Below are 72,089 nucleotides of genomic sequence, written 5' to 3'. Positions count from 1 at the left end.
CTTGAAAGATAGGAGAATTATCATATATGACTCCAATTCCATAAATGAAGATAGTCGTAGGAACAGGGTCGAAGCTATACAACCACTTGTGAGTTTGTTACCCATTCTACTAAAGAAAGCTGCATATTATGAACATGTAACTGCAACTGCGACGCTAGACAGAGATTGGGAAGTGGAGAATACTGATCCTCAGAAGTTGCCTCAACAACCGGATGGGTAAATTAATTTAAATTATATTACAGTGTCAATTTTCATGAAAATATGGTTATGCTACCAATGTGTGTTATGTCTAATACAGGGCTAGCTGCGGGTGCTACGTTATCAAATATGTCGAGGACATACTGAGGCATAATGAGGATCACTGGCAGATGCACCCAACTGTGGATGTCCGTACCCTCCGAAGACAGATTGGAATATTTTTGTATAGACATAGCACGATAGTATACTTGTAGATCAATAGATTAGAAGATTCTTTGTTTTGTGTTTTTATTTTCATCTAGTTCAAATGTTGTATATTTTTGTATAAGTATAGCAAATAGCAAATTGTATATTGCTCACTTGATGAAATGTGGTTTGCGGTGTTGTTGATGGTAAGGGATAAGTGGTTGTGGTGGCAGTATGTTGTTGGGAAGAGAGACTGAGTCTCTAATGTTGTGATGGTAAATATTGTCATGTTATTATGTTGTTGAACATAGAGACTGAGTCTCTAATGCAGGTTCAATGTCCAAGAAACAAGGGAGACTCTGCCGAAATTTTTAAATTACACTTATGGGGTAATTTGAAGATCATTACATCATGTTGATCCAATGTTAGTAGTTAGAACAATTCATCATGTATTTGTTGTGCATTCTACCTTTAACTAACTTGAACAACGTAACAAGAGATCATTTTAGTGTTAGTGGAACCCATATATTGAGAGGAAAAATGAAAAACTTGGAAATGACTAATGAATTTTTTGTAGTTGTTCCTCACAAAAAGTGAAAAATAATGACTTTGTTGTGATATATACATTTGGGTTTACCCAAATAACATTAAAAGACATCATTTTAGTGGTAATGGAATATATTAATTTGAAGAAAAATCAAGAAAAATAAAAAAAAATCATTTTCGGGCTTCGTGGGCCACAAAGCCCGATGGCCGAGTTTCGTGGGCCACAAAACCCGATGGCCGGGTTTTGGTGGCCCACAAAGCCCGATTTTTTTTTTTTTTTTTTTCTTGCAATTGAATTTTTTTTGAAGTTTCCCACTAGTATAGTCTCAAATAACAGTGATTGTTAAGAAATTACACTCTAATTTTTTAGCAAGTTTATTATCATAGCGTTATTATCTTGCTTTGTCCAATATTATTAGAAGCAATTGATCATGTGTTGGTTGTGTTGATGGTGGATGGACATCCTCACACAAAGTGAAAAATAATGACTTTGTTGTGATATATACATTTGGGTTCACCCAAATAACATTAAAAGACATCATTTTAATGGTAATGGAATATATTAATTTGAAGAAAAATCAAGAAAATTAAAAAAAAAATCATTTTCGGGCTTCGTGGGCCACAAAGCCCGATGGCCGGGTTTCGTGGGCCACAAAACCCGATGGCCGGGTTTCGTTGGCCACAAAACCCGATGGCCGGGTTTTGGTGGCCCACAAAGCTCGATTTTTTTTTTTTTTTTTTTGCAATTGAATTTTTTTTGAAGTTTCCCACTAGTATAGTCTCAAATAACAGTGATTGTTAAGAAATTACACTCTAATTTTTTAGCAAGTTTATTATCATAGCGTTATTATCTTGCTTTGTCCAATATTATTAGAAGCAATTGATCATGTGTTGGTTGTGTTGATGGTGGATGGACATCCTCACACAAAGTGAAAAATAATGACTTTGTTGTGATATATACATTTGGGTTCACCCAAATAACATTAAAAGACATCATTTTAGTGGTAATGGAATATATTAATTTGAAGAAAAATCAAGAAAAATAAAGAAAATCATTTTCGGGCTTCGTGGGCCACAAAGCCCGATGGCCGGGTTTCGTGGGCCACAAAACCCGATGGCCGGGTTTCGTTGGCCACAAAACCCGATGGCCGGGTTTTGGTGGCCCACAAAGCCCGATTTTTTTTTTTTTTTTTTTTTGCAATTGAATTTTTTTTGAAGTTTCCCACTAGTATAGTCTCAAATAACAGTGATTGTTAAGAAATTACACTCTAATTTTTTAGCAAGTTTATTATCATAGCGTTATTATCTTGTTTTGTCCAATATTATTAGAAGCAATTGATCATGTGTTGGTTGTGTTGATGGTGGATGGACATCCTCACACAAAGTGAAAAATAATGACTTTGTTGTGATATATACATTTGGGTTCACCCAAATAACATTAAAAGACATCATTTTAGTGGTAATGGAATATATTAATTTGAAGAAAAATCAAGAAAAATAAAAAAAAATCATTTTCGGGCTTCGTGGGCCACAAAGCCCGATGGCCGGGTTTCGTGGGCCACAAAACCCGATGGCCGGGTTTCGTTGGCCACAAAACCCGATGGCCGGGTTTTGGTGGCCCACAAAGCCCAATTTTGTTTTTTTTTTTTTTTTTGCAATTGAATTTTTTTTAAGTTTCCCACTAGTATAGTCTCAAATAACAGTGATTGTTAAGAAATTACACTCTAAGTTTTGAGCAAGTTTATTATCATAGCGTTATTATCTTGCTTTGTCCAATATTATTAGAAGCAATTGATCATGTGTTGGTTGTGTTGATGGTGGATGGACATCCTCACACAAAGTGAAAAATAATGACTTTGTTGTGATATATACATTTGGGTTCACCCAAATAACATTAAAAGACATCATTTTAGTGGTAATGGAATATATTAATTTGAAGAAAAATTAAGAAAAATAAAAAAAAATCATTTTCGGGCTTCGTGGGCCACAAAGCCCGATGGCCGGGTTTCGTGGGCCACAAAACCCGATGGCCAGGTTTCGTTGGCCACAAAACCCGATGGCCGGGTTTTGGTGGCCCACAAAGCCCGATTTTTTTTTTTTTTTTTGCAATTGAATTTTTTTTGAAGTTTCCCACTAGTATAGTCTCAAATAACAGTGATTGTTAAGAAATTACACTCTAATTTTTTAGCAAGTTTATCATTGCATCATTTTGGTGCTATTGAAACTGCATTATATACTCAGTTCTTTGCTCAACAACATACTACAACACAAGCTGTCAATTAAATTAATTATTATGAGTTTAGATGAAGGAAATTGAAAGATTACAAATATAAATAAATCTCAATTTCAAATATTAATGTAAAAAATAATATTCATTTCTGAACCCCCGACAAAAAGATATTTGATTGATGTTGTCATCCTTTTTGTATCGTGCTAGTGATTTTTGAGCATTGCTGAAACACAAAGGATATATATGGTCAGTAAAAATTCCATTAACACTTTGCGAGTAAAAAACATTTTTTTTTTCACAAACGATCTAACAACTATTGATAACATATGTGATAACATTATATCATACCTGAATGAGTTAATGTCTATTGATTGTTTTCATCATTGACAATATTATCATCACCTGGAATTGACAACTGTATAGGACACCGACGACGAGTGTGTCCAGTCTCTTTGCAAATGCTGCATTTCCGGCTTGCCCTTGCAGAGGCCCTAGCAGCGTCCCTGGATTCTGAAGTAGTGGCTGTGCTCGACTCTCCAATGGAGGAAGTCCATTCATTAGGGCAACCAAGACTGTTGTGTCCTAGTTCACCGCATTTTCCACATTTTTTTCTTCGACGAGCTTCCCCCATGGAAGGAATCCGACCATTTCTCGGTCTACCCGGTTGTCGTCTTTGCACAGGTGGGAGTATAACTATCTGTCTGACGTACGCTGGAAGAACCCAAGCGGCCTTGTTAGGGAGAGGATTGATGGGAAGTGCATATGCGCGTCTGACCCAATCTGCAGTGTAATATGAATGGCAAAGCATATGGTAGTGCACCCTCATGAAACTGTCGCATAAGGCAAAGAAACACATAGTGTTAACATATCACACTAAATTACGAACATAATACGCAAATAAAAGTCAAACCATGATACCTGCTAGCAGCAATTGCATGAAGACATGGCATTTGATCAATGTCCCACTTGCGACAACTGCATGTACTCGCAACAATGTCAACTATCCCATCGCCTTCCTTTGCATGTTGCACGAGGTATTTGTTCCCTTGTATTATAGGAACTACACGACATCCTCGGTCTAATGTTTTGGCATGCGCCAAGTTAACATGTGCCACTGCAGCGGAGGTCACAATGGTTTCGAGTCTGGCAGCTGCAGCACGTCTATCACTAAACCATTTCTAAAGCATATGTCTCAAAAATTCATGTTCACTTGTTATAGGCAACCGACGTGCTTTCATCATGCATTTATTGAGAGACTCGGCAATGTTGGTGGTCATCATGGAATATCTTCTTCTTGGACAATATGCACGTGACCACTTTTCCGGTCTTGCTTCCATCAATGTCAAATGAGTCTGAGGATGCATCGATTGTATTTCTGCCAAGTATGTATCACACTCTATTGTGGTGTAACTGTATGCTGCAAGGTAGAATGCAGTCATCACATCTTTTCGCTGTCTACAACGTTTCTTCAAGTTTTGCTTAAGGTGGAAGAAACAAAAGACATGTGGGACAGAAGGGAAGACATGACTCATCGCATTCGCAATGCTTTGGTGACGATCAGAAACAATGACTAAATCTTCTCGCACTCCGATAGCCTCTCTCAATTTCGTCAAAAACCATATCCATGATCTGTCATACTCACCATCTCCAAATCCAAAAGCGATGGGATAAATCATTTCCTCCCCATCTTTGCAAGTTGCAACGAATATCACCCCTTTGTGTTCACCTTTCAAATGTGTGGCATCAACGGCAACAACAGGTCTTATGTAAGACCGAAAACCATGAAGGCAAGCTCCGAGTGCAAAAAATGAATATAAAAAATAATTATTTTCATCTGTCTCTATTGCCGTGATACTGTCAGGATTTGTTTCTTTTAACATGTGAAAATATGAGGGTAGTTGCTGATATGATTCATCTGGATTACCATAAGTAAGTCTCTTTGCATGTTGTAAAGACCTCCAAGCTTTAGTGTACATAATCTGCACACCATGTTGTTCCAGCAACTCCCCCATTAGCATTCTAGGTGTATATTCACTACTCGCCACTCTTTCAGAAAACAAATTTCCGATGACAATAGCCTTCATACTTCGAAAATGTGAATCGTATACGTCCGGAGTACACGTGTGACTCGGCATAAATTTCACCACATGCCAAAACGAACAACCAGGTCTACATCTTGCACGAAGCATAAATTTGCAGTTCACATCCTTGCAACCAGCCTCAAATCGAATTGTGCACGAACGTCTGACTCGATAGTCCATCTTCACATCAACACAATATTGTCCAAATGCCAAAATTAGTTCCTGTTTACTTTTAAAGAGTGCACCCATGTGTAAAAGATCACCTTGGTATGGAATAGACACTTCAGGTCTTGTTTCCTCAATTGCATAATTTTCTACACCAGGAACGATCCAGTTTCTTTGTAAATGGTTGTCCTCAAATTGTGAACCTGAAAATCTTACTTCTGGGTACTCCGGACTCACTTCTCTTTCATCACCACCATCATCACTATTATCACCATCGCTATCGTCACTATTATTATTAGTTTCATTATCACAATCATCATCCATATGTGGAGCGTCATCTGACAAACCACCCATACCATATGTACCAAAATCATCATTTTGCAGTGGACTACGTGCGGATGTAAATGGAACGGCACCTGAATCTTGATTACCACCACTACGTAGGTTACAAACTCCAATATCTTTACAAATCATATCAACATACATCACTTTATATTTTCTGTCATCGCACATAATAAACTTGACACCGTAGTCGTCCTTGATAGGGAACTTGGTAGCTGGAAGTTCGCTTGAGTGTTCCGTTACAAAATGAATGGTGATGTCGTACCTTGTTTTATCAATTCCCGTTACAGTGTACACAATCTCAACCAATTGAGTAAAACTCGTATTTTTGTAGATTCCCGCACACATCCTATTACCCCCAATATACTTATTATCATTCCATTCCCCGTTCCACACGATGACCAACTGCACTAAATCCATTGCTGCAAGATTGAAAGGAGTAAAAAATTAGTCTCACCATTACCATGGATGCAACGGACCCACACACACCCAAATCGGGTTCATTTCCTTATTAAACCAAGTCATAACTATAAGTAAGTAAGTTTATTTGCTTTTTGAGATTTGTATTTTATTTTCTTTTTCTAAAGAGATAATTTGTACAATTAAACATGATTTTTGACTTATAAACTAACAACCAAGTTATGATAATTTTTCATATGTAATTTAAGAAAAATATTTAAAAAATTTATGAAAAACATTGGAGGATTTTAACATAACACATTTAGGCACAAATGCTTAAAAAGTTAAATTTTGTTAAATAATATGATAAAATTAAATATATTATATTAAATTATATTATTTTACTCATATATAATATTAAATTATTTAACAAAATACTCATATTATTTTAAAAAATAATATATATAAAAACCATATCAGGTTTGTAGGCAACAAAAATCATAATGCCTACAAAAATCATAATCGGGCTTAGTGGGGGAACAAAGCCCGATAGGGCTTTGTGGGGGAACGAAGCCCGATCGGGCTTAGTGTGGGAACAAAGCCCGATCGGGCTTCGTTCCCCCACAAAGCCCTATCGGGCTTTGTTCCGAAACTAAGCCCGATCAACTGTTATCGCCCACAAAACCCATAAACGATGTGCAGTTTTGAAATTTTTTTTTTTCACCCGAATTAGAGCAGATTTGGAATGATATCTATCAAAATATGTTCTGCTCACAACTACAATCATTCTACACAACCTTAATAAGCAATGTGAACACAAAAATTATTTTAAAAAAATAAAACAAATACAAATCGAATAGATACCTTGAGATATTGGGTGAAATTATTTGTTGGAGAGAAAGAAACTTATTGAATGAGACTTCAGTGAGGTCGCTGCAATTGATAAAGAAGATTGAATGACCCAACAAGCAAAAAGATTGAATGTATGAAGAATGACTGAGTTTGGATAGTTTGACAATGGAGAGAAAGAGAGTAACGTGAATGTGGGAAGAGGAGAGAGAAGAAAGGTTATATGAAAGAGATAAGGATATTTTGGTAAATGAGGCTAAGGACAGTAGGGTTTTCTATTTTAAAATCTCATTAAGGGTATTTTTGGTATTTTACATAAAAGTGGCTATAGAGTGTAATTAGTTTGTTTGAATAGTTAAAAACATTTTTTTTCTGTGAAAAGTACAAAAAAGATTTTATACATTTGACTTTGGTCAAATATGAATTCATCCCTAATTAAAAAAGAATTAATTGTAATGACGAAGCTAGTTAGGTGTTGATGTTGACTGCATTATCGCCGTCCTTGACCCGACCATATATAGTTTAATTAGTCGATTTAAAATCCTAGCAATGTAATCGATCGAAGATCCTTGATTGATTAATAATTAATTAATTATAACTAAATAAATGGTGGTTGTCTATTATACGTATAGAATCTAACAATTATATATATAATTAAAAGAATAAATAAATAATAATGTTCAAGGCACCATAGTCCATCCACAAATAATTTAAAATTTTCTTAATTATATAAACAATTGAAATAGTGATTGTCTACTATACGTCTAGAATTCCTCATTGATTAGATGATAACAAAATTAATAAAAAAAAAAAAAAAACTATTGCCATGTCTAGCATTCCTCATTGATTAGATGATAACAAAATTAATAATAATAAAAAAAAAACTATTGCCCACATGACAGCCCAGTTGGTCAAGAAGGGGGCACAAAGTGTTTTTCGTGGTGAATCTTGGACCAAGACCGAGAATCGAGTCTCACAAGCGGCAGTGTGGAGGTATCTCTCTCCAAAGTGAGAGGGGGCTTCTTGTACGCGGTGAGCTCGGGTCTAACCATTGCGTCAGGCTGGATCATCATGATTAACCTCCTCCCACGTTCTGTTGGACTGGGTGTGGGAGCGCTCGAGGTGAGCGATTTCACTTTTTAGACCAATAAACAAAAACTATTATTATGGCTAATGCCTAAGCTATGCGAAGCAACAGGGGCCAAAGGGATAAAAGCAACGGGGGCCGGTGAATGTAAAATGTATTTAATGTACCACGAAAGTATAAACGCGGTGGGCCCTGCCTTGTAGTTAAAATATGATTGGGTTGCGTGCAATGTGCACTGGGAACTAGAAGCCATGCCGGCATGCCCTTCCATTATGAAAATCTTTTCGAAATTTCATTTAATATATTTGAATTAATTACAATATGTTTATAGATATTAATACATGTAAATTAGACAAACTTATAAATTACAATCATATTCTATTTACCAAACAAAAACTTACTGATAAATAGATTAAATATATTATTTATTATATTAATTTTTACACAATTTTAAAAATATATAAATTAAATATATTACTGTAAATAAATTAAATTTAACTGCTATTGTTGAATTTTTCAAATTTAAAAACTCACTTCATCTGAACTTTACTTTTTTATTAAGAACGCAATGAAATTAAAATATAAAATAAACACATATTTTTTAATCTAACAAACATTTTAAAAATATATACAATTACTCAATGGAAACATGAAATGAGAATTATACACCATTGATTTGAGGTTTAGAATAATTATAAAAAATATTTATGATGTTTGAAAAAATACCAAAGAATACTTAAAATTTAATATTATATTACAATTTCTCTCATGTTGTTAATTAACTATCGTTAAATTTCATAAAAAAAATTAAAATATTCTTATATTTAAATTTATTTTCCTCTTTTCTCATCCTTTCTCTCTCTCTTTTATATCTCGTCCATTATTTTCTACATCTATGTACGAAGAATGAACAATGATAACGACTAGAATAAAAAAAAACAACGATAACAACCACAAACAATAATAACGACAATGAAAATAAAAGTATTTTCTTTCTTTCTCACTCTCCCTAACTTTTTCTTCTTTAACTACTTACCTAAATAAATTAGTCCTTATAATTTTATTTTTTAGTCATTTAATTGAAATAAATTGTGATTGAATTATAAATCTGATCTGTATAGATATGGATTAAGAGTTAAGAGTTGTTTTTATTTTTTACAAATTTTCAATAAAGACAAATAAGTAAAACATGTGCAATAATTAAAAAAAAAATTATTGGTAATAACGAAGCCAGCCGGCTTCATGGTTAGCTTCGTCATTACCAACAAATACATACGTATGATCCATACAATACATACATACATATGATCCACAGATGATCCATATATAGTTTAATTAGTCAATTTTAAATCCAAATAATTAACAATAGTATATAAAACCTAATAATTAATTAATTATAACTAAATAAATGGTGATTGTCTATTGTACGTCTAGAATCTAACAATCGTATATAAAACTTAATGAATAAATGATGTGGCACCAACTGAAATTACTAGAATATCCCTACGCGCTGATAGTCTCACCTGCCACGCGGATCACCTGAGAGACCGACACGTGGCAAGTCAACACTCCGGAGCGGAGCCCGGGAAATCCGGGCCGAACCGCAAGACCCGTTCCCACTTGACCGGGAGTCGTGCCCACTCATCTCGGATACCCAAAACGGGTTCGCCTATAAAAGACAAGGACTCTCGTCAGGTACATTCAAGCTCTACAGCTCCCTCCTTTACTACTACTTGCATTTACTCTACTGATTTGAGCGTCGGAGTCCACCCCGGGGGATTCAAGCCCTGGTCCTCCATTGTCTTGCAGGTCCTACACCCGAGGTCCGACATCCCCAAGTTCGAGGTTCCATTCCCGAGGTCTAGTCGCAGAGGTGGCACATGGTGGTCGGTCCCAAAAACCATCATCATTTGGCGCCCACCGTGGGGCCGACGTCCATACTCGCTAGCCTCTTCATTCCCTACCTCGCGCTTCGGACTTCAACTCCTCACCTCGGACCTCGATCTTTTCGCGAGTGTCAAACGAATTTCGCTCCTTGTCATAACTAACCACATAGCTCCCCGAAGAGACGTGACTCGCAGCCAGGTCGGAGCCAATCTAGAAGCCCCGCAACAAGGAGAGAATCCACCACCTCCAGCCAATCCCATGCCAGAGGACCGACTCACCAGGTTGGAAAACCAAGTCCAACAGCTAACTGAGTTGTTGACTAGTTATCTACACCAGACTGAACAACATCGTTTGCATATGCCCTCTCAGTGGGCGGAGCATCAGTCACCTCCTCCTGCTCGGGAGCCTCGTCAATCCCTCCAGACGGGTCAGGAAATCCACTCCTCTGAGGCAGCAGGATCCACTTCTGCCCCCTCATGAGAAAGAGGGACTTCGCAGGAGAGACGATTGCGTTTCCTAGAGAAGCAAGTCCAGGAACTCAAGAAGAGAAAGGAAGAGCTACTCCACCTCGGCTCTAACCAACCCTTGAGTAAGGACATCATGGCAGAGGTTCCACCGGAAAGGTTTCGTATCCCCTCCATCAAGCTCTATGACGGAAGCACAGATCCCTATGACCACGTCGAGCTTTTCTCCTCTCACATGCTGGTGCAATCGAGGTCGGACGCGATGTGGTGCCGGGCATTTTCGGCCATTTTGGGAGGACATGCCTGGACCTGGTACTCCTGCCTTCCCCATCGTTCCATCAACCGCTGGGAAGAGCTGAAGACCTATTTCTTAGCCCACTACGCTCCCTTGAAGCGCCACCGAAAGTTTTCCATGGCTCTGGTGAACATCAAGCAGAACCAGGGTGAATCCTTAAGGGATTTCGTGGCTAGGTTCAACGAAGAGGCATTAAGTATCGATGAGTTTGACCAGCGAATCGCAATGGTGGCTCTTCAGAATGGCTTGAGAGCTGGGCCATTTGCTCAGTCCTTAGCCAAGACTCCACCTCGTACTTTCACAGAGGCCTTAGCCCGGGCTAATAAGTACATCAACGCCGAAGAGGTGATGAAGGTGAAGCGGGCGGAATAACCTGACAGGAAAGAAAGAGAAAATGAGAAGAAAAAGCCGGCGCCAGAGCAGAAGACGGACTATCGCCCCTCCCGAGCTCCCGATCGCCCGGGTTTTGGGGGTGCATGTGGAAGCCCGGTGAATTACACTCCCCTCAATACAAGTCGAGCAGAGATTCTCCTGGCATTGGAAGATAAGAATTATTTACGGCGTCCTCCCCCACTGAAATCTCCACCCAACACTCGAAGCAAAAAGAAGTATTGCCGTTTTCATCGCGACCACGACCATGATACTGAGGATTGCATCCAACTGAAAGAAGAAATACAAGAGCTTATCAACCGAGGATACCTCTGGGATTTCGTGGGTCGAGGAGGTTTGAGCTCGGGCAGGGTAGAATCCAAGTCGGAGCATCGAGGGAGGTCTCCTACTCCAGATCGCTTTCGAGAGCGAAGCAGAACACCGCCCCGGAGAGAATGAAAGTAGCCCGCCGAGGAGGGGGGACAGAAGTTTATCTTGTACACACTGGCGGCAGGGACAGTTCCAGGGTCCCACTCAACTACTCCCAAGAGCACGGTAAAGGAAGGGGTGGTCATCACTTTCTCTGAGGAGGATCTTTTGAGTTATCCCAACTATTCGGACCCTCTGGTGATCACTGCTCAAGTGGGAGAGTGGGAGATGAGGCGAATCCTCGTGGATCCAGGTAGCTCTTCAGAGATTCTCTACAATAGGGCATTCCTAGGGATGGGGTTCACGCTCGATCAGCTGAGGCCAGTCCGTGTCCCATTGGTGGGTTTTGATGGAATGGTGATCCATTCTGAAGGTTTGATCCGGTTGCCCCTGACGGTCGGCAGTGGTCCTCATAAATCCCGGGTGACGTTGGATTTTTTGGTGGCAGATGTGCCCTCGGCGTACAATATGATCCTTGGTAGGTCTGGGCTTAGTGCTCTGAGGGCAGTACCGAGTACGTATCACATGGTGTTGAAATTCCCTACTTCAGGAGGAATTGGCAAGGTAAGAGGAGACCAGCGGCACGCTAGGGAATGCTACGTGGCCTCCTTGAGTGCCACTATGGCCAAGGGGTCAGAGTTAGACTCAGGACCGAATCAGGAGGCGGTCCCTCAAGTTGGTCAGGGCCAGATGGAGACGGAACATGTGAGAGACCCAAGTATAGGAGCAGGTCAGAGGTCAGTAGAGGGACAGAATTCCGCTGCCCCTCCCACTGTGGTTACTAGTTTCATCTTGGAAGGTCCGGAAGAGCCTAAGACTTCAGAGCCGGTGGATGAGCTCGAGGAAGTCCCATTGGGGGAAGAGCTCGATCGGACAGTGCGAATCAGTGCCAAGTTACAAGAGCCCTTGAGGTCCGAGATCCTTTCACTCCTGCGCCGATATCAAGATGTGTTTGCATGGTCTACCCTGGATATGCCGGGGATAGACCCAGCAATCATGACACATCGCTTGGGGCTCTACTCGGATTGTGTGCCGGTAAGACAAAGGAAGAGGAAGTTTGCCCCGGAGCGGGCTAAAGCTATAGAGGCGGAGGTGGAAAAGCTTATGGAGACTAATCATATTAGGGAAGTCAACTACCCAGAGTGGTTAGCCAACGTGGTTCTTGTCTCCAAGGGATCGGGAAAATGGAGGCTTTGTATTGATTTTAAAGATCTTAACAAGGCATGCCCGAAAGACAGTTACCCTCTGCCCAGGATTGATGCGTTGATTGACGGAACAGCGGGGTGTCAGCTAATGAGTTTCCTGGATGCATTCCAAGGGTACCACCAAATCCCACTACACCCTGAAGATCAGGAAAAGACCGCCTTCATCACGGATAAGGCTACCTATTGTTACCGAGTTATGCCCTTCGGGCTGAAGAACGCTAGAGCTACATATCAGAGGTTGGTCAACAAACTGTTCAAAGCTCAACTCGGTCGAAGCATGGAGGCTTACGTGGATGACATGTTAGTCAAGAGTCTATTGGCTAAACAGCATCCGGACGACTTGGAGGAGTGCCTCAGAACCTTACGCCAGTATCAGATGAAGCTCAACCCGACCAAGTGTGCTTTCGGGGTTACAGCTGGTAAATTCTTGGGGTTCATGGTGCATTACCGGGGAATTGAGGCTAACCCCTCGAAGATAAAGGCCATATTCGAGATGCCTCCCCCTCAAAGTATCAAGGAGGTGCAGAGGCTAACCGGGAGGATAGCAGCATTAGGGAGGTTCTTGTTAAGATCTGCGGAAAGATAATTGCCATTCTTTAAGGCCTTGACTCGAGTCCAGAATTTTGCATGGACAGAGGAGCGCTAGGAGGCATTTGAGCAGCTGAAACAGTGTCTAGTCTCCCCCCCAGTCCTGGCAAAACCACAGCTGGGAGAGTCATTATATATTTATCTGGCTGCCTTAGATGAGGCTGTCAGTTCGGTTTTGGTGCGGGATGAGGACAAAATTCAAAGGCCGGTCTATTATGTGAGCAAAAGGTTGGCCGGAGCTGAGATTCGTTACACTCCAACAGAAAAGTTGGCCTATGCCCTAGTCATCTCCGCTCGAAAGTTGAGGCCTTACTTTGAGGCACACCACATTATCGTCCTATCAAGTTAGCCGCTGAGGCATGTGCTGGGAAAGCCGGACTTGTCGGGGAGGATGCTCAAATGGGCAGTAGAGCTGAGTGCTTTCGACATCGACTATCGACCTCGGCCGGCCATCAAGGCGCAGGCTCTTGCCGACTTCATCGTGGAGGGTACCCTACCAGAGGAAGCAGACGAAGGGATTTCCCAGACTTGGACTCTCTCTGTGGATGGCAGCTCTAGTGTCGGAGGCAGTGGTGCTGGATTACTACTGTAGGGCCCCGATGGCCAGGCTTGGCCGTATGCCCTCCACTTCGAGTTCAATGCCTCTAACAATGAGGCCGAGTATGAGGCGCTCATTGCCGGGCTCAGACTAGCGGAACAGATGGGAGTCAGGGATCTGGAGGTATATTCTGACTCGAATTTAATTGTGCAGCAGGTCACAGGGGAGTTCAAGGCCCGAAAGGACGTCATGGCCCAATACTTGGCGATAGCCAAGGATCTTATGGCACGATTTCAGACAGTGAAAATCAATCATGTCCCACGGGCACAGAATGCAGTGCCGGATGCTCTCTCGAGGATAGCTGCTTCTTTATTCCCTAGGAATTCCCGAGCTGTTTACATGGAGTCGTTGCCCCAGAGGAGCATAGAGACTGAGGCAGAGCAGCTTTGCGTGGAAGGGGTTGAAAGTTGGATGGATCCCATCGTAGCACATCTGACCAAGGGATGGCTACCCAAGGAGGAACAGGAAAGTCGAAAACTCAAGCACCAGGCTGCCAAGTTTCTACTGGTGGGATCAGACCTTTATAAGAAATCCTTCACTCAGCCGCTGCTGAAGTGTGTGGGACCGGTCGAGGCCGACTACATCCTAAGGGAAATCCACGAAGGGATTTGCGGCAGTCACATCGGAGCTCGGTCTCTCTCCCAGAAGGCACTTCGGCAGGGGTATTACTGGCTGACAATGATGAGCGACGCTGGGCATTTGGTCCAGACTTATGAGAGATGCCAAAAAACTTCCAACCTGGTTCACACCCCGGTAGCTGAACTCACCCACCTGGCTTCGCCTTGTCCGTTTTCCAGGTGGGGAGTCGATATCCTCGAGCCTTTTCCACTAGCGGCTGGACATAACAAATACTTGATAGCAGCCATCGACTACTTCACTAAGTGGGTGGAGGCCGAGCCTGTGGCGACTATTACAGGCTGGAGGGTAAAACAATTCCTTTGGAAATCCATCGTCTGCCGGTTTGGTATTCCAAGGGTGCTAATAACTGACAATGGCACCTAATTCGAAGACTGATCAGTGCAAGAATGGTGCCGAGAGTTGGGGATTAAACAACATTTTACCTCAGTCGCCCATCCTCAAGCTAATGGGCAGGTAGAGCTTACGAACAGGACCATTCTGCAAGGACTCCGAGCTCGGGTTGAGAAGGCGGACGGTCAATGGGTAGATGAGCTCCCCAGTATACTATTGTCTTATCGAACCACACCGCGAACGGCTACAGGAGAATGCCCTTTCACATTGTGTTATGGCTCGGAGGCTCTCATCCCTGTCGAGATTGGGGTGAGGAGCTATCGAGTGGAGCATTTCAATCCTGAGATTAACGAGCAAGGGCTAAGGTGCAACTTGGATTTGATGGATGAGCTCCGAGACCTGGCACGAATTCGACAAGCCGCATATAACCGGTGCATTGCTAGGTACTATAATCGACGAGTCCACGCTAGGAGCTTCATGCCAGGAGATCTTGTACTACGACGGTTCGACGTGAGTCATCCTCGGGACATGAATAAACTAACTCCGAATTGGGAAGGGCCGTACCGGGTGGTGGAATCCCTAAGTCCGGGGGCATATCGACTAGAAGACATGGAAGGCAAGCCCCTGAAGCATACTTGGAATGTGCAGAAGTTAAGGAAGTTTTATCAATGAGCAGGGGAATTCCCTGAATCTCTTTGTACTCTTTTTCTTTACGACTAATGGCAAGGCTTCGTATTCTCTTCATCTAATAGCAATTGTATAAAGGATTATACTTCATCGAAGAAAAATCCAAGGGTCACGAGCTCTAGGCCGTCCTCAAAAGTGGACTAAGGGCCACGGAAAAAACTCTAGCTAACACCCTCCTTCGCGTGGGAGTGGCTAAAACCCAAGGGTCACGAGCCCTAGGCCGTCCTCAAAAGTGGACTAAGGGCCATGGAAAAACTCTGGCTAACACCCTCCTCCGCGTGGGAGTCACTAGAATCCAAGGGTCACGAGCCCTAGGCTGTCCCCAACGGTGGACTGATGGCCACGAAAAGATTCGTTCATGGGTCACGAGCTTTCGGCTGTCCCCCAAGGGTGGACTAATGGCCAAGGAAAAATTACAACACAGCACCCTCCTGATTGTTGACCTAGGGAGAACCAAGGGTCAAATTCACCCTTGTCAACTATGGAAGGGATTGAGGTTCAACTAGTCTCAGCCCATATGTTCGCAAGCAAAAGATGAACAGTCAAAATGAAACGGCACTGTATAAAAGTGAGATGATCCAATACATGATAATAGAGGAAGTACAAAAGGCCCTAGCTAGAAAAAGAAGAAAAGCTCAAGCATGAGGAGGCGCATTATCATCGTCGGCCATCTCCGAGTCCTCCATCCCGGCCACAATCTCCGCAACAGACCAAACAGTGGACATGTCCAAGTCTGGATGAGCTCGTAATACCTCTGTCTCATGAGCTTGGAATCCCTTTGTCCAAGCGTCCTGCAGGTTCTTCTGGAGGAACTCCTCTACCTCAGGAAGCTTGATGGGCTCGGCATACTTGCGCTCGTATTGGCGAATGACTGAGTTCGCCCGAGATAGCTTGGAACTCGTCCGAGATAACTCTGCCTCTAGCCCCTGAATACGTAGGTCTGAAGCCTGCCGCTGGGAGGACAACTCATCCAAGTTCTTCCTGTGGCTCTCCAGTAACTCGTCCCTCTCCTGCAGCTGGGTGATTAGTGGTTAATTTTATAAAAATTTTGTTATAATTATACCCTTCTTTTGATCTTAAAAATAGTTTAAATTAGATATTAATATATATTTTATGGTTATATGCAAGTTTAAATTGAAAAATGAATGAAATGAAATTTTAAAGTAAAATTTAATAATAATAATAATAATAATAATATATAAAATTATATATAATACATATACATCATTATATGCATTCATGTAATATATATAATATAATATAATATATATATATATATGTGCCATGTCTAATACATATATATAATATATAATTTATTAATAATATTAAATTATTTTTATTTTTTTTTAGGCATGAAGAATTAAAGCCCATGAAGACTTAAAGTCCATGAAGAATTCAAGTCCATGAAGAAATCAAGCACATGAAAAAATCAAGCCCATGAAGAATTCAAGTCCATGAAGAAATCAAGCACATGAAAAATTAAAGTCCATGAAGAATTTAAGCCCATGAAGAATTAAGGCCCAATTTGAGCAACCCATGGAAGATATTATTTGGAGAAGGCCCAAGGATTATTTTTAATCCTAATGAAGATTAAAAATCAATTTATAGAAATCTATTTTTATTTTTTATGTGAGAGCTTTATTAGGTGTGTTTTTTAGCTAAAATCCACTTAACTATTAGGTGGATATTATAGCTAAAATCCATTTAACTTTATGAATGCTTTATTAGGTATGTATTTTAGCTAAAATCCATTTAATATTAGGTGTGTATTATAGCTAAAATTCATTTAACTTTAAGTGTGTGAGTGCCCATTAGATATAATTATGTCTAGTTGAATAATTGAAATTGTGTGGTTTGTATTGCATCTTGTGGCCTATAAATAGATCACTTGATTGCATTTGTAAGTGTGATTATTATTCTTGAATCAAAGTTTAGTTATTTCCTTAGAATTCTCTCTTTGAGAATTGCTTTTGTTCTCTCTCATTTTCTTTAGTATTTTCTCTTGTGATCTTACTTTCTTCATTTCTTCCTTTCTTCTTTTAAATTCTTATGTCATTTATTATTACTTTATTATTCACCGCCTAAATGGACGGTTAGTTTATGCCTTTAAATTCTTGCAATTTTAATTCTTGTATTTTAATTATCTACCGCCTAAATGGCCGGTTAGTTTCTTCTATTTTAATTCCTGTCATTTAAATTCTGTTATTTAAATTATGTCATTTAAATTGTTGTCAATTAATTTAATAGAGATGAGTAGCTAAATCTAATCTTGGGTTAAGGCAAGGACAGTGTCTAACGCCAATGATTCCCAAAGAAAGCTACGCTTTAAATGAGTAACATTGGTTTAAACTTCAATATGAGTGTGTTTTGATTATTGAAAAATCACTAGGTTTGGATTGGAGCGTAAGCCTAACTTAGAGCTTTCATGTCACGCATGAGAGTTACTAGAACTGGAAACGCTATCATACCCAAACCCGGATGATTAATTTAGTTATTTTGTGTATTAATTGTAATTGAATTTATGGTAGTTTCTTAAATTAGAATCTCGCATATCATGTATGGGGATTGCTTAAACTAGAGCTATCATTATCTTTAATTGCATTTAATAACAAATCCTCATATCTGAAATTAAATTAATGTTGCTAATCTTTTATGCTAATATTTGGGAATCAACGGGTTGGCACTGAAATTGTCTTAACTCAAGTACTTTCCAATTTCATATTCTCACGTTCAGTATTTATTTCAACTTCTGTCTTGCTTTATTTTCTAGTATTTGTTATCTAAAAAAATCATAAAAAAACATGTTATCAATCCATCTAAATGCGTGTGCGTGTGTGTGACATTCATTTTTTCTTTTGCCATAAATAAATCTCTCAGTGGACGACCTGGACTTATCCAGAAAGTATAAATTTAAATTTGAACTACAACTGCACTCGTACACTGACGAGTTTAAACCTCTCGCCTAAATAAATAAAAAAAAATATAAATTTTTTATTGTGTTTTGTTTTGTGTTTTAATTGCAGGGTGAGAGTGCAGTCAAATTTTGGCGCCGTTGCCGGGGAGATTGAGGCAAAAAACAAAAAGGAAAAAAAATATATAAGAATAAGCATCTCCTGATAAATTCGGTAACTCTGTTTCTTTTTACTTTATTTTTATTTGTGCATAGTGTATGATACTTAGGTCAGGTAAAACTGTAGAAAATCAGTCACTCATGTCTCAACATAATGAGAACATGCCACTTCCACAGAACATGTCTGCACGTGGTAGTGACCACGGTGACCCTGATCCCATTGATCAGGAGATGATCAGACCCCTTAGGGAGTATCTTCATCCTCCTAGGCAGACAACCCCCTCATGCATTATTCTTCCCATCAACCATCATAGGTTTAACTTCAAACCTGGCACAATCCAATTGTTACCAACTTTTCATGGCATGGATTCTGAAAATCCATATACTCATATGAAAGAATTTGAGGAAGTATGTAGCACTTGCATGGACCATACAACAAATGAGGATGTCATAAGATTAAAACTCTTTCCATTCTCACTGAAAGATAAGGCAAAAATATGGTTAAGCACTCTCCCACCTAGATCTATAGGAACTTGGAGAGAAATGCAAACAACTTTCTTAAAAAAATACTTCCCTGCCAACAGAACTGCTACTCTTCAAAGACAAATCATGAACTTTGCCTGTAAACCAAATGAGAATTTTGCTCAAGCGTGGGAAAGGTTTAAAGACCTTCTTCACACTTGTCCGCACCATGCTTTTGAGCAATGGAGAGTGGTCAGTTTCTTTCATGATTCACTCACTCCCCAATTGAAAATGCTAGTTTCTACAATGTGCAATGGAGAATTCTATGAGAAGACTCCAGAAGAAGCTTTCCACTTCTTTGACACATTGGTTGAGAATACAAGGAACTGGGAAGTTGGTCCAACATCTGCTCTTGATTCAAGAGAAAATCCACAACCTAGAGGGAGATACCAACTGAGTGAGAGTGATGATTTAAATGCAAGACTAACTGCTTTAACAAAGAAAGTTGAAAACATGCAACCCAAAAAGGTGCAATCTGTTAATCAAGTGGAAGTAAAGTGTGTTGTGTGTGATGCAACAGATCATTCAACTGAAGAATGTCCTACCCTACCTGCTTTCAAGGAGGTATTGTATGGGCAGACTAATAATAATCATTCACACAACTTTGAGGGGAGACCAAATCAAAATCAGAGTGGAGCCTATTATGGGAATAATCAGAATTACAATTCATACCATCCCAATAATAGAAATCACCCCAATTTTTCTTGGAGAAATGATTCTGGAAATTATTCTCAACCTCCCTTCCCTACACAACAACACACCTTTCAACAAAATCAAGGTTCTTCATCCAATACTTACCAACCTCCTCATAGGAGATCATTGGAAGATACCTTGCACCAGTTCATCCAAAGTCAAACAGGTATCAACAATCAGGTTGCTCAGCTTGTCAAAAATCAAGACCAAACAAATAGAGCCATAGAAGACATTAGGAGCCAGTTGACCAAGATAACACAAACATTGAGTGTGAGAGAACCCGGAAGGTTTCCATCCCAAACTAATCCTAACCCAATTAGGCAAACCAACCAGGTAGAAGCTTCAAATAGTGAAACCAACACTCATGAACAAGTGCAAGCAGTGACTGCCCTAAGAAGTGGAAGAATAATTGAGAAACCAACTGATCCTAGGATAAACCAACATGTTGATGAAGAAAAAGAACCAAAAAATCATGAATCCACCGTGGAGAAAAATGAAAAAAATGAGAAAAATGAAAAAAATAAAAAAAATGAGAAAAATGAAAAACAAAAAGAAGATGAGAAAGAAATTCAATACAGGCCCAAACCACCTTTTCCACAAAGGTTGAATCATTTGAAAAAAGGGCAACAAAATGCAGATATATATGAAGTGTTTAAGCAAGTGAGAATCAACATCCCGCTGTTGGATGCAATCAAACAAACACCTTCATATGCAAAGTTTTTGAAAGATCTGTGCACTGTAAAAAGGAAGACAAATGTGCATGAAAAGGCATTCTTAACTGAACAAGTCAGCGCCATTCTCCAATTGAAAACTCCTCCCAAATACAAAGATCCAGGCTGTCCAACCATTACATGCATCATAGGAAGTCAAAAGGTTGATCGGGCACTCTTGGATTTAGGAGCTAGTGTCAATTTGTTGCCATACAGTGTGTATCAACAGTTGGGATTAGGTGAGCTTAAACCCACTAGAGTGACCCTTCAGCTGGCTGATCGATCAGTCAAAGTTCCACGAGGAATTGTGGAGGATGTTCTGGTACAAATCGATAAGTTCTACTTTCCAGTAGACTTCATCGTTTTGGACACCCAGCCACATCAGGGGCCTCAACCTCCTGTGCCAGTCATCTTAGGTCGACCATTCCTTGCCACATCAAATGCCATCATCAACTGTAGGAATGGTGTGTTAAAGCTATCTTTTGGGAACATGACTGTAGAAATGAATATCTTCAGGGTAGCCAAACATCAGGACACTGAGAGTGAAGTGGAGGAGGTAGACTTGATCCAAACACTGACCAATGACTGTTTTGAAGAGTTCATGAGAAGACCCAAAGAAGGAAATCAAGATCTTGAAGAAATAAAAGAAGTGGAAGTCATAAGCAAAGAAAGTGAGAAGCCTACATGGATGCCTGGTTTAGAGCCATTAAGAAACTTGGACAGTAAGCTCATGGCTCCTGATAGCCATCAGTCCACGCCTGAGAGAAAGCCATTGCCCAGTGATTTGAAGTATGTCTTTCTAGGAGAAGGGGAAGCATTCCCAGTGGTGATCTCTTCAAGTTTGACACCTCAGCAAGAGCAACAATTGATAGAAGTTCTAAAAGCACACAGGAAGTCATTAGGATGGACCATTTCAGATTTGCAAGGTATTAGCCCTTTGATATGTACTCATAAGATATTCTTGGAAGAAGGAGCAAAACCAGTTAGGCAAATGCAAAGGAGATTAAATCCCAACATGAAAGAAGTTGTCAGAAAAGAAGTGCTTAAGCTATTGGATGCTGGAATAATTTACCCAATCTCTGATTCTAAGTGGGTAAGTCCAACACAGGTAGTACCCAAAAAGTCTGGAGTCACTGTTGTAAAAAATGAGAACAATGAACTGATTCCCACGCGCATCCAGACAGGATGGCGTATGTGCATTGATTATAGAAAGCTCAATTCTGTGACAAGGAAAGATCATTTTCCTTTGCCTTTCTTGGATCAAGTTCTGGAGAGAATAGCAGGCCAAGCCTACTATTGTTTCTTAGATGGGTACTCAGGGTACAATCAGATAGAAATTGCACTAGAAGATCAAGAGAAGACAACTTTCACATGTCCATTTGGGACATTTGCATACAGGCGCATGCCATTTGGGTTATGCAATGCTCCAGCCACCTTTCAAAGGTGTATGATGAGCATTTTCAGTGAAATGGTTGAGCAAATTGTTGAAGTGTTTATGGATGACTTTTCTGTTTATGGAAGTAACTTTGAGGCCTGTTTGGAGAATCTGAAAAAGGTTTTAGCAAGATGTGAGGAAACAAATCTGATACTCAATTGGGAAAAATGTCACTTCATGGTGAAACAGGGCATAGTCTTGGGGCACATCGTTTCATCTAGGGGGATGGAGGTAGACAGGTCAAAAATTGAAACAATTCAAAAACTCCCCATCCCTAGGAATGTGAAAGACATCAGAAGTTTTTTGGGACATGCAGGGTTTTATAGGAGATTCATTGCTTCCTTTAGCACCATAACAAGACCCTTGTGCCATTTGTTGTCTCAAGATGTTCCGTTTGAATGGAGTCCTGCCTGTCAAAATGCTTTTGATAAATTGAAAGATGCACTCATTTCAGCACCTATCATTCAGTCCCCTGATTGGTCCCTCCCGTTTGAACTTATGTGCGATGCTAGTGATTATGCGGTAGGAGCTGTGTTAGGGCAGAGGAAGGATAAGAAACCTCATGTGATATATTATGCTAGCAAAACTCTTAATGAGGCACAAAAGAATTACACCACTACAGAGAAAGAGTTACTAGCAGTTGTATTTGCCCTGGACAAGTTTCGATCTTACCTCGTAGGGTCACTAGTGATCATTTTTACTGATCACGCTGCTCTGAAGTATTTGTTCACAAAGCAAGATGCAAAACCCCGTCTGCTCCGATGGATCTTACTCCTGCAAGAGTTCAACATTGAAATCAGAGACAAGAAGGGAGTAGAAAATGTGGTGGCTGACCATTTGTCAAGGATTCCAAGTCAAGATCTCACACAATTTGATGAACCAATTCATGACAATTTCCCTGATGAGCAACTGTTTAAAGTGAATGTTATTCGTGCATCATCTGTTGTCCCTTGGTATGCCGACATTGCGAACTACCTTGCAACTGGTCTGATCCCAGACCATTGGAGTAAGCAAGATAGGCATAAATTCTTCAGAAAAGTCAGAACCTTCTTTTGGGATGAGCCCTACCTCTTCAAGTATTGTCCTGACCAAATCATCCGTAGATGCATACCCGATCATGAGCAACAAAGTGTTATCAATTTCAGTCATACTCTTGCATGTGGAGGCCATTTTTCTGTCAAGAAAACAGTTGCAAAAATTTTTCAGAGTGGATTTTATTGGCCAACACTGTTCAAGGATGTGTACAAGTTCTGTTCAAATTGTGATCGATGTCAAAGGTTAGGAAGTCTGTCAAGGAGAAACATGATGCCATTACATCCGATCCAAGTGTTAGAAGTTTTTGACTGTTGGGGTATGGATTTTATGGGCCCATTTGTCAATTCATTTGGTCATGAATACATCTTACTTGCTGTTGACTATGTGTCCAAATGGGTAGAAGCAATCCCGGCCAGAACAAATGACCATAGGACTGTCATGAAATTTTTGAAAGAAAATATATTCAGTCGATTTGGGATGCCACGAGCAATCATCAGTGATGGGGGTTCCCATTTTTGTAATAAAGTTGTGGCAGGATTAATGAAGAAATATGGTGTACTGCATAAGGTTGCAACACCATACCATCCCCAAACCAATGGTCAAGCCGAGCTAGCCAATAGGGAGATTAAGCGCATATTGGAAAAGACTGTTGCTGCTAATCGTAAGGATTGGTCCTTAAGACTAGTAGACGCTCTTTGGGCGTACAGGACAGCTTACAAAACAATTTTGGGAATGTCTCCCTATAGGCTAGTATACGGTAAATCTTGTCATCTGCCGGTGGAAATTGAGCATAAAGCATATTGGGCAATTCATAAGATCAACAAGAGTCTAACTGAAGCAGGCTTATCCAGGAAGCTCCAATTGAATGAACTTGAAGAAATTCGGAATGAAGCATTTGAAAATGCAAGATTGGCCAAGGTTCGCATGAAAGAGTTACATGATCGGCACATCATTCGAAAAAGCTTTCAGGTAGGGCAACGGGTACTCTTGTATGATTCTCGATTGCATCTATTCCCAGGAAAATTGAAGTCTCGATGGGTCGGCCCCTTTGTAATCAAGTCCATCTCAGGATATGGGGCATTTGAGATAGAAAATTTGGAGTCAGGACAGCTTCTAACAGTCAATGGTCATAGGTTGAAACCATACCAGGGTAGTGTTGAGGAGAATGAAAGAGTTGTGGATTTAGATGATCCATCATCATCTGATGAGTAGGGAAAGTTTCCTATCGTCTGGGAATCTGACGTTAAAAGACCACCTTTCCATTTAGGTTAAATGGATGTTTATAGATCTGAAAAAAAAAATTAAAAAAAAAATAATAAAAAAAATAAATAAAAAAAGAAAAAAATAAAATAAAATAAAATAATAAAGAATTATATATATAAGTTGTTCATTTTCTGCATTACTTAATTAACTTTGATTCAAAGAGTGTTTCTCTGTGTGCAGTCTAAATAAAATTTTTTTTGCATACAAGTTCATGCATTGAAGACCACCAGGTATGCCTATCTTCTATCCTTTTATTGTCGATTGAGGACAATGCGCAATTTAAGTTGGGGGGTAAGGTGTACTTGATTTTATTGGTGTATTTTATTGGTGTTTGAAACTGATCCATTGTGCAAAAAAAAAAAAAAAAAAAAAAAAAATTAATAATAATAATAAGAATAAGAATAAAAAAATTAAAAAAAAAAAAAATAAAATAATAATATAAAAAAAAAAAAAAAAAAATTGAATTGAGAGACAGAATTGACGCTGGTGATAGCTATCTTTTCTTGGGCAGTGCAATCACACTGCCCTATAAAGGATAAGGCACACTGCCAAATGTTGAAAAATGAGGCACCAAGCGTTGAAAAAGAGACGCCAAGCCTGATCCTGTAATTATGGCATGCCTCGAGCCGAGTGTAAAATAGTGATGGTCATTGCTCTATAAGAGACTCCATATCTGTATAAGGCAAGCCATCCTTCTTGAGCTCAGTCTTCTCTCCTTTGTGTTATTCTCCGATCAGGTACTCTCATCCCTTTTGTAAAGTTTATAGTTCTTTACTTTCTTCTTAGTATAGTTAAAAAAAAAAAAAAATGGATCTTTATCTCTCAAAAATTCACAAGTACTATCCATCTCTCCCGCAGAATGATTTGAAAAAAATTTATGTTGCTAGGTGTGAAAGACTTAGGTTGTTGATGCTTAATAACATCCCTGAAGATATTCGTTGGCTGATCGAAGCAAAAGTTCGATTAGCTGGTGAAACTTCACCTAGTTTTAAGCATTTTCCAGGCTTAGGGAAGAGTAGTTTTGCGAAGAAAAGAAGAGCGAAAAGAGTGAATGGTTGTTACAAATGTGCTCGATGGACCTGTAACACACGATGCAAATCTGTGGGGTTTACGTCCATAAATCGAGAAGATAAAATTAGTTTCATAAAGGATGGACTGAGTAAGGAGTCTCTGGATGATATCCGATTGACTCTTGAGACGCATCCGTGTGGAATAGTGCAAAGAGAACTTCTTGCTTTATGGACCCAGTTCAGAAGTGACCACCAACGCTATAGTCTTGGGAATCTGACTAAAAACGACCCTGTTTGCCAATCTATAAGAAAATTGGATGGGAAGCTTATCCCCACTTCATAGAAAGTGTTTAAGCCGTTTCTGGACGTAAAACCAGAGGAAGATGTGAGCCACAATCACAACTACTTATATATACGCAAGATTTTTGTTTGTATTTATTTCTTGTTGAATTGTTGTATAGCTACTTTTGATCTCCAAACTTCTTTTCAGGACATACAAAAGAAACAAACATGGAAGGGCAGTTCGTTCGTCAAATTAAAACCATATGTGTACTTTGTGGCTCTCAACTTGGGAGTGATATTTGTTACGCACTTGCAGCGAACGAACTTGGTAAAAAATTAGGAGAGAAAAAAATTAATTTGGTATATGGAGGGGGAAGTCGTGGATTGAATGGTTATGTTTCACAAGCTGTACATCTTGGAAATTCATCTGTGGTAGGTATAATGCCAATCCCTTTAGCTGAACCACATATTTCCGGGATTACACGCGGTCAACTTATAGAAACGACTTCTATGTCTGAGCGCATGGCTTGTAAGATTTATCAGTCAGATGCCTTCATTGCTTTACCAGGAGGTTTTGGAACACTTGAAGAAATCTTTTGTATAATCTCCTGGGCCAAGAGTAATCTCCATACCAAACCCATTGGACTTTTAAATGTTAACCATTTTTTCGATGGGTTACTCTCTTTTCTTGATCAGGCTGTGGACCAACAGTTCATTTCTCGTTCAGCAAGAAAGATTCTCATTTCTGCATCCACCATTGATAAGCTGTTAGAGAAATTACATGCTTATGTTCCACAGTACGATCCTCATGAGCCTCGGATAGACTGGTCTAAGGCAATTAGTAACAAGCGCCAAAGGGGTCCGATTAATTTAGATTTATCACTGTGAGAAATGCTCTTTAATAAGATGGCTGAGTAAGGAGTACTTTTTGTACTCTTGAGACGCATCTAGTTATTGTACAACTCGCAGAATTTTTCTTGGTTGTGTTCTTTAAAAAAAAACAAAAAAAAACAAAAAAAAAAACAAAACAAAACAAAACTGTGGAATGTTGTTAGCAAAGTCTTTGATAAGATGGCTGAGTAAGGAGTACTTTTTGTACTCTTGAGACGCATTTTGCTTATCTTATGACTTGCATGAAATTTTTATTTTGGTGTGAAAATATAAATATATATATATGGTGTGCTCATTTGTTGTTTAAGTTTTAGCAGTTCACAGCAAATCTATGGACTTGTGGAGTTACAGGTATTCCTAACAACCCTGATTTATTACTGCAATTCAAGTTGGGGGGTGTAAGGTCTAGTCATGAATCATCTGGTTTATATTTAACTGTGAGTTTGTAATTACTAGTTTGTAGTCTTGTGGGAATTGATTGTCTTTATCTGCTCTTATAAAAAAAAAAAAAATTATTATGTGTTTTAAATAATGCTATTCCTAAAGCTTTAAAGTTATGCACTGATAGCCGGTTAAGTTTACAATACGAAACATGAATGCATTGATTTCTCATTTGAAAACGTTTATGCATGAGAATAAGTAATTTACATTCATCAGGGATTCAAAATTTAGAAATTGGTTATCGGTCATAAAGTCAAAGGTAACAGTAATTAACTGATTAGTACACTGTATGATCCCTCAACAGAAGTGGAGACTATTACCTAAGCAAGTGTTTGAGCCTAATAACCGTTAATTCTGAGTGAAATAACACTTACTCTAAATATGCTCTCTTGTTTATCTTATCTTTTCAATGGCTTCAAAATATCAATTCGTTTTGAATGTCTAGTATGATAGCGGATGAATTTGACTGGTTTCAAACTATGAATTAGATGACTGAGAAGCATGATAGGGGGATCAATTTCTTTCATTTTGAACCTATTTTTTTTCTTTAAATCAACCTCTTGTTAGCCCATTTGAGCCATTTGTAGTACAACTTCTTTCGTTACCCTTGTTTAACCCATAACCATATGAATTTTATCCAACCTGGTGTGACTTTGGGAATTAGTCTGTTTATCTATTTTCATATTTCAAAAGAAGAAGAAGAAAAAAAAAGAGAAAAAAAAAAAAGAAGAAAAAAAAAAAGTGAAAAAATGAGGCAAATTCTCTTAGTTATTCAGCATAACTGTTTCAAAATAAATGCTAAAAAAAAAAAAAAAAAAATCCCGACACACCCTTTGCACACTCTACCTTTTCTTTGACAACCCGTATTAACCTTATAGCCCCATTACAACCCAGTCTGGTCCTTTTTTATGCTATAAATCATGTGATCTCAGAATTCGAGTTTGGAGTAGGGAATCATGTTTAAATTCAGAAGTTACTCGTCTAGAGCATTATTCCAATCATGAAGCTATGTCAATTTCCCTGTTCTTTCATGAAAATACGTTCCTTGTATTTGGGATGGCACCGAGTTTTGAACTTGTTCTGCATTTACTCTTATAACGGTGCACCCCCTTGTGTGTACACTTGAGGAATCCTTTTTATTGGAGAGAAAATCCATAGTAAGATTTGAAGTCAAAACTTCGAGGGAGTAAGTCTGTGTGTTGGTTATCCTAATTTCCATTCCTGAGATTGTATGACCTTTAACCAAAAATCTGATTTAGAATGCTAAATTATTTATTTAATTTTATGCATTTCGGTTTCGAATTTGAAATTTTTACATTCATACAGTTATTGTGAATAAAGTTTGGCAGGTGTATAATCTGATTGCTAAGGGACTAGCAATGTTTAAGTTGGGGGGTATGATTAGTGGTTAATTTTATAAAAATTTTGTTATAATTATACCCTTCTTTTGATCTTAAAAATAGTTTAAATTAGATATTAATATATATTTTATGGTTATATGCAAGTTTAAATTGAAAAATGAATGAAATGAAATTTTAAAGTAAAATTTAATAATAATAATAATAATAATAATATATAAAATTATATATAATACATATACATCATTATATGCATTCATGTAATATATATAATATAATATAATATATATATATATGTGCCATGTCTAATACATATATATAATATATAATTTATTAATAATATTAAATTATTTTTATTTTTTTTTAGGCATGAAGAATTAAAGCCCATGAAGACTTAAAGTCCATGAAGAATTCAAGTCCATGAAGAAATCAAACCCATGGAGAAATCAAGCCCATGAAGAATTCAAGTCCATGAAGAAATCAAGCACATGAAAAATTAAAGTCCATGAAGAATTTAAGCCCATGAAGAATTAAGGCCCAATTTGAGCAACCCATGGAAGATATTATTTGGAGAAGGCCCAAGGATTATTTTTAATCCTAATGAAGATTAAAAATCAATTTATAGAAATCTATTTTTATTTTTTATGTGAGAGCTTTATTAGGTGTGTTTTTTAGCTAAAATCCACTTAACTATTAGGTGGATATTATAGCTAAAATCCATTTAACTTTATGAATGCTTTATTAGGTATGTATTTTAGCTAAAATCCATTTAATATTAGGTGTGTATTATAGCTAAAATCCATTTAACTTTAAGTGTGTGAGTGCCCATTAGATATAATTATGTCTAGTTGAATAATTGAAATTGTGTGGTTTGTATTGCATCTTGTGGCCTATAAATAGATCACTTGATTGCATTTGTAAGTGTGATTATTATTCTTGAATCAAAGTTTAGTTATTTCCTTAGAATTCTCTCTTTGAGAATTGCTTTTGTTCTCTCTCATTTTCTTTAGTATTTTCTCTTGTGATCTTACTATCTTCCTTTCTTCCTTTCTTCTTTTAAATTCTTATGTCATTTATTATTACTTTATTATTCACCGCCTAAATGGACGGTTAGTTTATGCCTTTAAATTCTTGTCATTTAATTGTTCACCGCCTAAATGGACGGTTAGTTTATGCCTTTAAATTCTTGTCATTTAATTGTTCACCGCCTAAATGGACGGTTAGTTTATGCCTTTAAATTCTTGCAATTTTAATTCTTGTATTTTAATTATCTACCGCCTAAATGGCCGGTTAGTTTCTTCTATTTTAATTCCTGTCATTTAAATTCTGTTATTTAAATTATGTCATTTAAATTGTTGTCAATTAATTTAATAGAGATGAGTAGCTAAATCTAATCTTGGGTTAAGGCAAGGACAGTGTCTAACGCCAATGATTCCCAAAGAAAGCTACGCTTTAAATGAGTAACATTGGTTTAAACTTCAATATGAGTGTGTTTTGATTATTGAAAAATCACTAGGTTTGGATTGGAGCGTAAGCCTAACTTAGAGCTTTCATGTCACGCATGAGAGTTACTAGAACTGGAAACGCTATCATACCCAAACCCGGATGATTAATTTAGTTGTTTTGTGTATTAATTGTAATTGAATTTATGGTAGTTTCTTAAATTAGAATCCCGCATATCATGTATGGGGATTGCTTAAACTAGAGCTATCATTATCTTTAATTGCATTTAATAACAAATCCTCATATCTGAAATTAAATTAATGTTGCTAATCTTTTATGCTAATATTTGGGAATCAACGGGTTGGCACTGAAATTGTCTTAACTCAAGTACTTTCCAATTTCATAATCTCACGTTCAGTATTTATTTCAACTTCTGTCTTGCTTTATTTTCTAGTATTTGTTATCTAAAAAAATCATAAAAAAACATGTTATCAATCCATCTAAATGCGTGTGCGTGTGTGTGACATTCTTTTTTTCTTTTGCCATAAATAAATCTCTCAGTGGACGACCTGGACTTATCCAGAAAGTATAAATTTAAATTTGAACTACAACTGCACTCGTACACTGACGAGTTTAAACCTCTCGCCTAAATAAATAAAAAAAAATATAAATTTTTTATTGTGTTTTGTTTTGTGTTTTAATTGCAGGGTGAGAGTGCAGTCACTGGGTGTCTAGCTACAAGGTCTTCTTGGAAGCTTGAGAGAAACGTCTAGAAAAGTCCGAAACCAGTGTGACCACCTATAATAGGCAAGACAAGTAAGGACAACATAGATGAGACTAGGGGATGTTGATAAAGTATAGGTGATTACTTGGGCCAGATACTTGCATAATGTGGCTTCTATGGCCTCCGAGGACTACTCAGCCAACACCTGACGATCGGCGGGAGTGGCAAAGTGGTGAATCATACGTCTTGCCACCTGAGTGCTCCGGCTGAGATCGCTTGCCTTCACTCCCCAATCGGGAACATGGTCTGGACTGTGGGGAGGAGACTCCGGGGCTGGCATGAGCTCTCTCGGAGGATGGGAAGTCCTCTTCCTCTTAGCACGACTAGGCTTTCCTTCCTCAGCAGGAGGAGCATTCAAAGCAGCCTTTCCCCCCGTAAAAGCTGGGGCGCCCTCATCCTCCGCGGGTCTCCGTTTGTTTTTCTCCTAGATGAAAGCTGTGCTCACCATCTCAGCTGCAAATGCGCAAACAAGATATTAAGGGCAAGAAAAGCAAGTTAGAAAAGTATGAAAATAGTGGAAAAATGACTACCCAAAGTGACATCAGGCTCGAAGCAAGTGTGAGTGGATAAACCCCCCAAGTACAAAGTGCGATCACATATCAGGACCCGAGCGCTGATAGGGTTCAGCTCCCTCAAGATCTGAATATTATGAAGCTCGTCTTGCGTGATCTTGCGACTACGGACCTTTGAGGGCTGGAAAGCCCACTCAACTAGCACCCCGAAGATGACCCCCCAGTCTTTCAAGCCAGCAAAAAAAAATCTACTCTTCCATCGTTTTACCGATGTGGGGTTATCAACTACGAACTGATGCTGGTTGAGGGGGGAAAAGGCGAATCGAGGTTCAGTTTTGCTAATGGAGATTACCTTGAACATCCTAAAGAAAAGTTGAGCAGTGGGCTCAATGTCCCGAGCTCGACAGTAGAGAACGAAGGTAGATAGGCACCTCCAGCCATTGGGAGTCAACTGAGAGGGGCATAACCCCACAATAGTAAACACCTCAACTACAGGAGTCGCGAGAGAGAATCTAAGGCCGGCAGCCAAGGCCTGCTCGTAGACGGTGATACAGCCATAGGGGGCCTGGTGAGCTTTCAGACCTTGGGGTTCACTATACCAATACTCATCATGAATGAGGTGGTATTTTCGGAGGAGGGGAAACAACTCCCTCTCGGTTATGGTAGAATGGTCCGTGGTTAGATCCTCGGGTAAGCTTCCTAAGTTGGGATCACTACTCACATGAGACTCTGAAGTGGGATGAAGTGAAATTCTTTCAGGCCTCCTAAGTTTCCTGGGCCTACGAAGGGGGCCATGGGAGGGGCTGGATAACTTGGTGTGTGATTCCTCACTACTAGAGCTAGTACTAGAGTTTTCAGAATCAGAGGAAGAAGAAGAAGAAGACATGCTAAAAAACGAGCAGAAGTAGTTAAGAGAAGATCACTGACCAGGAGAGTAAAGGCCGAGGTCAGGAAAAAATAACCACGACTGGGCTAAGAGCCTCGGAGAGTTCAGTAGGCGCGATTTAGCTTGGGAAAATCTCGAGTCACGCCTGCGAAAAAAAAGAGCCAAGGAAACAGGTTAGTGAAGTTAAGCCTTGTTTTAAAGATCATTTTGTTATTATTAACAAAGGAGAAGCCCAAGGGTCGGCCATGACTGACCCAAGGAATAAAAAATAATAATAATAAATAATTAAATAATTAAAAAAAGGGGCAAAAGTTCGAAGGGTCGGCCATGGCCGACCCAGGGACGCCCATATATCTATGTGGGTATATTCGGCCAGGGCCGAGCCCCCCGGCCTTGGCCGACCTCAGCCAGGCCGAGCCAAGCCCTCGGCCGTGGCCGAGGGGCTCGGCCTTGCCGAGATCTGGCCACCGAGCATGGCCGAGGAAGCTCGGCCGACCTCGGCCAGGCAGAGGCGCCTGGCCGAGGGAAAGTTTGATTTTTTTTAAAAAAAAAAAAAAACAAAAAAAATAAAGTGGAAGCAAAGGTAAAAAATAAATAAATAACAAATAAGGAAAAATAAAAGCAAAGGAGGATAGGAAAGACTAACCTCAAGGAGATGAATGCTTGTCTTGAAATAATAATTGTGGGGTGGGGCCTTAGGGCTTATATAGAGGGGACCCAAAGAAAAAAAAATTCAAAATGACAATGTTTCCCTCCAAACGAATTCTTCCCTTCAACCAAAACCCATCCCTATAATTTCAGGGTAGTAAATGAGGTTTTTAAGCACTAATCTCAACTTTAAAAACACTCTCGTGCGTTTTGGTAAAAATCAACAGTCAGGTAACCTACTCCTCGACCCAGCATGATTTTCAGCTCGGCTCAAGGAGTGAGGGGCAAGTGATGTGGCACCAACTGAAATTACTAGAATACCCCTACGCGCTGATAGTCTCACCTGCCACGCGAATCACCTGAGAGACCGACACGTGGCAAGTTAACACTCTGGAGCGGAGCCCGAAAAATCCGGGCCGAACCGCAAGACCCGTTCCAACTTGACCGGGATTCTCGAGAGTCTTGCCCACTCATCTCGGGTACCCCAAAACGGGTTCGCCTATAAAAGACAAGGACTCTCGTCAGGTACATTCAAGCTCTACAGCTCCCTCCTTTACTACTACTTGCATTTACTCTATTGATTTGAGCATCGGAGTCCACCCCGGGGGATTCAAGCCCCGACCCTCCATTGTCTTGTAGGTCCTACACCCGAGGTCCGACATCCCCAAGTTCGAGGTTCCATTCCCGAGATCCAGTCGCAAATGTGGCACGTGGTGGTCGGTCCCAAAAACCAACATCAATAAATAAATAATATTGTTCAACACATCATAGTCCATCCACAAACAATTTAAATTTTTTTTAATTATATAAACAATTGAAATGGTGGTTGTCTACATTATGTCTAGAATTCCTCATTGATTAGATGACAATAAAATTAATAAACAAATACTATTATTATGGCTAATGCCTAAGCTATGGTGGGTGCTAAGTGTGATGACTGAAGAGCTGGCAGCACCTCATTGGGTGTGTGCTCCACACACCCACAGGTGCTGAACACCCAATGAGGTGCTGACACTGAACTGGTGCCAGGTAAGTGTCATGACTAAATAATAAAAAGAAAGATTAATTAATTAGTATATGGTGGGCTTAGTCGTGACCCTAATGAAATACATTATTACTGTTTGTCGTTATTAACTAGATTAGTTTTTTTTTAATGTTAATTAGTAATTAGATTAGAGTTTTACAATTAATTAAATTAGTAATTAGTAATTGTATCTTCTTCCAGCAATTCTTTTGCATGTAATAATTAATAAATGGAGTGACATTATTCTTCATATTATTTCTTTAGTCCAAAACTTGTTTCTTATTATTTTATTTCTTTTGTTCACAAGTAGTATTTTGATGGGAAGGAAAAATAGTGGTTTTTTTATATAAAAGAATTATATTTTATAATATTTGAAAAAATATAATTTGTTATCAATTTGTCCTCTTAATAAAAAAAATATTCATTATAAAAAGTTATTATTATTCAATCTAAATTAGCTATGCTTTCAATAAAGTTTAACAATTTGATAATGAATAAGAAGCCAATTATTTCTATATAATTTTTGGCTATGGAAATTAATATTTTTAAGTTAGACATCTGTGTTTTATGCATTTTATCTTAGATTTGTAAGACAATTTGGTTAGTCAAATAAAAACAATTTAATTGCCAAAGTGCGTATATTTTAAAATTATAAAAGAATTATGGATTTTTTTTTTTTACTTGATGAATTAGGAGTGTGTTAAATATATTGGTTAGTACAAAGATAAGGACATCAATGTTTTAAATTTAAAAAAAAAAAAATAAAGGATGTTGGATTGTTACGGTGAATTAGTGGGTAAGGGGATGATACCTTTACAAAATATTTTTTAGTTTTTTAATTTTAATTTCTAATAAGTTATTGAATCTTTAATTAAAAAATAATTTTTTTAATTATTTTTAACTTTTCAATTTTATTCTATACAATAAATTGGAAATGATAAATAACCAAGAACATTCTTGAGCTTTGGTAATATTTCACTCTTGATATTCGAGAAAGATACAAAATTTAATATCATGTTATAATTTTCTCTTACATTAGTTAATTGCAGTTATATTTTGGAATAACCAAATAACCTTTATATTTAAAAGGCTTATCTTGCCTTCTCTCCATACCTTTTTACCGTGATCAAAGCTTTCGTTATCGTCGACTCTTTTCCCTCTCCCCCTCCAATACCTTTTTTGGTGACTGAATTGTTATTAATGTCATCACCAACTAGTTTTGCATTCATATCTTAGATTCAATCATATTCTAAAATCATTTATCAAAACATCCATATCCATAAGAGTTGGCTTATAACAATTAAATTACATAAGACTTGGTTCAATATTTCCTTTCCTAACCAACATCTCTTTCCATTTTCTTGTAAATTCTTATTCACCTTTTTTTTTTTTTTATCTTTATCCCATATGGATAAAACTGAAATGGACAATTTGATTATGCCAGGCATCTCATGCCATACTTCATCAATCCACCAATTGCATTTGTGAATATCTTATTGTAGGAGTGGTGCTTTGGGAAAGAAGTTACCTTATGCCTAATAAACTTCCTCCCTTCATCTTCATGTACACGAATTTCAATTGCATACCATGATTGAAAAGAATTGACAGTCTAAAGCCTATTGATTTACCATAAATGCAAACCGATTGACCGTTATCTAAGAGAAGATAAGTAGTTCTTCTATTGTTAAAAGACAAAGGGAGAACATGTAGCAACTTGCATAGATCTCGTATTTCCTATATAGTCTGTCGATCAAACTAACGATTCTCTTCTCATAAAAATAGAGAGTCTTTCCAGTACATAGCTCTATTGGTTTGGAGCACAGCTACTCATTGTTCAAGGTCATCATATATTCCTCGAACTCCTTGATATCGGTGAAGTGGGAGGTTACCCTGGATTCATCTCTCCTTCTATAAATAAATAAATAAACATTTCCTAGAAGAGAGTAGAATGAATCTTTGATTCCCAAATTCATTCTGGTCTTGATTCATCATGGAATTTTCGAAATCTATAAAACCATTCTAGGAGAGGGCTCGTACTTCTCAAAGATCAGAGAAGGAAAGAAGCAAATCGGCATCGGTCTTCATCTTCTTTGTTCGCTGAATAATATACACTCATCCATAATTTTTTTTAAAATATACAATCTATAATTTTTTTTAAAAATATACACTCATCCATAAGTATATCCTAATAATTTGGGCTTGGCTTATTTATTTTTAAATGTGTTTAAGTTTGATTTGTTTATAAATCAAACTTTGAAAATAGTGTTGGCGCGAGGCAGATCCAGGAAGCAGATGGGCAGAGGGTTGGGTAAGGTGGGGGTGGGCAGAGGGATGGGTCAGGTGGCCAATTGCGGTGTGTGTGTGTGTATATATTGATGTTTGAGAGACTAGCACGAGCAAAAGCCATTCCAGTTCTCCTCTAGATTCGCCCCTGTTGGAGTTCTATTCATTACTATTTTTTGCTTATGAACTGTATTTGTTAATGAGCCTGAGAAGGGAGCTTGAACACTGAGTTGGGTTCTCCCATTAATTACTAAATTAATGAGCCTTACTCTATTCTTTTAGCTAGTTTGCTCTCATGAATAACCAAGGAAATAGTCTAAACATTTTGGTTGGATTTTAATATTATTTAAAGGTGAGAAACTCACTAATTTGAGGATATATAGCCTTCAAACTCACATGTGGTAAGTTTTTTTTTTACCTCTATTTTATTATTGCCTAGCATAGGTCTCATGGCATGTGTTTGTGACATATATGTTTGCTTAAATAATATAATGTGTGTGTGTGTGTCACAGAGACGTTGGTTATGCAATTAGGATCTAATAATGAAAATACCCAAAAGGAATTGTTATTAATGAGAGATAGGTGTAGGAATCTTTAAAAGACAAAACGCCCATAAAAGTGGTCTCTTTGAAGGTTGGGTGTCCACAGTCGAAAGACTTGAAAAATGTTGAGAGTTAATTAAGGAGGGTCCATCATGTTTAGAGGTTCACGAGAAGAATATGAGTGGGGAATTTTGTCAAAAGACTACTATTTCATGTTTCATGTATTCAGAAGATTTTATTTTGATTTGTGTTTAGATGACTATGAGTCGAATGACTAAGTGATAATAAGGAAAATCACAGGATTTCTCATAAAAATTAATGGGTTCGCTTTGCAACCGTCCTAAATCAAAAATATGAGAATTGTTATTTATTAATTATTTAAAAATTCATATTTTTCCATTTAGTGTTGAAAATAAATGAGTGGGTGGTTCGATTTGACTTAGAAGATAGGTGCAGATAATCCGATATATTCGGCCCATTGTCGATGTGCATATCGGAGTGTGGCTTAAGTTTCACTTTATGCATTTCTTCCCTTTTGGACCTAGCTTTGTTATATGATTAGAACGTTTGTATTTTTTTTTTTTTATGATTCAAGTCTCGAGCTTCTTCCGATTAATCTTGGGGAGAGCGGACTTCTCCCCTGATTCGCCATCCTGATAAATTTGGATAAGGTCACAGTCTATATACGTTTAGAATGGACTTTCAGGGAACAGCTACCCTCCCCGTAAACCCCACCTTTATGTCGTAAGGACAAGGCTCACAAAGGGGTGACATGGCACACCATAACCCTGCCTCCACGTGAGCAACTTGCCTTTTAATTTTACTGTTACCTTCCAACAATAATTTTGCTTTTCAAAATACCACAAAAATTCAAATATTTGATGCTCTTTTTATTTTCCTTATACTTTACCGCTGCGCCATGCTCGTGCGACGAACCTTTGTATTTTTGACACTACCATTAGATGATCATGCAATTCAATGTTCAATATTAGGTCTAGAAAGAAACATAAAGAATTATGGAATTGGAATTTCAATTCAAAATTTTAATGAATTCTTGTGTTGGGTATAAAAGAAAATATAGGAATTAGAATTTTGTTTACCCTTTAAACTCCAGAAATAGAATTCGAATCAAAGTGGGTTGGAATTGAAAATTAAAATTCTTAAATATAATTGAGATTTACTTATAATTTGAATTATATGAATTTGTGAATGTTATTCACAGCTAATTAGAAGTCATGACAAATACTTGATGAAATTATATTTAGCACAATTTCAATGGGTACGTGATGGATGCGTAATCAGATTGAAGGTACATTTTCTATTTCTTGTGGCGTTGAAATTTTTAATTATAAAAATATTACTTTCATAGTAGTATAATTATTATAACTCACGATTTTTAATATATACAACAAATTACGAAACATGTTATATTATTAAAAAAAAAATTATGGGTAGATGGCACTAAAGGATTTATCTTTATTGTTGACTGAATATAACAATAAGATTTGAGATTGAGGAATTGCCTTTTAGATTTCTAAGAGCTTGCAAGATAGATTCTAATTAGAGGGTGTAGCGAACACTTTGATAATTAAGTTAATTTGATTGAAATTTAAAAGAGAGCTCAAAAAGTTGTTAAAGTATTTTTAGCATACTTAAAGATGAATGATTGCCTCTTATTTATGGTGGTGAAAGCTGACAAATAGCAAACTCCCGTTTCTTTTGAGATTGAGATTACCATCATTTGTTTTGACATTCAAGACGGAGATTTTAAAGATAAAGTGACGTGTTCCTAGTGGGAGTATGATTCAAAGAGTCTTTAAGAGACTTTTGAATTTCTCGAAGGGATCCTTTCTTTTAACCTTGAAAGCAAGTTCGCTAGACGATCTACTAAGGACTTCTTTTATCTCAAAAGTCTCCTTAGTCTTTTTTGAGTTTTTGTATAGCCTCTTTGACCTTTGCACTTGTTTTAAGCTTGTTTCTTTTACACCCATTTTATTTTGCACATCAATATTATTTTAATAGTATTTTAGAAGTAAAAAATATTATAAAAATTAGAAAGATGATATGTGCATAGCATGTGCAAATAAAATAAAAAAAAAAATTTAAATAAAGATCCATGTTGCTTGAAAGTTGTAATATAGTATTTACATTGTTTAGGAAAAATAAATATTGATGTGGTTATAAAATTGTTTAATAAATTCATTTTAATATTAGAGATGTTATAAATTTAAATTTTATTAACATAATTATTCTTTATTTTTCATAAGATATTAGAAAATATTTTAAACATAAAAAATGGTAACAACACTCCAAGTGCTATCTTCGAGGCATGAGATGTGAGGGAGCATTCCTTATCCGTAGAGAGAGCAAAATCAAAAACATAATTTTATTCGTTTTTATTTTATAAAATTACACAAACTTTTTTTTAGTAGAATTGAAAGGGTTGCCACACATAGAATTCTAGTCTAAAATTCTTGTGGGAATTTTAGACTAGAATTCCATGATAACGAGAATTCAACCAACTATTGTAGTTTACTATATATTATTTTTATTTATTTTTATTTTTTACAATGATTATAAATATTAATAATTAATAAAGATATTGTTAATTCTTTCTCATTTATCATTAGTCCATAAAATTATTTTGACATAAGTTTGTATTGTAGATATTAAGTTAAATGTTATAAATTGTTATTATTTTGTTTTATGAAATTTGATATTAAAATAAATGTGAATTTAGTGATTGTTTAATTTATTTTATGAAGTTAAATATTAATTTAGAATGTTAAAAAGATTGTATAATTATTGTATTTTATCTAAAAAAAAGTGCATTAAATATAACTTAAAAAATGATATAACAATAATCATCAATATAACTCATAAATGAACAAAAGACTAATCCACTTGGAGCACAGCTTGGTGCTCACAACGTACCCATGGCTGACTGGATCTTATGGATTTCATCCTCCCATCAGTCCACCGGGGCCAGAATGATTTTCTACCTATAATACAATAGGCCCACCGAATTTTATGAATTTCAACCTCCCATCAGTCCAGTGGAGCGAGACTGACTTTCTACTCATAGGAAAGTATCTTCCAAAATGATTTCTGTTCGACCACGTTGCTGAATCTCGCACATTTTGAATTGAAGTTTCTGATAACTCAGACTGGGAGCCCTTCCATTGGAACTCATCAGAGTCATCACTTTGTTGGATACTTGCACATGAATCTGGTCGTTCTTCGTCATCCTCATATACCATATGAACAGCGCATTTTACTGGGACAAACATTTCAGCACGACTACTACTAAAATAAAAGAAGATCTCAGTCAAAGTTTTCAAATGATTAACCTCCATCTCCCTCTTAAAACTTTCAAGTGCCACGTAGTCCAGAAATAAGTGATCTGACCGAAAATCGGTTCCGGAAATGGTGATTTTCTGGGCATAGACTGCAACATCATTGCGCAACCCGTAACATTCCAGATTGACTTCGACATAAATTGAAGGAGCCTTTGCTTCAAAAACAGCACATACAAAAAACCCCCTGAGCCTTTGATACCAATCTGGCTTCAGCTGGATTCCAACATAATGCCCCATATTATTTTGATACCTGAACCACTTTGGAATCTCCCTTTCAGGAACAACAATAGTACATTTCGGATAAACAAAACCAGTGTGTTTGGAATCAACAAAACCCTGCTACAACAAATAAAGACATGAGAGAGAGAGAGAGAGAGAGAGAGAGAGAGAGAGAGAGAGATGGACCTTAAGATAATTTCTGAAAAGTTCAAGGGAGAGGCTGGGCCTATTCTTTACTAGTGTATGACAATGCATTAAATAGACCTTCCCAAGCTTTCTGGGCAATATAGGCGGATCCGGCAATGTTTCTAATGATGTGCATCCACTTGCATTAACGCAATTGATATTTGTCGGGAGATAGGGCAACGTTTTAAGCTTCTTGCAATCCATCAATTCAAGACGGTGAAGCCTGCAAAGACCTTCAATGCTTGCTGGCAAACTAATAATGTTGCTACCACTAAGGTATAATTCGCGCACACAGGATAAGGAGCCTAGGCCATTTGTGAGAAATCCATCTGAGAAGTTGCAGCAACGGAGATCTAGTAAAAAAATAGAGCGTAAGCTTGATAGAGCAGGTAGCTCAAAACCCATAGAATCTTGACGTTTTTTCCGAATTAGAAATGATGATAATAGCGAATTCCGCGGTGTTGATGTTACTGGTCCCTTGCATCCCAAAAATGACAAAACCATAAGCTCATTCAGGTGTATAGTCGAGGATAGTGGTTGCTTAATAGCAGTAAAATCAGCACGAAGTTCCCGCAATCTCTCCAATCCTCCTAGGTTCTCGGGCAACTTGCTAAGTTTTGAGCAGCCAGAAACAATCAAACTTGTAAGAAGTTTCAACCCACAAATGCCACTTGGAAGACTTGTAAGTTCTTTGCAATCCCTCAAATTTAAGAACATAAGCTTTTTGATGGCTTCAATGGACGGGTGGATCTCAACGAAGTTCATACCTTCAAGACTCAATTCCTTAAGATTTGATACCTGTGTAAAATCTAAGTTCTTGGTTATGCCTCGCGAATAACTGAGGTCAACGCGTTTCAACTTGTCTAGGCACTACCATAGATATCAGTAGACAAAAAATAAACAGGATTTTAGTAACGCAAGCATATATACTAAAAAAAAAAAAAAAGCAATAGGATTTGTTTTCGTCGTACCATTCTTCCATTCCAAGGTTGTTTCAGGCAACTATTGGACATTTTTAGCGTGACAAGGCTGTCCGGTTGAAAATTTGACGGAAGGCATTTTGAAGGATATCCGTGCCAATCAAGAACGCGTAAATCATTGGAGAGGTAGTCGAGACCATTAGGAAGCTGAACATTACTAAGCTTGAGCAGTCGCAATTTGCTCATCTTTGAAAACGCATCAGGACTCAAGGATATCTCATTTGTTTTATGAGAAACCAAAACTATGGCCTCGACTGTTTCTGTCCCCTAACAAACAAGCGGTAAAAATAAGAAACTGAATCTGAAGGAAAGGGTTATTGAAATTTAAACAAATTTTTATCATTACACAAAAAAAGGGAAAAGGTAAGAGAAATTGAACAGAGATTTTGTTTGTCAAACGAAGCACATGCTGTGCAAAATAATCTATTTATATATGTTCCATTCTATTGAGAGTAAAAAATAATAACATACAAGTTTAAGAATTTCTATATACAAGTTTAAGTTTTGCGATGACATGATGATTCATAATTTAACAGGCAAAAATTTTGTTGGTCCAATTACATAATGAAGTTTGGCCACGCATGCATGAGAAGATATTGTTGAGAGTAAAAACAAAAATATAAAAAGTAAAGATACCCCTCAGTGGACAAACCTAGGCTCTTAATTAGATGATAAGATAATTTACAAATTCAACACATTCTCAGATGAGAGCATTTGCACTTACTGTTTTTTTTGTGAGTGTATGATAGATGTCTTCATACTTCCACAACCTACTCCTTCTACCGGGCTCTCTTGGGGATTCTTCATTAACAATATGACATCCCATTTCTTGTATCAGATCATGCATGTCTATCCTATCGTGTGTTATCGTTACAAGTGCCTTGTCTTCAAGAACCCTTATTCCAATATCAGCGTGGAAACCACAAGCATCCAGTATATCTTTTACGTAATTTTTGCTCTTCCTTTTAAAGAAGCACGCAATGTCAAGAAAAATTTCCTTCTCCTCATGGTCCAGTCCATCATAGCTTAATTTGAGCACGTCCTGAATTTCTGCATTGGGCTGTTGCCTTAATCTATCAACTGCACTTCGCCATTCAATTATGCTTCTTCCAAAGAGAAAAGAGCCCAAAACTTGGAGAGCTAATGGAACTCCTTTAGCGTAATGAACTACACTGTTTGTGAGCCCCTCATAACCCTGTGTTGGTTGGTTTTTCCTAAATGCTTTACAACAAAATAGCTTTAAAGCTTCTCCGTGATTTAGTTCCTTGACATTATACACATGATTCACTTCAAGTATATCAAGTAAATGAGAGTCTCTTGTTGTTATTATAATCCGGCTCCCTGAACCAAACCAATCAAGCTTACCAACAAGTGCTTCCAGTTGATTTAGCCGGTCCACATCGTCGAGGACTATAAGAACCCTCATGTATCGTACCCTGTTCATTATCATACTAAGCCCTCGATCAAGATTTCTTATTTTTATATCACTGTCTAAGAGGATGTCAGAGAGAAGCAATTCTTGCAATGACTCCAAACCATGTTTCTTAGAAGTTTCTCTGACATTTGCAAGGTAGCTGCTACCATCAAACTCAGAACAAATTTGGTTATAAACAGCCTTGGCAATGGTAGTCTTTCCTATACCACCCATTCCACATATCCCCACCATACATGAATCATCCAATCCTATACCCAACAGTGATTTCACTTCTGCTACACGAGGATCTAATCCAACAACATAATCAAGAATGCTTGAATCCTTATCCCCCAATTTACTAAGAATGTCTTTGACGATTTCTCGGACAAGTTTTGCTTCAAGCCTGTCCATTAGATGAAAAAAATAAAAAGTAAAAATTCAAGATAAGTTTAAGAACCCAACCACGTCTCATAAGAATATAGGTATAGCCACATGATGAAGAGGCGATCTGGATCCCTCTCTAGCAGCATATGCATGGGATGCTTTGAGGAAGAAAAGCAAGCTTTATAATGGGATTAACTAAAAAATATATGATCACATTTTCATCACAATTACACAAGAAGCGTTGCAGGTGACTGTGAAAACATATTAATTGAGCAAATATATTATATATACCTAGACATCCAATTGTTTTGATCAATTTTGTCTTTGTTTTTGCTCTTCTTTCTTTTCCCTTTTCCAAGCTAACATGAAATAAATTAGCAAAATGTCCAAACCTCAGCAATTAGGAAAGAAGTACCGAAAAAATGATAAAGCAGGACATAATCCTCATCTGTCAAGGAATTGAAGCCAAACCTACAATGCCCCAATAACAATTGAAGTCTCTTGAAAAAACAATCAAATCAAATTTGTGTTTTTTGCGAACCAAACAAATAAAAGAAGAGTTACCCGTGGGTTGTGCCATTTTCTGAATCCCACCCAGAAATATTGGCCGCTTCCATTAGAGCATTCCTCCATCTCTGCACCTTCTGCTTCTCCTTCTCTTCGTTGGAATATCGGTCGTGTCTGGCGAATGCTTCTCCAATGCTTCCTCTTTGTTTCCGTAAATCCGAGGGATCTACTTTGTAGAAAACCGGCAAAACGGTGAGTCCCCTCGTCTTCTGGCACTCGAGGATCTTAACGAGTTCCTCCAAGCACCACTTGGAAGAAGCGTAGTTCTCGGAGAAAATAACGAGGGCAAGCCTCGACTCTTCGATGGCTTTCAGGAGCGCCGGAGAAATGGACTCACCTCTCTCGAGCTTCAGGTCATCCTTGAACGTGAAAATGCCCTTCTGATGCAGAGCCGAATAGAGATGGTCAACGAAGCCGCTGCGGGTGTCTGCGCCTCTAAAGCTCAAGAAGACGTCGTATTTCCAGGAACTAGACCCAGATGAGAGAGAAGCTCCGTCCTGAAATTGGGTGCTGGTGGAGGCCATCGTTCAGCTACTCAAAAATCAAACTAGCTTCGTATTGACCTATCGTCTATGCGAAGGAACAGAGGCCAAAAGGATAAAAGCAACAGAGTTCAGTGAAAGTATTTAATGTAAAATTTTGGCTTGGATTTCTTTCACACTGACCCGGCAATCAATAATCGTGAGGCTGTGGGCCCTCCTCTTGCAGTTAAAATACGATTGCGTTGCGTGCAAGGTGCGCTGTGAACTACAATATGAAAATCTCTTCGAAATTTCATTCAATATATTTGAATTAATTACAATATTTTATAGATATTAATACGTGTAAATTAGACAAACTTATAAATTACAATCATATTTTTTACCAAACAAAAACTTACTGATAAATAGATTAAATATATTATTTATTATATTAATTTTTACACAATTTTAAAAATATATAAATTAAATATATTACTGTAAATAAATTAAATTTTACTGCTATTGTTGAATTTTTCAAATTTAAAAACTCACTTCATCTGAACTTTGTTTTTTTATTAAGAACGCAATGAAATTAAGATATAAAATAAATTTATATTTTTTAATCTAATAAATATTTTAAAAATATATATAATTACTCAATAAAAACATGAAATGAGAATTATATGTGACCGATTCTGAGATTTAGAGTAATTATAAAAAATATTTATGACGTTTGAAAAAAATATAAAAGAATACCTAAAATTTAATTATATTATAATTTCTCTCATATTATTAATTAACTATCGTTAAATTTTATAAAAATATTTAAATATTCTTATATTTAAATTTATTCTCTTATTTTTTCATCATTTCTTTCTCTCTGTTTTATATCTCGTCCATTATTTTCTACATCTATCTACGATGATAACGACTAGAATTAAGAAAAAAACGATGACAACCGCAAATAATAATAACGACGAAGTTTATTCATGACAATAGTAGTGACAATGAAAATAAAAACATTTTCTTTCTTTTTCTCTCTCTAATATTTTCTTCTTTTTCTCCTTACTAAATAAATTAATCCTTATAATTTTATTTTTTAGTCATTTAATTGAAACAGATAGTGATAGAATTATAAGTCTGATCTTTATAGATATGGATTAAGAGTTAAGAGTTGTTTTTATTTTCTACAAGTTTTCAATGAAGACAAATAAATAAAACATATGTAATAATTAAAAAAGAATTATTAGTAATAACGAAGTCAGCTAACTTCGTCGTTAGCTTCGTCATTACCAACAAATACATACATATGATCCGCATTCACATGATCCATATATAGTTTAATTAGTCAATTTGAAATCCTAGCTATATAATCGATCGAAGATTAATAATAATTAATTGTAACCAAATAAATGGTAATTGTCTATTGTACGTCTAGAATCTAACAATCGTATATAAAACTTAATGAATAAATAAATAAATAATACTGATCATGTGTCTATTGTACGTCTAGAATCCCTCATTGATTAGATGATAACAAAATTAAGAAAAATGCTATTTGTACAGAAGCTTTTGTACAGAATGCTTACAGAAATAATATATTACAATATATCGCGATATATTAACATCAAAATATCGTGATATTTTGATCATGTTCATCCCCTTCTCCCTCTCCCCCCTTCCCTTACCGCTGCAACTTCGCCTCTGCCTGCTCTCGCCGTTGCAACCTCCACCGCCTCGCCCGTCGCCTCTACCGCCTCGCCCCGTCGCCTCATCGCGTCGCCTCGGCTGCCTTGCTGCCGCGCCCCGCCTCGCCGTTGCAGCTGTCGCTGGGGCCGACGGTGTAACATCCCGCATCGAGCGATAGGAAAGACCGGAACAACTTACCCTGATGGGCCTACACGAACTTCCCAGGGGGGTCACCCATCATTGGATTACCCCAGGTCAAGCACGCTTAACTTGGGAGTTCTTTGCCAACATTCAGCCCAAAAGGTATCCAGCTGGTGTTGTTTCCTTTCTTACACTATCCTCGATATATACTAACCTCTCTGGGCTCTCGGGGTATTACATTCTTCCCCCCTTAAGCGCATGACGTCCTCGTCATGCGACCTTACAACTGGTCCCAGATCTTCTCCCCTTGGGGGCTGCCATCCTAGAAGCCTGCCAGAAGCCGCTCCTTGTACAGGCCCTCGAACCCCAGCGCCACTCTCCGCCCTCATCGGACCGCTTTCACCAAGGGTCGGCTCTGATACCACTTGTAACATCCCGCATCGAGCGATAGGAAAGACCGGAACAACTTACCCTGATGGGCCTACACGAACTTCCCAGGGGGGTCACCCATCATTGGATTACCCCAGGTCAAGCACGCTTAACTTGGGAGTTCTTTGCCAACATTCAGCCCAAAAGGTATCTAGCTGGTGTTGTTTCCTTTCTTACACTATCCTCGATATATACTAACCTCTCTGGGCTCTCGGGGTATTACAGACGGTGTGAGAAGGAGAGCGAGAGAGAGACAAAGGGAGAGAGAGATGCTGCATTTGGGTCATTAATTGCAAGGGCAAAATGGATATTTTGATTACCCTGTAAATGTTTTTGTAATCTTTGTTATGTACAAATAGCATGACTCCAAAATTAATAAACAAAAACTATTATTATAGCTAATGCCTAAGCTATGGTGGGTGCTCAGTGTGTGTGATGACTGATGAGCTGGCAGCACCTCATTGGGTGTGTGCTCCACACACCCAATGAGGTGCTGACACTGAGCTGGTGCCAGGTAAGTGTCATCAGTCATGACACTCAGCATTACTCTTCGTTATGTATATATATCTGCTTCTTCAAGTTCATGGCATCTAATGTGGTGTTCAGTTTAGTTACACAATCTTTGTTAATAAACAAAAATGAAGATTACGCGATTTTTGTTAAATAAAATAAAAATAAATAATAAAAAAAAGATTAATTAATTAGTATATGGTGGGCTTAGTCGTGACCCTAATGAAATACATTATTACTGTTTGTCGTTATTAACTAGATTAGTTTTTTTTAATGTTAATTAGTAATTAGATTAGAGTTTTACAATTAATTAAATTGGTTAGGGCTTAGGTTAGCTATATTTGTTATGTGGTGGCAGAAATGTATCTTCTTCCGCCAATTCTTTTGCATGTAATAATTAATAAATGGAGTGACATTATTCTTCATATTATTTCTTTAGTCCAAAACTTGTTTCTTATTATTTTATTTTCTTTTGTTCACAAGTAGTATTTTGATGGGAAGGGAAAATACTATCTATTATAATATTTGAATAAATATAATTTGTTATCAATTTGTCCTCTTAATAAGAAAATATACATTATAAAAAGTTATTATTATTCAATCTAAATTAGCTACGCTTTCAATAAAGTTTTGCAGACAGAATAAGGGCAATAATGTTTTAAATTTGAAAAAAAATAAAGGATGTTGGATTGTTACGGTGAATTAGTGGGTAAGGGATGAATTAGTGGGTAAGGGGATGATACCTTTACAAAATATTTTTTTTAGTTTTTTAATTTTAATTTTAATAAGTTATTGAATCTTTAATTAAAAAATTAATTATTTTTAATTTTTCAATTATATACTATACTATGAATTAAAAATTATAAATAACAAAAAACACCCTTGAGGTTTGGTAATGTTTCACTCTTGACATTCAAGAAGATACAAGATTTAATATCATATTACAATTTTCTCTTGCATTAGTTAATTTTAGTTATATTTTGGAATAACCAAATATTCTTTATTTTTAAAAGGCTTATCTTGCCTTCTCTCCACACTTTCTCTATCTTGATCAAAACTTTCATTATCGCCGACTCTTTTCTTTTTTTCCCTACTCTAATACCTTCTTTGGTGATTAAATTGTTGTTGTCATCGCCAACCAGCTTTGCATCCCTTTCTTAGATTCAATCATATTTTAGAATCATTCATCAAAACATCCATAAGAGTTGGTTTATAACCATTAAATTACATAAGACTTAGTTGGATTCTTCTTTTCCTAACAAACACACCTTTTCATTTTTTTGTAAATTCTTCTCCTCATTTTCTTTATCATTATCCCACATGGATATAATCGAAGTGGACATTTGATTATGCCAGGCATTTCATGCCATACTTTTTCTATCCATCAATAGCATTTGTGGATATCCTATTGTAGGAGTAGTGCTTTGAGAAAGAAGTTACCTTACACCTAATAAGCTTCTTCCATTCATCTTCATGTACATCAATTTCAATTGCATACCATGATTGAAAAAAATTGGCAATCTAAGGCTTATTGATTTACCGTAAATGTAAATCGATCAATCATTATCTAAGAGAGGATAAGTAGTTCTTTTATCGTTCAAGGGCAAAAGAAGAACATGTAGCGACATGCTTAGATCTCATATTTCTTGCATAGTTCGTCGATCAAACCAACGATTCTTTTCTCAAAGAAATGGAGAGAGAGAAAGTCTTTCCAATATGTACCTCTGTGGACTAGGAGATCATTATCGAGGCAAGGTGAAAACAAACATAGGATCATGACCTTTTTTCTTTTTTCTTTTATTGTTGATATCATATCGAGTGCAGCTCTTTCTTATTTATGGTCATCAAATGTTCCTCCGACTTCAAGAAATTGGTCAAGCGAGGGGCTACCCTCGACTCACCTCTCATTTTATAAATAAAAAACCCCTCCTTAGAAGAGAGTATAAGCTCCAAGATGAGTATGTCCTGGATTCCCGGATTCATTCTCGTCTTTATCCATCATAGAATTTTTGAAATCTTTAAAAACGTTCTAGGAGATGGCTCATATTTCTCAAAGATCACAAGGTGCTGAAGTGGCAAGATAAGGGGGTCTGTATTTTTTGTGTGAAATGGATGCTCTCACATCTCTTCTACTTCTTCTTCTTGCTAGTGTTCGATCCAATTCTCTCATTTGTAATCGTTAACCCAAATTGGATTCAATCAAACATAGATGAGGGATTTCATCAAGCCCACTTGTTAAGTCATATATTAGGTTTTGATGTTGATGAGAGAATGCTTTTAATGATGATATGCAAAACAATATATTAAAGATGAAAGTTGATAAATGTATAATCAAGTAAGGCATAGTATTATTTGAGTATATCATCATATCACTTGAATGTAGATTGTTTTTGTCTCGAGTGATTGTCAAAATTAATCAAGTAATTTAAAATTTTACTCAAGTAATTAATTGTTGATTTTGAATTTATAACCATTACAACGCATTTAATGCGTGCAGTTTCTGCTCTTCAACTCATGATTAGTTCATTAATTGTTGATTGATCATTTTGAGATGATTTATATATTAATTATCCTTTTGTAATCTTTTTGTGAGTTTGTTTAAAGTGAAATTTGACAGTTACAAAGAAAGAATTTTTTATCCAAAGATAAAGTAGTAGAGCATTTAAGATGACAAGACCATATAAAGAGATCGAGAATGAAAAAGAGATAATATAGACAAGGAGAAAACAATATGAACTCTCAAAAAGAGCTTACCTCAAAGAACTTCAAGTGTCCTTTGTTCATACACATGCTTAGAAAGAAAAGAGAGATCAAGTTTACTCTTTTTATCTTCTTTCATCTCTATAATCCAAGAGAAGTAAATTGTATTCTATTATCATTCTTTCGAAACTTATCTTATATATCTTTTATTCACATTCATTTGAGAGTTGTAAAGGTTACACCTTATCCTTACAAAATGCAATGGTTGTGGTTGATCTTGTTAAAAGTCATTTGTAAAAAGATTTGTCGCTGATGCTCTTGCAAAAGTTACTTAAGTAAGTTGGTTGACTAAATTCTTGGTAAGAAGTCAAGGTAATAGATTAGGCTGCTAGCCGAACCACAATAAAATCTCTGTGCATTGCATTTATTAAGTTTTCTTTATATTTTTTTTTAGTTAAATTGAGAAAAAATTTAAGAGAGAGGCTGAATTTATCTCCCCTCTTAAGCTAATTGTGTTTTTCACCACCGAATCAAACCCAAATGATATAGGTTTCTATCAACCTATATTTTTGGTTAAAGAATCTGGTTATAGGGATGAAGAAAATGTAGTAGCCAAAAGTGAGTTTGGTCGGAGATGATAAAAAATGCACATGGTAAGTCCTCTCTCTCTTCTCAACCTTCAAAGAACCCAAAACTTTGGCAATATCTAAGTTATTTGTTTAAACCCAAATACAAAATTTGGGTTCAATCTTCCGACAGTCAATGATCAATGTTTTTTTCTTATTTTTATTTTTTTAAATCAATGATCAATGTTTTTTTCTTATTTTTATTTTTTAAAATCAGAAGATAGAGGAAAGAAAAGATGAGTAAAGGGAATATTTAGTCTTTTTGTTTAATAACATAGGACTTGATTGCAATTTTGCTAAATCTTGTAGTGTTCTTCGTAATTTACCCAATTATAAAATACCAAGAAGGATATTTTCTAAATTTTCCAACGATGAATGTTGTTATTTTTTAAAATATAAAATGTTAAGACGTATTTACTTTAAAATTGAAGTTAAAATTTAAAAAAATATTTTCTATAAGCCATCATTTTTACTTCTATTTAGGAATTCATTATTGCTATAATTAAATGAGCCAGCAATTGTCACTTTTTATTTTTGATTTGAAAACTCTACCTCAGCTATAGACTATAAACTGTGTATATTAACTTTTGTTTGCTATTTAAAATTTTAAGAGGTAAATTAATTAAAAAATTATTATTTTCTCTTTCTCTCTCTTGTTTACTTATTTATTTTTTATTTTCTTACTAGGTTATTATTGTTGGTCCCTTAGAGTATGACCACTCAAGAGGGAGATGAATTGAATGATTAAAACTTTTATCAATTTTTTAATAAAAATCTTATTATTACAAATTTATCAAAATTAGATTAATGTGAATGTATATGTGAGAGGTTGTAGAGATGAATTTCACACCACAAGATATATCAATGAGACACAATATATGGCATAAGACGATTTTTAAGTGGTTCGGTGTATTCTACACACCTACTTTACTTTCCCAAGATCTAACCACTATTGGGGTTCCACTAAAAACCAACACCAAGGTTTTCCCTTTAAACACTTTGGAAACTAATACAACCCTAAATTACAAATGGTTCTAGAAAACCTAAGCAATCTACAACAAAATTTAAATAAGTACAATACTTTGTCCACACTTGGACTCAAAAGATTTAAACAATAAGAAACTTATGCAAGGCAATAAATAAAATGATACAATAACCTCAAGATGGAGAATTTCGGATTCAACTCGAAGACACTTTCTCTTTTTTGCCTTGTGGCTCTTGAGTGATTGAGCAATGAAGCTTGAGAGCCTTTGGATGCTTGGTTAACTTGATGAGAAAGATTGGGAACTTGTAGTGCTTCTTTGAACTCAAATAAGTGTTAAAATTCTCAAGCAAAACAGTCTTTGAGCTTTTATAGACGTGTTAGGAGAACCTATGCAACATTCAAAAAAATGATCGTTGAACCCGAGAAGTCGACTTTCCTGAAACAAGAGTCGATTTCCATTTTAAGTGGGATTCGACTTTAGTTATACAAGAGTTAACTTCTCTAATGTTAGAGTCAACTCTTCGAAATATACCAATATTTTCAGGTCGATTCTGCATAAACTACTCTCGGCTGGGTCGACTCTAGCTTTGCAAGAGTCGACTTTAGTTTAAGGGGAGTTGACTCTAGCTATACAAGAGTCGACTTCTGAAGCCAAAATTTACAGGAAATAGATTTTATACATATAGTAAATGCTTGAGACTTGGTTTTGATAAAAAAAATAGTTTTAGTGAATATTATGATATTAAAAAAATAAACAACAATTTACTTGAAAAACTATGGACTATAAATTATACATCAATTATAAAATATTATTTTTGTTAGTTGTCAAAACTTAATTGAAAATTTAATTGGGGCAAGTTGGCTCAACAATTATTTTCTATGTTGTTCATGTTCCCTTGAATTACTATTGCTCTATAGCATGTAGTACAAGAAAAGTTTGTTGTATCCTAGGGTAGTTGCCTTCGATATTATTATTATTATTGTGTGGCAGAATCTACTTTTTAGGATAGTGACATTATGTCTCAAGATTATTTTTTTATCATCATTATTTTGTTATCTTTACACCTTCATTTTTTTTTATTCCAACAACACCTACATGATCTTTCAAATGTGTCGAGAGTTAAGAGGGGGGATGAGAATGAATAAGAAGAAAAGAAGAGTAAGAAAGTATTTGGAAGTATAGGAAAGAGACAAAAGGAAAATGAGAAAGCAAAAAAATAAGGGAAAGAAGATGGAAAAATAGAGCATAAAGAAGAAGATAAAGAGACAAGAAGATTTATCTCTAATAATCAACGAAAAATATGGACAACTAGTGATCCAAGATAGAGGTAGTTAGTGACCTAGGGTTGCAGGAGCTTTTTTAGAATGAAGAGGATATGAAAGAAACTTTACATAGAAAGAAAAAATAGGAGTGTACATATGACATCTTTTATGTATATTAAAGGAGTAGGTCATACCACCCTCAGGGCATAGGTCGAGCGATCGGAGAAGCAATATGTCGGTGTCAATCCAGTGGGTTAGAAGTTTGATTTTGGCCCTACGAAAGGGTCAAGGATCAACCTGCGATTTACCTCTCTTGGCATAATCGAAAACAAGAGCACTGAGGGTCACGTAAGGGCGATCATCCCAATGAGTAGGTCATACCATGCACGTGTGAGTGAAAATTATAAAAAAGAGCTTGACAATTACATTTTGTTTTAGTTATTTTTAGATAAAATGTAAATACCAAAAGGTAATGGTAAAAGTGTTTTAAATTTATAGTAATTGTGGAGGTTATGAGTTAAATTTTGTTGACAATTTAGTATGGCTATCTTTAGTTTTTCTAAACAAAATAAATATATATATTTTTTAAATTTAACAAGACTTCAATGAGAAGTAACACCAAATAAAGGATTTACTTAATTATTATAATAGATATATAAGTAAATTGCCTCCAAACCCCATTTGGTTTGGGTTATTTGCATACAGATAATCTATAATTTAAAAATATCTCTAGAGACCATTGTGGTTTTCATTTTCTTTCAAACACCTCCTTTGTTATTAACATCATTAATCAAATTGCACCAGATTAACTTAAATTAAGTAAAATTAACCAAAATTTCCTAAGAATTAAAAAGGGAACGCTAGTTGTTAAAACCCATTGGTCAATGAGCTCAATCAGTTAGAACTATAGATGGCAAGAAAAACTTACCCCTTGCAGGGACCATCTCGTCCCAATTGGAACAAAGTCAATTGTCTTTGATTAGAGATCAAGGTGGGACATGGAAGATTATATTATTGGTATATTATTATAAATGATAAAAATACTTTTCATGTCTCATCACCTTGAATGAGGGGTATTTTATATATTTTAAATATATTATATAATTTAAGGTATAAATTATGATATACCAATAATATTTTTTTATTTTTTATTAACATTTTTTAGGGTAAAGAAAGGCAAATCCCCTATTAACATTTTCATAAACAATAGTCTTAATCCCGCCTTACCCAGACAAACTTTGCCTCGTCGTACCTTATACTTGCCTCTTAATATATATATATATATATATTAAAATTATATATAGTGTATATAAATTTAATATTATATTTATATAAAATCATATTTTTTGTTTTATAAATTATTATATACATGTTTTACTTGATGCGCAACAAATTCCAAGCTAATTGTTCTCAATTTGACATTGTTCAATGTTCAGTGAGTAAATATTGCTCTCTAAAGGATTCTTAATTTTTACATTTATTATTATTATTATAAAATAATTCATAAAAAAATATTTAAATGTTTTTTTTCGAGAAATCAATTATCCCCACCCTGCCCCTGTTGGGGTTAGGAAATGGCCAATTTTATTATCTATTGTGAGGGGGGAATGGAGAAGGTCGTCCAGCCCTTTTGCCATCCCCAATAAAAATTAATCGTTGGATAAGTTTTAGATTTAAAAAAGAAAAACAGAAGAAGTGACGAGGGTGTCTTTAAGAAAACTAACACTAAAAATCCCTATAAGTATTTTAAGCCAAAGATTTAGATGAATTTTAAGACAAGAGTCTCGTAATTTCTAAAGAGTCTTCAGAAAGATATAGTTTTAGTATCTCAGAGGCTCAAGACTTGTTCAGAATCTATCGGGTTCAAGTCATTCGATGAGTCCGAAGAGTTTTTGAACTCATCCGAAGAATACTCATCCAGATACTTTGACTCCGAATATACCTCCAAATCTTCTTGTCTCATTCAATGCATTTCTTTGAAGAGTCGAGAGACTTCCATCTACATATCACGTGTGACGTGGATCCCACTACCAAACGTCTATAAATAATCGCCTATTTCATTGCAGAATGACATTTTGGCCCAGAGTCTTTGAGACTTCACTCTCTCACACAGACTCTAAACTCGAAAACTTAGACCCTGAACCACACAAAACATTTCGGGAAACAATCCATCAAAAGACTCCCCTTGGATCCATAAAGCATACACACATACATACATTAGCATTTTTGCTTCAAGACACTATAGCTTGACTTAAGCATCGAAGGGCCCGTGTGGCTTTTAACTATTTTCGTATTGTAGAACCTGCAGAAAACCAACCATCCAAAAACTCTCTAGGGAGCAAGACCCCTAAAGACTTCTAAAAGTCTTCTAGAGACTTCCAGCATCATTTTAACTCTCCCTAACAATAGATTGAACCGACACCCTTACGTGGTGTCCTAAACTTTGTGATTCTGCATGGATTCTGTCTGAATTATTTTTTAAAATAAATAAATAAATTTAAATATTATAATTTGACAACAACAAAATCAAACATAATTGAATTTTCCAATTTGAAGAGATTATTTTCAATGAAGTACAACAAATCCCAGGAATTGGATAACATTTTTGGGTACGAACCCCATTTGATAACTATTTTTTTTTTTTTTATATTTGAATTCAACTCATTTATGCTCACAAGCAAGGTCGCTTACCTTTTGTTTAAAATTTTACAGTTCGTTTATTGTTTGTTTATATAAATTATATATACATTACTCTCTTAACTGAATATAAGGAGGCATAAATAAAATACAAACGAGTCATGTATTGAATGAGTTTTTAAATTTTATTTATTTTCGTTCAATTAATTAATGCACAATGATGAAAAAAAAAGCTAAAATTAAATTTTGACAGATCATCAAACGTATTGATTTGCTTTGGTTTCGTTGGATGGTTTGCGCTCGAGGGGAGGGACTGGTGGTCTGCGGCTCGAGGTTTGGGTTCTCTTGTCTGTGAGCATCTATTCACCGGAAAGACATAGAGAAGAGAAAGAAACCCTTCTTCGCTATTGATCTTCCAGCTCTCCTCTTGATCTGTGCCCATTAGACGCCACTTCAGTTATATCAGACGCTCCAGAGCTCGAATTCCCGGACGCACTTGCAACCATCTCCTGAATTTCTCTCCAATCTGCACAATTTAGGTTTGTTACCTGTTTCATCATTTGAATCTTGCTTTTACGTTTGATAGCTCTTGAAGGTTTCTTGATTTAGTCCCATTGGGTATCAAGACGAGCATGGATTTGGATCGGAATGTGAGTTGTTTCTGAAAAAATTCAAGTGTTGTGTCGTTCAGAGCCTGGAGCCTGAACCCAAATACACGGGGTTGTGATATTTGGGAACGTTTCTTTGTTGTACTGAATTCGGAAGGTTGGGTGCTTCCCAACGGTTCAAAAGTCATGTTCTATGGTGCGCTGGTGTGGGATCCATTGCTCATTGTCGCCCAAATCATTTGCTTTCAGTGCTTATACTATCTAACACTCGGACTGTTTATGGAAATTCTCGTCGGGACTCGTGTATCGCGGATCAGTCTTGTGTATTTCTTTGATTATGTTACTATTACTGCTTCCACGGTCACTGGGTGGTGTGTCATTGCGGCATTTCTACTTAGCTCGCTTGCTGGGTGAGAATCATCATCTTTTTGTTTTTTCTTTCTTTAGTCATTGCTGTTTGGAAATTTATTTTCCATTTTATTTTGTTTACTTCATTTGCGGTTCTTAGCTTAGCCATACTTGAATGATGACTGATATTGGGTTTCTGCTGGTTACTGCACTTTTGATGCTTGTGTTTTGCAATTTGATCATAAAGGGGTTGACATTTACTGCTCAACAATACTTGAAAGAAACTTAATTGGACCAAATATACTGGGCTTTTTTTTTTGCTTGATAGAGGGCACCGAGACCCAATTGCAACAGAAGCTTCCCTCAAGGGTATTCACTATAGACTCAGGCCAAGGTTCCAAAGAGCAGACAGATGGGGTGAAAACCAATCCACAATCCCAAAAAAGAAAAAAGCAGCCCCAAAACCAACAAAACAACATGACACATAAAAATAGAAGCAAAACCTACATACCTACAAATTGGTGAATAATTGACCTGACTTGAGGATGAGAACTGTATACAATTGATCACACCCCGAGAATATCATAAAACAACGCATGAGTGCATCGACACACATACAGCATATATATATATATATATATTTGCAGGTGTGCAACCATAACACTACTATGGCAGTGAACTGGATTACATCTCTAGAAGATAAAAAGAAGTAGATGACTCACAGAACAGAGGTATCACCAGAGTTCCAGTATCAGGAAAATTGTGGCAGATTCACAGGAAAAATTCAGATCATACAACACAAAAATTGAACCAGCAATCCAACAAAATGGTAAAATCAGAATAATGAATACAGTTAAGCATATAGATTGTAGAACAATCTCATTTCTTTTGTTGTCATCTCCATTGAAATCTTCGTTCCTGGTATGGCCTCAAGCTTCTATTTTATTTTCCTGTTCATTGATCTTTTTTATTTGCTTTCCTTGTTTCCATTTGAGTTGTTACTTACAGAACCATTTGACAAGTGCTCTTGAGGGTTTTTCCATGAATTTAGAGGACGAAAGTTTTGCAAGGGTTGTAGGAGGGAAGGATGGAAGGGTTTGGCAAAGGAGAGTGGCTGGTGGTGGAGGGGGGGCCAGGGTGTTTCTGTCAAATCTCTCTCTCTCTCCATCATTGAATGAGAATGATGAGTCCCTTGCCTGAGAAGGAATGGCTATTCCAACAAAGGTGGGAATGATCATTCTGTGAAAATGGCTTTCCAATTTGAAGCAGTGGTATAAAATGAAGGAATGGAAAGGAGAAGTGGGAAGGGATTGGGACATTCCTTTCCACCTGTTTCCCTTATTCCAAACATGGCCAAGGTCATTGTTTTCTCTTTTGGGTGGATTTCATTTCCAAAATGTAACTGTACCATGCTTTGATACTTTTGACACTTACTTGTGGGGCTTTTCTTTATTCTTGCACTTTGTCCTATACCTAGGGTTTAGCCTAGGGTTTGGATTGGAAATCGGAAGAATCCTGGGAAATTAGGACCAAGAACAGAAGGGATTGGAGGGGGAATTAGACAGAATTGGGGGAGATAGTAGACAGAATAGAGAAAGGGAGAGATTAGAGAGAGAAATGAGAGGGATCGGGAGAGGGAGTTCAGAGGGAATTTGGGAGAGAATTCATGAGAGGAAAATTAAGAGAATTCAATAACATTTCACATAATACCTTCCCATCCTCAGCTATGGCTTATATATAGCCTAATAGCCTCCCACATGCACCCATGTGCAGTACAACAATAAACATAACTGCCTATAGCTAAGGACAAATATCTATAACAAAAAAGGAAAGAAAATTACAATTACTGCCCTAGTAAACCCTCAAAATAGTTGTGCAATATAGTAATGCATGTAAACTACTGTTATTATATTTATTAATCTATCATTGGGGATCCTTAGGGTCATGACAATTCCCCCCCTCCTTAAGAGAGTTCTTGTCCCCAAGAACTTACAACAATTGGCCACTGCTCTTATCCAATACTAGCTCTCTCTATTTGTTTTATTTCTTTTACTTTCTTTCTCCTTCTAGGCCTCTTTTTCTTCGTTCTTAGGTTCTCAAGATCAATTCCAGGCATAAGTTGACTCAGAACTTCAATAGAAGAAGCCTTATTGAGTTCAAGCCCCATATAACCACCTCCTGCAATAGCTATCCAATCAAGATTGGTCTCCACTTTAAGAACATGATCAACCATTCCTGGACTGACATAGTTAGCAGCTGAAACTTGGAGTCTAGAGGAAAAACTAATTGTGTCCGTGACTTCCTTTAATAGTTCATCACCATCTAATACAAATAAGGATGGCAGACACACATCCATAACTACAATTAATGTATTCTCGACAGGCCAACTGTCATTCTCTTCTGCAAAAATATCAGCAATATCTTAGAAATGCAGCAATGGAGAATGGTAGACAAAACCTTTGACTTCTTCAGCTATCTCCCTTAGCTTTCCTCCAGCTATCAACTATCCTCGAAATTCCTTACCAAATCCACACGCCTTCAGTTTTTTAGAAGATATGTCAGCTGAGGATATATCTCCCATCATACCATTTCCATTAAATAGTAAGGGACTCAAATTTCTTTGCCAGCCAAGAGCCTATCTGACACTGCTGCTCACTAACTGGAATTTGAACAATTAAAACAGCAGAAAATTCTTCCTCTCAAGTTGTTTCCTGCTCATTACCATACACCCAAGATTTATCTTCCACAATTTTCTCATCCAATGGTGTCCCAGTGTCCATCCTTGCAATTTCCCTTCCTGTATAGACATACTGATTGCATAAGAAGGGATGAGCAAGTTCCTCAATGGCTGAAACATGGCCTCCATCATGACCTTCATCCCCAACATGATTTATAGCCTGTTTATCAACCGAGTCATCAACTTTATCCAGAATCAAAGGCAATGGAACAGTGTTCTTAATAACTCCAATATCAATTTCACTTCTCACAAAATTCTAATCCGGGACACCATCCAAGACTGCAGGTTTAGAAGTTGATTGAGCCTGTGTCTCCTTGAGAAAAAACGGACTAATTTCAGATCCTAAAGATCCAGAGGTGTTTTTCTCCAATTCTAAAAATTCCTTGTTGCCTCATGTTATTCCTATCATCTGATTGACTGCATCAATCATCTCTTGTTTTAGACTTCCATGAATATCATTTGGAACATCCTCATCAAGAACTTCTTTTCCAAAGGAATCAAGGTGTTCCTTTAATTTTTCTTTTGCCCAAACATCCTAGATCAAACCTCCGGAATTACTGTTGTTGCTGCCAACACTGTCATTACAATCACGCTCCTTGTCAATTCTGCCTAAATCAGAATACTTCTTCTGCTCAAAATCAAAATCGGAGGTAAGCAGTGAATCAATTTTCCACAATCTTGACTTCTTCTTAGGCTGCTTTATTTTAAGGAACTCCTCTTGGTTAGAACTTCTGAGATAATCATCCGAAACATCTCTTCTCAGTTTATCGAAGAATTCAGTGGGAATGCTGACCTGATACCTCTTAGACATCATCGCAAACTCTTGTAGTTGCTCGCATAACATACGACCTATTTCCTCACATGTTTTGTGTATCACACTGCTTGTTTCCTTGCGCATTTGACTGAACTTATTATCTAATTTCTTTTCCCATTTCTCATGATTCTGGCCAAACTCCTCACGATTTCTATTGAATCCAACTAAAAATGCAACATTCTTCTGCTGCAATTGAGACTCCAATTGTTTCATGCGCGCACTGCTCCCCGTGGCCGACATTGCACAAATAGGACAAGTTGAAGACCAAGGAGCAAGAGTTTTGTACATATTGAATCCAAAACCTCCTGTGAGCTAATCGGCTTTGAATTATTTTCACCTCTGATTTGTCGCAGTCTTAGAATTTGCTGAGATTTGATGGAAATTAGCAGCCTAGAGCGCTAACAATCAACAAACACAACTGACTTGCCTGTAGATTTCAAAGTCGAAATCAACTTCTTGCTTCGCCTTCAAAATTTGATCCGAGAGACAGTTCACCAGTTCCAAATTTGCTATTGGAGGTTGCAGTCGAAATTCGACAGTCAATCACCCAAAACAGTCGGAAGTACACAAGCAAAAGAAATCGAATGCTAAGGAACTGCTCTAGGAGTCGCCAACAACACCATTGGACCACCTGGCAAGTCGCCTTCAAAAATTGAATGGAAATTCTGATCAACTGGTTCGTTATAGTCATAAGGATAACCTTGCTCTGTGACGCCTTCTGATTTGGACCGTGAGGTGATCGAAAATCACTGGACCTTGCTTCGCCCTTCAATTTCGAGCAAGAATTACCGAAATTAGAGGTTGAGGGTCACTCACCTACTTCGCCTTCCAAGTTCAAACCGAGGGTTCCTTGCTCGCTTGATTATGATCTGTCCTTGGTTCCTTTGGGATTGGATCAGAAATGTTGGCCGATTGGTTTTGTTGAAGCTCCTCAAAAGTTCGCCTATATCGTCGGAAATTCGCCTCACTCTACTTCGGCGTTTGGAAAATTCAGTCACAGTGGGATCTACGCCCAAAAATCTTCTGGTCTTCTTCGCCTTCCACTTTCGGGCCTCCGATATTAGCCTACGCTCAACCTCCATGCGTCAGAATCGATTTCCGAGGATCACCCGTTCCCTATACTCGAATCAAGTTCTGAGTCTCTCCTTCAAGTCAATTTGGAATTCATTGTGTTGTAAATCCAAAGTGTTGGAAGCAACTGCCTAGGTTCACTAAAAATTAATCATCAAAGACTGTTGAGAGCCGTTGGACATTAATAGCCAAGGAACGATGGCTTTGATACCAAATTGTCATGTATCTAGGGTTTAGCCTAGGGTTTGGATTGGAAATTGGAAGAATCCTAGGAAATTAAGACCAAGAATAGAAGGGATTGGAAGGGGAATTGGAAAGAATTGGGGGGAGATAGTAGATAGAATAGAGAAAAGGAGAGATTAGAGAGAGAAATGAGAGGGATCGGGAGAGGGAGTTCAGAGGGAATTTGAGAGAGAATTCATGAGAGGAAAATTAAGAGAATTCAATATCATTTCACATAATACCTTCCCATCCTCAACTATGGCTTATATATAGCCTAACAGCCTCCCACATGCACCCATGTGCAGTACAACAATGAGCATAACTGCCTATAGCTTAGGACAAAGATCTATAACAAAAAAAGAAAGAGAATTACAGTTACTGCCCTAGTAAACCCTCAGAATAGTTATACAATATAGTAATGCATGTAAGCTACTACTATTATATTTATTAATCTATCATTGGGGATCCTTGGGGTCATGACACACTTGCTTCCAACTAGGGCCCTACACTTATGACCATTGGTCTTTAATTGATATATTCTGTTACAAGTGGTTTCTTCATCCTATCCTTATAGTGCCTTTGACCTCACTTTTGCTATTCATATAAGGTAGTCACCAGCTAGATTTTTCACATGAGCATACACTTGATAGTGAATTGATTTCAGTTATCTCACCACTTCGTACAACAGCAAACAATCCCAGGCCTTAATCCCACTAGGTGGGGTTCTTAATCACTTAATGTCGCAGATCTTTAAATTTATTACAACTCATTTTCTCTTATGGCCTTGAAATGCCATTTCATTTCCATTTTTATTGATGCTGTCTTACATCAACCAAAATTCCTGGAATGGATGGAGAGAAAAAAGAAGCTAACCTAAGGAGTTCTATGTGAATGGTTTTGACAGAGGGTTAAATGGATTTAAGAGTCCCATTCAACACACATGCACACACAGAGACTCTAAGAATGCATGGAGGGGGATGAAGATTGTTATCAGCAGTGATACATCCATGGAAATTTTACTGCAAAACTGCATAGCATTTCAATCTTTTGTTGCCAACTAATCATAGCATGTGCATCTCTGTCTCTCTCTTTCTCTCTAGTAACAAGAGGAAGCTGGGGTGACCATCATTCCAACCCCCTCTGGACATGACCATGAAGGCCCTTCCTTGCTAGGGAATGTTCTATTTGAGCCATAGCTGTTACCGGGAAGGCAAGCCTGTTGCCCTAGCCACACTGTAGTGCACAGGGTCAAGGTTTGAGTCATAGGTTTGGGTCATCTAGCAAGCAGGATGGGTTTAAGGTTTGAACCCCAGACCCAAGGGACATAAGGGAAACTACCAAATTGCTGGGTTACCACCACGGTGGTAAAAAAATGGGGTCATGTGAATCTCTTTCACTAATATACTTCTTTACTTAGCAGGGAAAAATGATTTTGTTGCTCTAGTTTTTTAGGTGTTATTACTAATTTTACCATAAATAAATTGTTATTTTCATTTAGGGTAAATTACCACAAAAAAAAAACCCAACTTTCTCCTTATTTTTAATCTTTAGACAACTTTTAATTTTATCAACTGGGGCATCCAACTTTCATTTAGCTTCAATTCTAGACTACCGTTTGTTGCTGTTACATTTTATCATTAATTGTTTGACGCGGCAAGCTATGTTAGATGAATTGGTTGATGAGGAGGCAACTTGCCACTTAAGAGGCTGAGAGCCTATATTGATGTTGGATCGGTGACAACAATGTTACCCTTCAACCAAAACCTTGTGGGTTTTGCCACCTTCTTGTGTGTTTAGGTGGCAACTAGTCAACCAAGTCATCTAATATAGGTTATTATGCCAGCAATTAACAGTAAATAATAACGGCAGCAAGTAGAAGTCTATAGTTCAAATTAATTAGCAAGTTGAATTCCCCTATTGAAAAAAATTAAAATCTGAGTCTAAGATTCAAAACAAGTTGAAAGCTGGGTATTCTTTTGGTAATTTAACCTTTATTTGCCTGTTCATTGTACTGAATTGACTTCAGTAGACTATCTATAAGTCTACGAGCTTTCACAACTGTTTATCACAAAGATTCATAGTCCTTGTTAACTTGGATATCTTTCTTTGCTTTTCAAATCAGGGCTGTTTATATGCTTTATTTGATTGAGAGGGCAAAGAAGTGCTTAGATTTTTCAGCCACCCTATATATCATCCACCTCTTTATATGTATCCTATATGGAGGTTGGCCTTCATCAATAACATGGTGGGTTGTGAATGGCACTGGAGTTGCTGTGATGGCATTGTTAGGTGAATACTTGTGCATAAGACGTGATCTCCGCGAAATACCCATAACAAGATACCGCTCAAGTAAGCCAATGTTTTATTCCTTTTACATGTTTTCATTTTGTCTTTATATGTAGACTGAGCACTTCTTATCTTCTCTTTGCTTGTCTCTTTCTCTTCTTCCCCCACTGATCAAACTTTCTTGCCTCAACTTCAATTTTCTTTTATTATTCAAATGAGTATCTCTTTCTTTATCTGTTGATATTGTGTTGCTTCTGTTCATGTGTATAAGCATTCCGTTTAGCACATCAGATTTATATTATGCATTTTTGTCTGCTTGCTTGTTTGCATAAGGGCCAAAAGTATTCCCTTTCAATTTCTACGTGCTTTTTCTTATGAGAAAGTTCTTTTATGCTATTTCATTTAGGCACTTGCTTCTATTTTCTTTGCACTCAATTTTACTGGAGTGGATGAATTTATGCATCAAAATCTTTCCCGACTCTTTTTGACTGTATTATCATGTGGACATGCCCTTCTTTTTTTGAAGTCTCTCAAAAGTCTGTAGCTATATTTCCAACATTTGTTTTTTATTTCTTCTTCTTTTTCTATCCGCGTGTATATATAGTACATATGTATATATACACATCTATATGTGTATATGTGTTCATATATATATATATATATATATATGTCAGCTGCAGCTTAGTTTGAACTTTTACGTGTTTTTGACATCTTCTGGTACCTTGGCAATGGCTCTTAGTTGTTGGTCAGGCACCAGAGCCGGCCCTGGCCCAAGGCTACAGCCCAGGGCCCACAATTGAGGGGGGCCCAAATTTTTTTTAAGCCTATTTATATATGTGTATAAAAAATTAAAAAAGAAGTTGCCGCCTGTATCCTATCAAAAAAAAATTTCATTGCTATTTTTATTTTGTAGATACATGTGATGATTGTTTTTGGTTCGATTAATTGTAGAGGATGAAAATAAGGGCGTCAACGGTTCGGATTGATTCGGTTCTATAAGAATTCAGTAACCGAACCATTTTTAACGGTTCCAAAAAAATAAGAACCGTAACCGAACCATTATATATGTAAAACCAAACCATGACTAATCCGTCACACCGGACCAGTTTCAATTCTATCCAATTAATATTTAGCTTCTAAACATTTCCGCAAAATATGAAATTATAAACAAATTTATTAATTAAAAAAAACCCATAACTTCATTAATGCTTTAAGTCTTGAAGTAAAAGTAGAACAAAATAATTCATAGACTATCTCATCAAATGAGATTACATCAACCATTTATTATAGCAATAGCGCATAAAAGCCTAGAAATAAAAGAGTTCATGAATCTCTCTAATTCCCTAAAAAGTGATATTATGTATGTATATGTATATATATATACCAAAAAATTATAATATATATAAGTATAATATCGGTTCTGATTCGGTTCAAACCACGGTTTGAAAAAAAAATCAATAACCAAACCAAATATATCGATTCTTAATTTTTTAGAACCAGAACTTAACCATTGAACCAATCCAAAAGGCACAATTCGATCCGATTTGGTCCAGTTCATATGTTTTCGGATATTTTTTGACACCCCTAGATGAAAGGAAGATTGATCAAATCAAGAAATGCTTACGGAGATTTGGGAGAAAGCATGCAGACTCAAATATGTTGTTTTCGTTTTTTAATGCAATGTTTATAATGCAAGGTACTCTTTTTTCTTCGTTTGGGGTTTTGTCCCATTAAATTTTTCCCAAATAAGGTTTTAATGAGCCCCCAAACTATTCTTCCTTATCTTTTGTATATTCTTATAATTTTAATAAAATTAATTAATTAATCATTTTTATTTTTTTATTTAATTTATTTAAAGGGCACGCTTAGAAAAAATTTGCCCTAAGCCTTAAAAAAACAGAGGACCGGCTCTGTCAGGCACTCCTACTGGTTATATTTATAAACAAAAAAGAAAATGTCTTGTTTTTGGTGTACAACATATAAAGTTGATATGTAATGGGAGGATTATAGACAACTAACTAGGGATGCCTCTGTTTCTATTTATGCAAGATATGACATATGTATAGTTTTATACACATCAACAGTAACGATCAATGCCACTACGTGGGGTCTACGGGGTCAGATATGTATTGTTTTGAACTTTATATTATTTGCTTAAGCACATAAGTCACCCTATATTTCTCCTTCAACGTGAACTTCAAGAACTTCCAGGTGTAATCTCCAAAATGTGATTTTTCGTTTCCAAAAAATAAAAAAGGTAAATTACATACATACCCCTGTACTTTAAAATTGGCCGTGGAAACCCCTATGATTCCATTTCTTTGCACCCATACCCCTCCTTTAGTTTCAACTAACACTGTCAATTGATGCAGAACTCAAAACAAAGAGCAAGAGTAATCCCAATTTCTTAAAAAACAATATCATTAATTAATGTCAATAATCAAAGCTGTCTTCAATTACAACCTAAAAGGACTATTTATAGGCAACGGATGGATAACCATCTACTCTAACTAGGATTCCTCTAATTAAGATTGTAAACACAATCCCAATCTAATTAGGATTGTAATGGAACCTAATGACTTAAGAATTATCTAAAAGATAAAACTAATTAGGATTGTAATGGAACCTAATGACTAAAGAATTATCTAAAAGATAAAACAAAATAAATTAGGAAACAAGCTAAAATAGAGGAATCCTAGTTAGTAGATGGTTATCTATCCGTTGCCTATAAATAGTCCTTTCAGGTTGTAATTGAAGACAGCTTTGATTATTGACATTAATTAATGATATTGTTTTTTAAGCAACTGGGATTACTCTTGTTCTTTGTTTTGAGTTCTTTTTACAGTGTTAGTTGAAACTAAAGGAGGGGTATGCAAAGAAATGGAATCATAGGGGTTTCCAGGGCCAATTTTAAAGTACAGGGGGTGTGTATGTAATTTACCTTTTTATTTTTTGGAAACAAAAAATCACATTTTGGAGATTACACCCGGAAGTTCTTGAAGTTCACGTTTTAACTTCCTTCAGTGGTGAATTCACCTTGTTCTTCTCATTTTGATAAGGTTCACTAATATCACAGACAACCTGTTTGACTGTTATAACAAATGAATGCAAGATTTGGCATTTTCTTAGCCAAGAAATAGTGGACTTTTCAAGTGTCATCAAACCCCCTGCCCCCAAGAAGGTGAAAAAACTAAAAAATAAAGAAAAGGCAAAATTCATCAGGAGCTTCTCTACATTTTTCTTAGTATGGCCTTCATATGAGCAATGCAGCTAAAGCTTTTTTTTTATGTGATCTCTCATCATCATAATGATTACAAGGCTTAATTCTTCTAGGTGAAATCAACTGTCTAGAATTCATGATAAAATATTCAATGATTTTTATGTTGGTGGTCGGCTACCTGACATAGCCCTCATCCTTTATCCAAATGTTGGACTGGCTATGATAAGGGCTTCACCTTCAACAGTTGAAGGGAATAGTCATGCAGGCCGGATTGGCATGTGATCTCATGCTAATATATATAGATAATATCCTCTGTTATTCTGACAAATAAATTCCTCATGTTTGTGACCCTAGCGGGATCTAGAAATCTAGCATTCGCATACTTCCTCATTGTCTAGATGGATTTTTAAATCTTCTGCTTTCCAGATTAAAATTTTGTTTGGTAACTGAGCAGGGGCCCTTGATTTTGAAGTGTTACTTTGCCGCAATATATATTTGGACCAATTTTATGAACTAAATTGTCAAAATAACTGACTTCAAAACATTTCTGTGCAGATTTTTGACTGACCAGCAAAACAGAAGAGGCAAGACCAATGGGCAAGAACAAATTTCTTTGCCGGCTTGTACTAGTTGCTCTTGCTTTCCTTTGGAGGAGCTCAAGCTCATCGGGTACCAGATCAGGTATTTGTGAGAGTGTACCAGATTCCATAGAATGTATGTTTGCTCCCAGATGCAATGGCAGTCCATAACTGTCTATAACTGCTCGCAAATAGCATCAACGAAGTAGATTAGGTACTTGATACTCATTTCCCAAGACCTGGTGTAAGACTTGGATAGCTTTGATAGAGATGATGCTTTAGCTGGCAGGCTGATCAATTGTTTCCCACAACTATTTTGGATATGTTCTATATTATGATTTGTCTATGAAATTATTTTGATCCGATTGAGATACGCTCTTCGAGATTAGAAGTTTTATTGATCCAATATTTTGCATGTCACCATGTTTGTGTTGCATCTCATCCGTTAACATTTTATTAACATAAACAAGGGGCAGGATCTTACTGGTGAGGGGTGTTAAAAGTGTTCTTCTGTTGTTTGCAGTTACATTCTTGCTTGTTACAGCTTCAAGGTTTATCTCAACGTCTTGAACACCATTACATATGATAGAGAGTTATTTTAGGCCTATTTGGCTTCATTGTTTGATGTTGTGGTTGTCATGCGAAAGCAGTATTATTTATGAATGTTAAAAAAGTAAAACATAAGCGATTGATTAAATATTTTATTGCTATGATGTAGATATGTAAAATGATTTTTTTAAACAAATGGTTGTATTTTTAATAAGCATTTTAAACAATAATCTTGTGCTAAATTATTTATAATATTTAAAATAATACTGTTAAATTATAAACTTAAAATGGATGTTAGATAACTAAACAAAATTGTATGCTAAATTATTGATAATATTTAATGTTTATTTTCAAAACACATTTCTATTCCTCATGAAATGAAATGTAGTAGAAAAAGATGTTAATGGCTTGTCATTTATCATTAATGTGTTTGAAAAAGTAAAGGGTAAAACAGATAAAAAAAAGAGAGAGAGAGAGAGAGAGAAAGTAGAGGGTAAATTTATCTATTTATTATTTAAAATAGTGTTTCTCTCGACACTTTTATTATTGAAGATGTTCCTTCGATTTTCTGAATAAATTATTTTTATAATTTAAAATCGTCATTTGTTAGTCATTAAAAAAAAAAACCCTTATCTTTGCTACCAAAATGGGGGAGAACAAATCACTTAGTAAAGGTGGATTAGGAGGTCATAAGTTATTCATGTGCACTGCATTTCAAAATCTCTTCTTAGAAGAGCATAATTAAGATCTGAAAAACAAAACTGAAGTTGTTTAAACGGGAGGAACAAGAAAAGAAACATCCTGATGATCCAACTCAACCCCACTGGGGAATTAATGGAAGAGGTGATTGATGCCTTCCAGCTTCATTTCTTTCCATTGAAACTTCATGGTTGAGCCTTCCACAGAGATGATAAGTCAGCCACAGCTTCGTCTACTGTGAGGTAGACACCCTTTACCCCAAACGACTCCAAGGTGTTGGACTGATGCAGCTTTTCCATCACATTTCCAACAGGATTTGCCAGCACAAACTGCTCAAAACAAGAGCAAAATTTGCCATCAAAACTGTGCCAAAATCTATACAATTTGCATAATGTTAATCTAGAAACTCAGCAGACAAGTGTATGGCTAGTTTCAAGAACAGATCTCCAGTTCTGAAACTATATTTAAGTGTTCTCCAAGTAACAGGTTGCACAGAACAACAAAATCATAATCTCATTGGAAGTGGAGGAGTGAATCGCTTGCCTGAAGTGATCGTTTCTCCAACATATTCCTAAGTTCGCGAATTGTGTCGATTCCACTTGTATCTATGGCAGTCACAGCTGAGGATGATAAACAGAAAGGTACATATTATCACCTAGATCTAGGAAATTATGACAATGCATGAAAGAACTACTACTATTGAGTGCAAGAGACTCTAAATGGCATTTATATCTGCTAGGATCTGCAAGGTTTTATAGTGCACCTACCAGTCATGTCCAAGATTATGCATTTCAGCGCGCTTTCATTCCTCGATCCTACACGCTCTTCCTCCTCCCGAACCCATCTCAGTATTCTGCAGCAGGAACGTTGCACAAGTCAGATCACATAACTCAAATGAGATAGTTTTAATATGACTACAAGGACAATGAATTAGGGGACTATTTCGAGTGATCTGTGAACTGAAATGTTTTCGTAAGCTCACTGACCTTTCTTGTAGGTAAGTCGAATTTGCAAAGAAGATGGGAGACTCAACAGCAAGGATGATAAAAGAGGGAACTCTTGAAGCTTCTCTGTATCTGTTAACGTTTTGATATATCTGTGTTCCGGGAATGTTTCCCAAAACCACAGTGTTTGGCCTTGTAACATGAAGCAGAATCTTGAACACTGAAACTCCAACCTGAATTTGGATTCAGTGTATCAAGTACTCATCAGATAGTTAATCACACTTCTAGTTCGTTCTACGTATGTTCTTAGAACGAAAAACTTACAGCGATTGCCAGGCCTAAGGGCACTGAAATGAAGAGGACACCTAGAAAGGAGCACAGGCATGCCAAGAAGTCGAGCTTGTCGACTTTCCAGAGACGGAGTGCAGCCTCATAGTCGATTAGCCCGGCCACAGCGGTGAGGATGATCGCCGCCAAAATGAAATTGGGAGTGTAATAGAACAATGGCATGAGGAACATCAGGGTCACAAGCACGGCTGCTGCCATGAACACATTTGAAACCACGGTTTTTGCCCCGGCGTTGTAGTTCACAGCAGATCGAGAAAATGATCCTGCAGCAGGGTTAGTTAAAGTCGGTTAAAAACAGTTTAACTTTACTCGCTCAGTGTTTCACTATTTATATGCATGAAAGAAAAGCAATTCACCTGTAGTGACATAGCATGAAGAGCAAGAACCAGCCATGTTCATAAGGCCAATGGCCATCATTTCTTTGTTTCCATCTACTTGATAGTTCTCTAGAGCAGCAAATGTCCTTCCCACAGCAATTCCTTCCTGTAAAAACAAACAAAACGTCTTAAAAACCACCCCAGATATGACTAAGATATCCAAGCAGAGAAGTATGCGAGTTTTTCGGTTACTTACCGTGAGAGAGAGTATTCCAGTTATAAGGCCGGTTTTTATTGCAACCCCTAAATAGGGCCCGTGAAAATATAGCATGTTCGACGAAGGTGGATTCAGGCCCTTTGGTAAGTGCCCAATCTGCGCATCGAAGACTCAACTTTGAGGGAACCAGTAGAGAGAAATCTTTGAGGAACTGACATTAAGTTTTAATGGGGGAAGAAGAAATGGCACATCTTACGGTTGAAATGCCATGCAACTTGGATCTGAGGAGGAAGACAATAAGGGTTGAGAGAATAACTGAAGTTAACGGTGCCGCTGCTGAGATCCAAAAAAGCTTAGGTTTCTTCATGCTCTGTGTCAAGAAACACAAAACAAAATTTTGAAAACTAAGAACCAAATGGTTGAGAAACTGGAACATTAGTTTTGACGGGCTTCTGTATTAATCAGGCTTACAATTTTCCTGGTAATCAATAGGAAGACTAGAAAAGTGATTCCCAATACAATAGTTTGCACAGACCACTGCAAAAGTAAAATGTAAACAAATCAGTAGACTTCAAAAGAAGAGAGGATGAAAGGAATATGTACAAATATCACTTAAACCCAATATATAATTAGGGAATCTCAAGTTATTGGACTTCATTTTGAGAAAAAAAAAAGTGGCTTCAGAAAAAAGCATTTAGTAAAAAATAAGAAAAATATTCTTCCAGAATAGTAACTTTGGTTCTTCTTCTACCTCATTTCTGTGACTGAAAACAGAGGACAAAACAGGGACTATTTGCATCTTGCTTGTGAAGTGAACAATCCCAAGCAGCCCTTTCAGCTGCTGCAGAGATACTATGACTGCTGCGCCGGCAGTGAAGCCGACGAGAGTGGCCTTGGACAGGAAATCGATAACAAAACCCAACCTGTAAAAATCACCCAATCCAGAAGAATCAGAAGAGAATGAACCATTTCGGTTTACTATACAAAAAGCTCAAAGACTTTGACATAAATTAGTACCTTAATAGGCCCAAAGAAGCTTGAAAAACACCGGCAAAGAAAGTGGCAGTGAATGCCAATTGAAGATAGAGGACTGGATCTTGTGAATAAGGGACAGTTTCAGTTAGCATGGTGCCCATAACCAAAGATGCTATGGAGACTGGACCAACTGCAAGGTGTCTGGAACTCCCAAGGAAGGAATATATCAAAGGCGGCACGAAGCTTGAATCTGCACACAACCAACCCTCCCTCTATAAATAGCTCTGTACGACGACCAGAACCAAAAGCAACACGAAATTGGACAGTATACTCACAAAGCCCGATAATCGGGGGCAAATTGGCAAGCTTGGCATAACTGATTCCCTGGGGGATGGCAAGGCTGGCGATGGTGAGGCCAGAGATGATATCGGAGCGGAGAAGCCTGAGGCGGTAACCGGGACCCCACTGAAAGATCGGGAAGAAGAAGTGAAGAGCCAGAAGAAACTTCCTGAAACAAGTTTGGTTCTTGAAGGTGTGGAGTGGATCATCCGGGAAGAAGATCTCTGCCAGTCTTTGCCTTAGTTTCTGCAGAGTGGTTCTTTGGGGCGGCAAGCAAACTCTGTGGACTTCAGATGGTGCCACTGGCATTGGCATTGAATCTCCTGCAACTGTGACTAGTGTCAAGTGGTGGCATGATGAAGGGTCTGAGAAATGTTCCACTCTAGTGGGATTTATAACCATTTCTGACGGATCAAAACAAACAGACTGAATTTGTTTGTTTGTTTGAGAGGGAGAGAGATGGTGTTTGATTTGAGGCAGTTCTTGATCATCTTCAGAGGGTGCCTAGGCTTTATATAGTGTTCAGGCAAGAGGCAGTTGGTTTATGGGGGGAAAAATTCTACCCGTTGTAGACTTTTTTCTTTTTTCCTTTCCTTTTTAACTAAAAAGAATTAGCCAACTAAATTAATCATAATAAGGCCAGACACATTTAGAGAACCGCCATATTGGAACTTAATACAAAAAAACAAAGAGAGAACCCATCGGCATGGTGTAATGGTAAAGTGCTAGGAGATTTAAGCAAATATTGAAGGTTCGAATATTTGTGAAGCCAAGATTTTGGTGTCTTGTTGCCCTTCCAATGGTTTCATCTGCATAACATAAAGGGGATCTAAAAGGAGGGTAGTTACTTCCCAAATGTCT

General features: G+C 37.0%; 4 protein-coding genes and 2 pseudogenes across 7 annotated transcripts; 3 read left to right on the top strand and 3 right to left on the bottom strand.

Moving 5' to 3' along the window:
• Positions 1-3,524: 3,524 nt before the first annotated feature.
• Positions 3,525-4,440, bottom strand: LOC127794823 (uncharacterized; annotated as a pseudogene).
• Positions 4,441-13,711: 9,271 nt separating this feature from the next.
• Positions 13,712-14,920, top strand: LOC127794822 (uncharacterized). The gene is made up of 2 exons (XM_052326078.1): positions 13,712-13,861; positions 13,913-14,920. The coding sequence occupies exons 1-2, from the start codon at positions 13,712-13,714 to the stop codon at positions 14,918-14,920; spliced, it is 1,158 nt and encodes a 385-aa protein (XP_052182038.1).
• A 24,341-nt stretch (positions 14,921-39,261) lies between these two features.
• Positions 39,262-44,120, bottom strand: LOC127795512 (disease resistance protein RUN1-like). Of its 2 annotated transcripts, none has more exons than XM_052327249.1 (5): positions 43,513-44,120; positions 41,875-42,967; positions 41,142-41,417; positions 40,171-41,040; positions 39,262-40,101 (listed from the first exon to the last, which is right to left on the bottom strand). In XM_052327249.1, the coding sequence occupies exons 1-5, from the start codon at positions 44,037-44,039 to the stop codon at positions 39,409-39,411; spliced, it is 3,459 nt and encodes a 1,152-aa protein (XP_052183209.1). In that variant the 5' UTR covers positions 44,040-44,120; the 3' UTR covers positions 39,262-39,408. The 2 variants fall into 2 exon arrangements, with proteins under 2 accessions (XP_052183209.1, XP_052183210.1); XM_052327250.1 differs by having other exon boundaries at positions 40,171-40,968.
• Positions 44,121-48,536: 4,416 nt separating this feature from the next.
• LOC127794234 (uncharacterized mitochondrial protein AtMg00530-like) lies at positions 48,537-48,816 on the top strand (annotated as a pseudogene).
• Positions 48,817-55,224: 6,408 nt separating this feature from the next.
• LOC127793980 (uncharacterized) lies at positions 55,225-67,255 on the top strand. 3 transcript variants are annotated; one of them, XM_052324818.1, is made up of 4 exons: positions 55,225-55,495; positions 55,814-55,974; positions 62,879-63,105; positions 66,818-67,255. In XM_052324818.1, exons 2-4 carry the CDS (start codon positions 55,844-55,846, stop codon positions 66,823-66,825), a joined length of 366 nt encoding a protein of 121 aa, XP_052180778.1. In that variant the 5' UTR covers positions 55,225-55,495; positions 55,814-55,843; the 3' UTR covers positions 66,826-67,255. The 3 variants fall into 3 exon arrangements, with proteins under 3 accessions (XP_052180778.1, XP_052180776.1, XP_052180777.1); XM_052324816.1 differs by having other exon boundaries at positions 55,648-55,974; XM_052324817.1 differs by having other exon boundaries at positions 55,583-55,974.
• A 788-nt stretch (positions 67,256-68,043) lies between these two features.
• Positions 68,044-71,709, bottom strand: LOC127793979 (probable sulfate transporter 3.4). The gene is made up of 12 exons (XM_052324815.1): positions 71,225-71,709; positions 70,932-71,139; positions 70,666-70,837; positions 70,386-70,451; positions 70,171-70,284; positions 69,954-70,070; positions 69,737-69,863; positions 69,357-69,643; positions 69,075-69,265; positions 68,856-68,941; positions 68,632-68,708; positions 68,044-68,417 (listed from the first exon to the last, which is right to left on the bottom strand). The coding sequence occupies exons 1-12, from the start codon at positions 71,628-71,630 to the stop codon at positions 68,274-68,276; spliced, it is 1,995 nt and encodes a 664-aa protein (XP_052180775.1). The 5' UTR covers positions 71,631-71,709; the 3' UTR covers positions 68,044-68,273.
• Between the last annotated feature and the right edge of the window lie 380 nt (positions 71,710-72,089).

Source organism: Diospyros lotus, chromosome 2, assembly GCF_014633365.1.
Source record: "Diospyros lotus cultivar Yz01 chromosome 2, ASM1463336v1, whole genome shotgun sequence".
Classification (NCBI taxonomy): Eukaryota; Viridiplantae; Streptophyta; class Magnoliopsida; order Ericales; family Ebenaceae; genus Diospyros; species Diospyros lotus.
The sequence above is the reverse complement of the archived record's forward strand: the minus strand, read 5'-3'. Positions and strand labels throughout refer to the sequence as shown.

Bases quoted from the DNA above. Each gene is read 5' to 3' on its own strand.
- LOC127794822 (XM_052326078.1), top strand. From the start codon at position 13,712: ATGCTCAAATGGGCAGTAGAGCTGAGTGCTTTCGACATCGACTATCGA. The intron at 13,862-13,912 runs GTGGATGGCAGC...TTACTACTGTAG, and splicing joins CCCAGACTTGGACTCTCTCT to GGCCCCGATGGCCAGGCTTG.
- LOC127795512 (XM_052327249.1), bottom strand. From the start codon at position 44,039: ATGGCCTCCACCAGCACCCAATTTCAGGACGGAGCTTCTCTCTCATCT. The intron at 42,968-43,512 runs GTAACTCTTCTT...TCTAATGGACAG, and splicing joins GAAAATGGCACAACCCACGG to GCTTGAAGCAAAACTTGTCC. The intron at 41,041-41,141 runs GTACGACGAAAA...TATCTATGGTAG, and splicing joins AACCTTGGAATGGAAGAATG to TGCCTAGACAAGTTGAAACG.
- LOC127793980 (XM_052324816.1), top strand. From the start codon at position 55,751: ATGTTCTATGGTGCGCTGGTGTGGGATCCATTGCTCATTGTCGCCCAA. The intron at 55,975-62,878 runs GTGAGAATCATC...TTTTCAAATCAG, and splicing joins CTACTTAGCTCGCTTGCTGG to GGCTGTTTATATGCTTTATT.
- LOC127793979 (XM_052324815.1), bottom strand. From the start codon at position 71,630: ATGGTTATAAATCCCACTAGAGTGGAACATTTCTCAGACCCTTCATCA. The intron at 69,266-69,356 runs GTAAGTTTTTCG...ATCCAAATTCAG, and splicing joins CCTTAGGCCTGGCAATCGCT to GTTGGAGTTTCAGTGTTCAA. The intron at 68,709-68,855 runs GTAGGTGCACTA...TATCATCCTCAG, and splicing joins CATAATCTTGGACATGACTG to CTGTGACTGCCATAGATACA.